Here is a 70,563-nt window from a genome sequence, read left to right as displayed (position 1 = left end):
TAACCTGTATGTGTAGGAAACAAACATGGACGAGAATATTTGTAGAAGAAATTGAGAAAATGCTAATTCAACACAGCCTGAAATGGAATCTGCCAAGATGTGATAAATCTGATAGTAGTGAAAATACGTGTGAGGCTGAACAAAGGCTTAGTTGAAAAAACAAAGCTTATGAAAACATAGGTGCTTAAAGCCTATGGTTATTCATTGTATCATTCATCTATAGGTACTTTGTGGAAAATATTGGAATCAATCCTGTTACTGAACCAGTAGTGTCAATAGTAGACTTCACATGGCATCGTTGACTCAACCATCGTCAGTTCCATGAACTTTTTTTAGAAATAGGAGCTGAATTTGCTGACTTGCCCAACCACACAGCAGTTCCATAGCTTAGCAATGATAAGGTTTTACTGAGAACTTTTAAAGTTTAAGGTCGAGATTGAAATTTTTCTGAATGAGAAAAACTGCCTTTAACTACTATTATCAGACACTGAATAGCACTAGAAATAAGTTTTTGCTGCAGTCTTTATGTTCCTTAATGAATTAAACCTGAAGTTAAAAGGCAAAACAAAACTTATACATAATATCTATATTATGGTAAAGTCAAGTTGGCAAAAATTTTGAATCACAAGTAATGTTAGGCTGCTCTAAGTACATCCTGAGCTGTCAAAAGTTAAAACATGAAGTAAGATATCCATTCCCACACAAATTTGCAGGGGGTATCTTTTCTGAACTCAAACTGCAGTTCCAGCAGCACATGCATTTCAGACTTCTATGCAAGTACAAGGGGAATTTCAACATTTCTAAATATATTTTTTTAAGCAATTGAGTAGCAACCACCCAAACTTCAACTGCAAGTAATCAACAATGTAATGATATGCATACAGGCAAATGTCAAAAGAAGAATCTAATAGAACTCTATAAATATCTCCCAAGTGAAGAATATTCTCAATCAAAGTCATATGTTCATGGATTCTGTATTAGTCCATTTTTCCACTGCTATAAAGAAATACCTGAGCCTGGGTAATTTATAAAGAAAACAGGTCTAATTGGCTCATGATTCTTCAGGCTGTACAGGAAGCATGGCAGCATCTGCTTGGCTTTTGGGAAGACCTCAGGAAACTTACAATCATGGCAGAAGATGAAAGGGAAGCTGGTACTTCACATGGCTGGAGCAGGAGGAAGGGTGGCGGGGGAGGTGGGGGGGTGTTACACTTTTAAACAACCAGATCTCATGGAAACTCACTATCACAAGAACAGCACCAAGGGGATGGTGCTAAATCTTTCATGAAGGACCACCCCCACGCTCCAATCACCTCCCACCAGGCCCCACCTCTGACATTGTGAATTACAATTCAACATGAGATTTGGTGGGGATACAGACCCAAACCATATCAGATTCATATTAGTATTTGGTAGTACTAAATATTTTACATAGTGCCTATACATGTAAAAAGACAGTGCAAAGATGAAATATATAAAATTAATCACATATAAGCATGTGCAACTGATTTTGATGACAGGAAACAGTAACTTTCAGCCCTAATTAAACTAAACATTGTCCCTCCCCCCGCAAAAAAAAAATGCATTATTTTCATTAGTCCACCTGTATTACAAAACTTACTCAATTTTTATTATATCTTTAATTTCATCAATAAAAATTTGTGGAAACTTGTTTTCTCTCTTGCTATATAACTATGTATACACATCACATCATCAATTTTGCCTCTCAGCCCATCACATCATCAATTTTGCCTCTCAGCCCATGAAGCTGGAAATGTTTACTATGTATCTAATCCTTTACTGGAAAAGTTTACTAACTCGTTTCTCTAATGGCTAATGGTGATGAGCATCTTTTCATGTCCTTAGTTGGTATCTATATATCTTCTTTAGTAATGTGTCTGCTCAAGTCTTTGGCCATATTTTAATGGGCTGTTTATTTTATTACTGTATTCATTGAGGTTCTCCAGAGAAACAGAACCAATAAGAGGTAGAGATAGAAATAGATTTATCATGGGATTGGCTCACTGAAACTATGGAGGCTGAGAAGTCTCACAATCTGCTCTCTGAAAGCTGGAGAACCAGGAAAGCTGGTGATGTAATTTGGCTGGACTTGGAAGGGTGGGAAAGGGAGGAGCACCCTCTGATGCAAGTCACAAAGTCCAAAGCCAGAGAACCAGGAGTTCTCTAGGAGAAGGTGAATGTCCCAGCTTAAGAAGAGAGAATGAATTCACACTTCTTCCACCTTTTTGTTCTATTTAGGCTCTCAACAAATTGGATACTGGCCACCACACTGGTGAGGGCAACCTCATTGACCCAGCCTACCAATTTTAGTGCTAATCTCTTCCAGAAACATCCTCACAGCCACACCAAGAAATCGTGTTTTACCAGCTATCTGGGCATCTTTTAGCTCAGTCAAGTTGACACATGCATTAACCATCACAATTACTACTAAATTTTGAGTCTTCTGTGTATATTATGGATAAAAATTATCTGTGAGGTATGTGATTTACATTTTCTCCCATTATGTGGCTTATATTTTCATTCTCTTAACAGTGTCTTTCACGGATGAAGTCCAATTAATAAATTTTTTTCCTTTATGAATTTCACATTTGTTGTCATATATAAGAACTGCTTTTCTAATTCTAGGTGATAAAGATTTTCTCATATGTTATCTGCTAAGATTTTATAGTTATATTTTACATTTATAATCATGATTCATTTTGAATTAATTTTTATATGAGGATTAGGTTGAGGTTCGTTTTCTTGCATATGAATTTCCAGTTATTTGACCATGTTGAAAAGATTGTCCTTTTTCCATTGGAATTCCTTGTATCTTTGTCAAAAAATGATTGGCCTTGTTTGTGTGAATCTCTGGACTGTCTAGTCTATTTCATTGATCTATGTGTCTATCCCTTTACCAATACCACAGTCTTAATTATTACTGCAGCTTTATAATGTCTTAAAATTAAATAATATGATTACTCTACATTTATTGTTTTTTTCAGAAGTGCTCTGGCTCTCCTAATTCTTTGAATTTTCCACATAAATTTTAGAATCAGCTTGTCTATATCTATAAAAATCTTTCTGGCATTTTGATTGGAATTACATTAAATCTATAGATCAATTTGTATATAATTAACATCTTTACTTTGCTGAGTCTTCCAATCTGTGAATACAGTATGTTTCTCCATTGATTTAGGCCTTCTTTGGTTTCTTTTGTCAGTGTTTTTTAGTTTTCCAAATATAGATTTTTTTTACATGTTTTGTTAGATTTATACTTAAGAATTTCATTTTATGGAACTATTGTAAATATCACTGCTTTTATACTTAAGTTTCCAATTGTTAGTATATAGAAACATGACTGAATTTTGTGTTAACCTCGTTTCCTGCAATGTTGCTCAATTATCTTATCTATTTTAGAAGATTTTTGGCTTTCATTTTGTAGATTCCTTGGGATTTCCTACATGGACAATCCTGTTGCTTATGAATAGGGGTAGTTTTATTTTTTTGTTTCCAATCCGTATATCTTTATTTCTTTTTCTGGCAGGAACATCTAGTAAATAGGATTGGCAAGAGAAAATACCCTTGCCTTGTTCCCAACCTTGGTGGAAAGCATTTCACCTTTCTCTCTTAAGTAGGATGTTAGCTGTAGGCTTTTTGTAGATAAACTTAATCAGGTTGAGAAAATTCCCTTCTAGTCCTAATTTGCTGAGAGTTTTTATTATGAACAAATGTTGAATTTTGTCAAATGTTTTCTGTACTTCAAGTGATACGACCATGTGGTTTTCCCCCTTTAAATTAATCATATAAGTTACAATGGTTGGTTTTCAAGTATTGAAACTGCATTCTTGAAATATTGAAGTTGTGCATTCCTGAAATAAGGCCCATTTGGTCATGTTGTGGTGTGTGTGTAATACATACAGTCATGCACTACATAACACTATTTCAGTCACATATACTGGGACCAGTGGTCCCAGAATGCTACACTACATTTTTACTGTACTTTTTCTATGTTTAGGTACACAGACACTTACCATTATGTTATAATTGTCTAAAGTATTCATCAGAGTAACATGCTGTACAGGTTTGCAGCCTAGGAGCAATAGGCTGTACTTCTCTATAGCCTAGTTATGTAGAAAACTACACCATCTACGTTTATGGAAGCACACTCTATGGTGTTCCCACAATGATGAAATCACCTAATGATGCATTTCTCAGAACATATCCCCATCATTAAGCGATGTGCGACTGTAATATTGTATACTTTCTGCTAAATTGAATTTGCTAATATTTTGTTAATAAATTTTTTGTTTCTATATTCATGAAGTATATTGGTCCACAATTTTCTTTTCTTTTTTTTTTTTTTTTTTTTTCTGAGACAGTTTCACTCTTGTCGCCAAGGCTGGAATGCAGTGGCACAATCTCAGCTCACTGCAACCTCTGCCTCCTGGGTTCAAACATTTCTCCTGCCTCAGCCTCCCAAGTAGCTGGGATTACAGGTGCCCGCCACGTCTGGCTAATTTTTGGATTTTTAATACAGACGGGGGTTTCACCATGTTGGCCATGCTGGTCTCGAACTTCTGACCTCAGGTGGTCCATCCGCCTCAGCCTCCCAAAGTACTGGGATTACAGGCATGAGCCACCAGGCCTGGCCTTGGTCCATAGTTTTCTATTCTTAATGCTATCTTTGTCTGGTCTTAATGTCAGGATAACGTTGGCCTCATAAAATGAATTAAGAAGTGTCTCTCCTCTTCTATTCTGCAGAAGAGATTATGTAGAATTGGTGTTATTTGTAAAATATTTGGTAGAAGTTGCCAATAAAACTATCTAGAAGGTTTTAAACTGCAAATTCAATCTTTTAAATAGCTATAGAATGACTCCAGTTATTTATTTCATCTTGGATAACTTTTGGTATAGCAGTTTTTTGTTTTCAAGGAATTGATTCATTTCATTAATTTGATGTGTGTATACTTACTTGTTCATAGTATTCCCTTATTATCCTTATCAAGTACCATAAGAAGCTCTGATGCTGAAATGGCCTGGCAGAATTGCCCGATTTGAATGCGGTGGTCAGGTGGTTATCCATTCACCTGTTTCAGTCATTGTGGGTGGCATCTGGAAGGACTTGACCTTGGGCAAGGCAGGCTTTCCGCAGCTGAAGCAGTACCTGAAGGAGCTGACAGCTGTAGTCAGTACTCCCAGGAGCTGATACAACAGGTCCTTTGTTGAAGGGAAGTCTAAATGGTGCATCTCTGCATCCACCACAAGCACAATCTGTCTAACCTAGCTTAGGAGTCTCTCTTTCTTTCTCTCTCTCTCTCTCTCTCTCTTTCTCAGAGACAGGGTCTCACTCTGTTACCAAGGCTGGAGTTCAGTGGCATGATCACAGCTCACTGCAGCCTCAACCTTCTGGGCTCAAGCGATCCTCCCACCTCAGCCCCTCAGTAGCTGGGACCACAGCCACATACCACCATGCCCAGATAATTTTTGTATTATTTTTAGAGATGGGATCTTGCTATGTTGCCCAGGGTGGTCTAGAACTCCTGGGCTCAAGTGATCCTCCCACCTTGGCCTCCCAAAGTGCTGGGATTATGGGTGAGAGCCACTGTGCCTAGCCAGAAGTCTCATTTTCTAATAGGTGGGCATTACCAATTTACATTTACTGATTCCTAATATATCGGGCTTATTGCTATATTATTTTGTACTCTAAATCTATCGTTTCTCTTAAGATTTATTTTTATTGTCCTGTCTTTTGTTGGATTAGTTAGGTTTTCAGGGAGTTTTGAGATTGGTGAGGTTTTTTTCTTCCTACTGTTTTAGAAATTGTGTCAGATATTGTGAGTTGCTTACCCATACTTAGTCCCACTTCATCACTAAAAAGAACTGATTTTATTGGTGTTGGCAACATGTGCAATTAAAGGAATAGCGTTTCTCCGCCTCTCTTGCGACTGGAGTGGTCACGTGATGTTCACTAGCCAATGAGATGTCAGCAGGAGTCGCTGGGTGGGCTTTCTGGGAAACCTCTTTGAGGAGCCAAGCTGGGCTCAAATAAACCCTTTTCCCATTTCGTCTTAACCCTCTACTTCCCTAAAATGTCAACTTGATGGCCAGCACTCTGGTAACCACTTTGAGAGCATGATGACATGAGCTACCTCCCCAACATGGTGGGGAGGTGGTGCGAAAACAGTAGATGCTTAGTTCCATGATGACATCATGGCACTGTCCACTGAGCCTGGACTGTCCACTCTCAGAATTCTTTTAGGGGATGTAAACCAAACCTCTAATTTGTTTGACTCACTGTATTTTAGATTTCTTTTTTTTTTTTTTTTTTTTTTTTTGAGATAGAGTCTTGCTCTGTCGCCCAGGCTGGAGTGCAGTGGCCGGATCTCAGCTCACTGCAAGCTCCGCCTCCCGGGTTCACGCCATTCTCCCACCTCAGCCTCCCGAGTAGCTGGGACTACAGGAGCCCCCCTCCTCGCCCGGCTAATTTTTTGTATTTTTTAGTAGAGACGGGGTTTCACCATGTTAGCCAGGATGGTCTCGATCTCCTGACCTCGTGATCCGCCCGTCTCGGCCTCCCAAATGTATTTTAGATTTCTATGTTAGCTGAATGTAGTTTCTAATTTACCTAGACGTTATATACCTCATTGCTGTTCTTCTAGTACTTACATGTTAACAGATTTTATTTTGCATGTGGAGCATCTGAAGCAAATCAATATCACTTGGGCCTCAAATCAGGCAAGAACTTTAGCCCAAGTTCCTTTTCTCCATACACTGTCTCCAGCAACCTCCCATGTTGCCATCATTTGAGAAATAGACATATTTTATGGAAATATACATATTTTGGCTAGACGCAGTGGCTCACGCCTGTGATTCCAACACTTTGTGAGGCTGAGGCAGACGGATTGCTAGAGCCCCGGAACTGGAGACCAGCCTGGGCAGCAGAGTGAGACCCCATCTCTACAAAAAATACAAAAATTAGCTGGGCATTGAGGCATGGACCTATAGTCCCAGCTACTCAGGAGGCTGAAGTGGAAGGATCACTTGAGCCTGGGAGGTGCAGCCTGAAGTGAGCCATGATCCAGCTACTGCACTCCAGCCTGATTACAGAGAGAGACCTTGTCTAACAGGAAAAAAGAAATATGCATATTTTATAGGAAAATCTTATTCAGTCATAATAATAAATGTTAGTGGCATCTATACTCATCACTATGTCTTGTGCCATTCTCCTGGATTTGTTTTCCTTTGTCATGGAGTTAATTTCCCAGAGATACAGTCAGAGACTTTTGAATGCCTTTCACTTTGTACTTACACTTGAATGACATTTGGGGTAGCATAGCATTCAATGCTCACATTTACTTTCTCTCAGAGCATTGGGAGTGTTGCTCCATTTTCTTCTTGCACTCAATGTTGATGCAAGAACATTGCTTGATGCTGAGAAAGCTGATGTGAATCTGAAATTCGTTCCTTAGGAGGTGATGTGTTGATTCCTTTTCCTCTTTAAATATTTAAGTATTCTATCTTCATCAGTTATGAAATTGTGCTGTGACCTGTGTGAAGCTCCATCTGTTTTCCTTCATCTTTTGAGGGCAAGTGAGTCTCTTTAAGCTCTGGAAAACTCATCAATGCTTTGAATGTTTCTGCCTTTGTCTCTGCAATTCCTTTCTCAGGAATACACAGTCAACCATGACTGGAACTTCTGGATCAATGCCTCATTCTTTTATTTATTTTCTTTAAGCTTTTCATTTCTCTGACCTTTTGTGCTACACTCCAGGAGGATTCTTCACATCAAAATTTCCACTCACTAATCTGCACTTTATACCTGCATTCTGCTATTCATCCCATCTACTGGGTTTTAATTTTGACAAGGATTATTCCTTTCTGAGATCCATAAATGGCTTTTTAATAAAGGCTTGTTCTTTTGTATCTAAGATGTCTTCCTCCACCCAATGAGGATATTAATTTCTCAAGTCTTTCCCTTGGTTATCAGGTTTCTGCTTGCGGAGTTTAAGAATGCTTTTTCATGCTATTGGTTTCCTCCAAAGCTTGGTGGTTCTTGTTTGGGTGCTCATCTTTGGTTTTAGATTTCCCATTAGCCTATTGAGTGCCACATCCCTGACTCCACGGATTGCAGGGGAGCGGGGGGGGACAACACTTGGATAATATCGGGGTGAGTTTATGATTCTGTGCTGAGAAAGATTCTTCTGCAGAAAGTTGAGGCTGTGGCTCCACTCTCTCTTTGCAATCAGTGTTGCTGCTGAGAAAGCTGAAGTCACCCTGACTTACTCCTTGGTGGGTAAGCCATTGGTTTTATTTCCTGTTTAAATGTTTCAGCATTTTGGCAGGGCGTGGTGGCTCATGCCTACAATCCCAGCACTTTGGGAGGCCAAGGCGAGTGGATCAACTGAGGTCAGGAGTTCAAGACCAGCCTGGCCAACATGGTGAAACCCCGTCTCTACTAAAAATACAAAAATTATCCGGGTGCAGTGGTGGGCACCAGTAATCCCAGCTACTCGGGAGGCTGAGGTGAGAGAATCGCTTGAACCCGGGAGGAGGAGGTTGCAGTGAGCTGAGACTGTGCCACTACAGTCTGGGCAACAAGAGTGAAACTCACTTCAAAAAAAAAAAATTCGGTATCTTCATTCAGTTTATCTTCAGCCATAACATATTTTGGGTTACATCTGTTTTCACTCATCTTGGTGCAGTTGGTCAGCTGTCTTAAACTGTAGTTCTTTCTAAAGAATCTCATTAAAACTCTCATTAATGATGGGAGATCCTCTCATTCATGCTTGCGTGCTCCTTCCCTCCATTCTCCATTCTTTCTCAGAAGCACACATTCGACCAACAGTGGAACTTCTGGGTCTTCCATTTCTGTGAGGTGGCCTGTCAGGGTGGGACCTCTGTGGGTGGTCCTCTGGACAGGGTCCTTGCTGTGCAGGGGTGTCACATGGCACCAGGCCCTGGTGGGTCACAGAGCCCTCTGCCGTCAGCCACTCTTGCCAACTGTGTAGCTCAGCAGAGAGCCAGCTGCTCCTCCTATGGGCATATTCCAACCAGTGCCCTGCAGAGCCCACAGCCCTGCTGTCCCTGGCCAGCTAGCTCCAAGCATGGAGAAACTGCATGGCCACTCTTGCCTTTGCCTTTGCCTTTTCTAAAGCTTTAATTTATTGTCTTTCAGTTTTTCCACATATACCTTCTGACTATTAGGGATTCCACATGCTTCCATTCCCTGAAGGCCCCCTTCCTATATTTTAGGTACTAGTACAACCTTTTGAAATCAATGTTTTTTCTGTTATTCCTATGAATTTGTAGTGGGAGAGGAAGGCCTGAACCTCAAACATTTTGATTCATTATTTCATGGACAATTTCCAGATCTTCTGTGTGGTTATGCTTGCTTGAGGTTTGGGGTGAAAATGTTGAAGCAGATGTCAGCCCATGATTGAGAATTTTCTTCTGCAGATGCTTTGTCTCCATTTTTTTATTGAAAATTTAGTTTTCTCTTGCCCTTGCCTTCATTTTCTTTTCCCTTTCCTTCCTGAATCACTCTATCAGTCTGAAATCCTCAGGCTGGGCAGTGCAACATAGCTGCACCAGGGGCAAAGAGAGCCACCATGGAACAGAGCCGGGTGAGGGAGGGTCACAAGACGGGGGAGGAAGGCATTGTTCTAGGAGGGACCAGCATGAAACCCAGGCAGTGGGAGGAGGAGTCCACACGGGGGTGTAAGTCCATACCAGTTGTAGTGTCATATCAGTCAGGATGAGAAGGGCATCCTTGGTGGCATAGACCATCAGAACTTGAGCACAGTGAGGAGGATATCCACGCAGAGGGTGCCCTGACATTTTGTTTCAGCTCAGGTTGGGTGAAGGAGCATTTACCCCAGTCATCAGATCAACGTGGGGAGCCACAGCCTCAGCCACAAGAAGAGGGCAATAGACGGTGTCGTATATCAGAGATCAAGAGAAACGGGCCAGTGTCCCTGTAAGACAGGGGCCAGTGGTAGCTGTGCAGAATTAGTTGCACACAGGAAAAATCAAATAAGAAAATGTATTAAAGATCATCGGAGCTAGGGGTGTCACTCTCAGAAAGAAGAGTAGAAATATGGAAAGGAGGCCGGGCACAGTGGCTCACACCTGTAATCTCAACACTTAGAGGCCGAGGTGGGTGGATCACTTGAGGTCAGGAGTTCAAGACCAGCCCAGCCAACATGGCAAAACCCTGTCTTTACTAAAAATACAAAAATTAGCCAGTCGTTGTGGTGCACGCTTGTAATCCCAGCTCCTCGGGAGGCTGAGGCAGGAGAATTGCTTGAACCAGGGAGGCGGAGGTTGCAGTGAGCCAATATTGTGCCAATGCACTCCAGCCTGGGTGACAAAGCCAGACTCCATCTCAAAAAGAAAAGAAATAAGGAAAGGAGAAAACTAGAGTGAATTCTTAAATTTGGGGTGGGATTGGAGGTATCAGTGTGAGCTCACAGATTTCAATATAGATAGGCAGAGAAATGAACATGGATATAAATGTGCAATGCTTATGCATACACACAAACATGTATTTCCTGGCTCTGTCCACTGAGGAGGCCTGGGAGTGGGAGTACCTCAACAATGATGAACATGGCTCCATGTGCTTTGCTGGGCCACTCCAGCTGACCCCAGAATTGGCTGTTTTTTCCATGGCTACCGGTATTTAAGGCTTGTTTGTGACTCCTTTCCTTGTTTTGATGCTGATGAAGAAAAACTTTTTTAGCTTTATTGAAGTATAATTAACAAAGTTAAATGCAAAGTAGGTGTACAAACTTGATGTTTTGAAGGTGCTAGTTTTTATGGTGCTTGACGTTTACCCTGGAAGGTGGGGAATGTTAGCGCCAGTTCACAGCTCAGGACACTGGGCTCAGAGAGGGGAAATGACTTGTCTATGGCCACAGGGCAGTGAGAGGTGGAGCAGATGGAAATCAGAGCTCTATGCTCTGATACTCTGAACATAGGACAACAGGGGCAAGGAGAAAGATAGGAATCCTTCAGAGTGGGTATGAGAGACCCAGGCCCTGAACGAGACACAAGGGGCAGGACATGGCAGGACAGAGCAGGAAATACAGAGCTCATGCCCGAGAGCTAGAGCCTGAGACTTCGGGGCAGCATCTCAGAACATCTATGAGCTGAGGGACCAGCTCTCCAGGGCACAGTCATTGAAGCAGGGTTGGACATAGGGCTGTGACTCAGTCCTCAGAATCCCCCTTCTTCAGGGAACCACAGGACAGTGACAGCAGTGTTGACAGGCAGAAGTTCAGCCTAATTTTAACCTCTTTTTTTGTTACTAATTTTTTAATTGATAATTGATAATAATTATACATAATTGTGGGGTATAATGTTATATTTCAATGCATGTATATATACTGTAATGACCAAATTGGGATATTTACCATATCCATCACTTTAAATATTTATCATTTCTTTGTAGTGACAACATTCAAAAATCTTTTTTTAAGTATCTTAAAATATACACTACATTGTTATTTGCTAAGTGGCAAACAGGAATGTGAAAAATTGTTCAACATCGCTAATCATCAGAGTAATGCAAACCTTCACCTCTTAATTGGCCCTTATCATCACCTGAGCCCCAACCCCACCCCAGCTGGCAGCATTTCACAGGAAGGGACTTTCAGAAGAGCCAGCTCTGCCTGGATTGGCCCTTGCAGAAGTTGGGCCAGTAGGGAGGGTAAGGAACACAAGACTAATGCCTGCTCAGCTCCTGCAGCTGTGATAGCCTGAGGTCTAACACTCACCAGAGGGTTGGGTTGGCAGCAAAACGCCCTCTCTCCTGCCCGCTTGCCTGTGGAACCTCCCATGCCAGCCTGGTCTGGAGGAAAATGAGTCCTAGCTTTCATATGGGGCTCGAGGGCAGGGCACAGATGGGGTTTGAGGTGAGGATGAGGACTTGAGTTATGCTAACAGCTTCCAGTTTGGGTCTCAGATTCTTAGAAGCCAAGTATAAGGACATAGCCCCCAGTGCAGCAGGGAGACGGAATCACAGGGCCTGGGGTTGGGGGGCTTCTCTCAGTCCTAGGGGCTGGGGAACAAGCCCTGAGCAACCAGACCCAGACAGGTGAATTCCTGGAGAATGTGCTACCATTGCCATGACCACCACCCACCAGGTTTCTATTATACCCAGTCCTGGGGAGGGTGCACTATGTACATAGAATGGTGTAAATATGAATGATATTCCATGGAGTTGGCCAACTGACAGGTCTGTACCCTCAACTTTCCTTCCTACGGCAGATGTTGCTAATCAATCACAGTCTCTGCTCAGTCTGGAAAAGAGGTTCAGAGTCTGTTCCACATGAGGCCTCAGACAAGCCCTGCCCATTCCTCAGAGCTGGTATATGAAATGCCAAGTATCTGCCATCCATTGCTCTGACCTCCTGAAGCTTGTCAGAGACTATCTGGAAAAGACCAGTTCATTCCTTTATTGAGAGGGGAATACACTCTGTCACAATGCAAGGCCCTGAGCCCAGCAAGATCTCCAGCTGGAGATGCAGCTGGTTGGCTGTGACTCTGTACTGGCCCTTGATGAACCCCCGGGAAGCACAGGAGCGGCACCTCCAGTAGGCCTGGATGATGCGAACAGCATTGAGCACCTGGCAATAGCGCCTGCGGATGCGCCACATGCGGGCCTGGGACTGCAGTGTGACTGCTGCCCACTCCTCCCGGGAGAAGGCCTCCAGCGCCGCCCGCCGCCTCTTCTCCAGAATCTTGGACAGTATCAGCCGCCACCAGCACTGAATGATGCAGGCGCTGAGGGCTGCGTGCAACAGTGCCCGACGCACCAGGGTGCCCCGCCACCAGGCCTGGATCTTGGTGGCTACCATATCTTTGTCAGAGAGCTTCTTTTGGTTTTCTGGGGGCTTTCAAGAAAAAAGAGGGACCTTCAGAGAATGCTCCCCACTGGCTTCAGCCCTAGGGTGTGCCAGGAAAAGCCCTGATTCCCTATCAGCAACTGTCTCTTTTTCTGGAATTCAGGAGCACTGGGCAGGACACTAGCTGGAACCAGATCAGGTAGGTGTCCTGCCTCTGCCATCCTCTGGTTGATAGCCACAAGCACATCACCTTGCCCCTGGGTCTCAGTGTCCTGCCCATCTTGGGGCACACTTGCCCTGGCTACCTCACCCAGTTTTCCACGGACCTTGTTGACCAGCAAGAACACTGTGATATAGGATCAAAGGGTTACCATGTTCCACCCAGATCTGATCCTTTCTTTCAGACCCCTTCAACCTGCTGGAGAAGTCACATCCTTTGCCAGTCCTGCCCTCTCATCCCTGACAACAGTTCATAGCCACAGCCTGTTCTCTCCCTCTGTCATGTCTGAAGACTAAACCCTGATTTTTTTTGTCTTGCCCAAATTCGTATCTAAGGGGCCTGGGGAGTCATGCCCTGCAAATCATAACTTCTCGTCAGATGGGTTTTATTTAACCCTTTACTTTCCAACCTGACCCTGGCATAACATTACCAGACAAGGAAGAAAAATATTTTATCCCAAAACATGCTTCTTTGCCATATTTTGAAATGGCCCTGCAAAGCTGTTCTTTGTGGAGGAAAATGTGCATCTGTAAAGAATCTCTATTAACATAGCTAGATCTTTTTCTTCCAGACCCTCCCAAACCTAAAGAGATTAACTAAGATCTGAATAGGAAACATTTGTTATCTATTGTCTCTAAAGGGAGATACTACAGGAGTTCTAAAGAACTTTGGTCTCCACAATCTTTTATCTTAACCTGAATGTTCCCTTTCTATGAATCTCACGTCTTTAGACAAATTCAACCAATTGTCAGTCAAAAGATGTTTAAATTCACCTATAGCCTGGAAACACTACCCTCCCCCCAGCCACCGCTATGAGTTGTCCCACCTTTCTGGACCAAACCAATGTATTTCTTAAATGTATTTGATTGATGCCTCATACCTCTCTAAAATGTACGAAACCAAGCTGTGCCGGGACCACCTTGGGCACATGTTCTCAGGACTTCCTGAGGGCTGTGTCATGGGCCATGGTCATTCACACTTGGCTTAGAATAAATCTCTTCAAATATTTTGCACAGTTCAACTCTTTTCTCTTTTTGTCAACATGTCATAGTATCAAAAGTTCCTCCACCCCAAAGTTCAAACTCTTACATCTCTTCCCCATCATCATTTTTCTTAACTTTCACATTTTAAATCTTAATTCACAAGCACACATACATGCACAAGCTCAAATACACGCACACACATACACACACACACATGCACACACACGTACTTCTAACTGAGCCCCGCTTCCATATCATGGTCATTCCATTCCACAAGCACAGCCCCCACATCCCCAGCCCCAGCCCTGTGTGGTTTGGGAGGTCATACTTTTTCTAATTTCTCATTGGCATTGTCCACTGTCTGTGTCTCAACCAGAACTGGAGTTTTAGCCTGAAAGGGAAATGGGGAAAGAGAACGGACAAGATTGAGTTTATTTCTCTTTTTAGCTCAGCACTGTTAGATATGAGTTCTAAATTTCTCTTCAAAGAATCAATCTGTCAGAACATTCAAATCTTTGCCTTCTACTTTTAAACTTAACTTCCTCATAAAGCAAGCTTTTTCGATCACCTGCTCCACCCTGACTCATTCCCATTACCTGCTCATTCTCCACCCTAACTCATTCCGATTTCCTGCTCTGCCATAACCATTTTTCCTGCCAAACCACTCACCCCATCACTCTCTTTAAATTAACCAATTGGAATTAGTTTAGCCTGTGCGGTCTAACCCTAGCCAACCGAGGAACAACCCAGCAGCAGGGGCCACGTGTGTCAGGGATAAGAACCCCTCCCCCTCCCGTGTCCAAGGGTGCGCTCACCATTGCTCCATCTGTAAGGGCGCACCCTTCTATAGAAGCACATTGCCTTGCTGAGAATTAAAAAGAAAATTTTACATTCAAGTGCTATTTCTTTTGCGGCACCGAAGCTTTACTTATAACAATCTGGGGGCTCGCCTGTGATTACATTCCACTCTGGGGGAGGTCTCTGGTTCTCTCTCATGAGGAGGTGCACCCCGCCCCCTTGCAACGGCCTCAGGGGTGAAAAATCAGGACCACCCAGTGCGAGGAATAACCCAAGCTCTCAGCAACGCGGAAAGAAACTGGCCAGCAACCTAGCTTAAAGGATCCCCACATATTGTGGCAACAACTCTGTGCACAGACCAAGAAAGGAGAAGCTGTGGGAGCCGATAAAGTACTTCCTTGGTGGTCAAATTCTGGAGGGCTAAATGTGTGTGTGTGTGAATGATCACAAACAACCCTACTTGAGGTGTTGTTCGTGTGGATGGTGACAAGTCCTACTTCTGGACGGAATGAGTGGATCCTCTCTGCAGTTCTGTAGCTACCTCTTATAGCTTAGGGTGGATCCTGCCATGGGATTTATACCAGCACGCCAACACTAAGAGGGGCCTAATTCTCCCTTGGGGAGTGGCCAGAGAGGACAACATGAGTGGGAAGTGTCCAAGGGACCTTCAGAGGGGGAAAGAGAGGAAACGGGTCAACCTTCCAGAGCAGCAAGGCAAGATGCGCCCTGATTTGAGGGGTTGAACCTTCCAGGATAGGCAAGGGGAGACATCCCTGGTTTGTGGGGTTGAGACTTCTAGGGCAGGCAAGGCGAGACATCCCTGCTTTGAGGGGTTGAGCCTTCCGCAAATTTCAGGGGGTTGAACCTCACACAAACCTCTGGTAGTAAGAAAAATATTCAGAACACCCCTTTCCTTTCTTGGGGGAAGAGAGAGTAGCTCCTCTCCCAATGGTCCCTCCCCTAGGGGAAGGGGAAGGAGAGGGGAGAACAGCAGCATAAGCGGCTGGCAGAGGCAGGGAAAGACCAGCAAAGAGGAAAGAGAAACTGGGAGAGGAAGTCAGAGAGAAAGAGACAGAGTCAGAGACAGAGAGAGAAGGAGAGAGGCAAAGAAAGAACGAGAAAGACAAAGAGGGAGTCAGAGAGAGAGACAGAGAGGCAGAGAGAGAGAGAAAGAGACAAAGAGGGAGTCAAGGAGAAAGAGAGACAGAGAGGCAAAGAAAGAGAAAGAGACAAAGAGGGACTCAAAGAGAAAGAGAGACAGAGAGGCAGAGAGAGAGAAAGAGACAGAAAGACAAAGAGGGAGTCAAAGGGAAAGAGAGAGACAGAGTCCAAGACAGAGAGAGATGGAAGTAGTAAAGAGAACATAGTGTATCCTATTCCTTTAAAAGCCAGGGTAAATTTAAAACCTATAATAAATAATTGAAGATCTTTTCCATGACCCTATAACACTCCAACACCACCTTGTTGTCAGTGTAAACAAAGGCATAGCCCGAAAACACTGAGGCCACTGACAACCCATAGCCTTTCTAATCAAAAATTCTTAATCCGGTAACCTGTGGATGGCCCAAATGCATTCAATCTGTAGCGACAACTGTTTTGCTAACAGAAGAAAGTAGAAAAACAAGTTTTAGCGGAAACCTCATTGTGAGCACACCTCAAGTCAGAACTATCCTAAGTCAAAAAAAAAAAAAAAGGCAAAAAGGTAGCTTAGTGACTCAAGAACCTTGAAGTATGAGGCTATTCTGTTAGAAAAAGATGATTTAACATTAACCACTGAAAATTCCCTTAACCCAGCAGATTTCCTAACAGGGGATCTACATCTCAATTACCATACAAAGGTCCGACCAAACCTCCAAGAAACTCCCTTCGGGACAGGACAATAGATGGTTCCTTCCGGGTGATTGAGGGAAAAAGACACAATGGGTATTCAGTAAGTGATGAGGAAACTCTTGTAGAAGCAGAGTTAGGAAAATTGCTCAAACCTGCGAGCTGTTTGCACTCAGCCAAGCTTTAAAGTACTTACAGAATCAGGAAGGAGCCATCTATATGAATTCTAAGTTAATATGGACTGAACAAGGTCTTATTAATAACAAAGAATAATTGAAATCCCAAACTTACAAGATTTTCAACAAAAGTAAAGTTTGCTAAAAATTAACAGTGTAACATGTATTATAGTAACTTCTAATCTTGTGGCCTTAGGCAGTCCAGTCCACAGACATGAAGGAAGTTCACTTTGGAAAAGAATGGTTATCATCTTCAAGAAAAAAAAAGCCGGGGGTGGGGGGAGGGAGGATTTATGTAAAAAGGAATGTTATATGATAAATTCTTGTCCTAAAATAAATTAACTGGTTGTTTAAAGAAAGGGATGTTTGCAACAAGTCAGAAAATTGAGGCATGTCGAAGAATTGTCTGTGAAAGTCATGGAAAAAAAAGGTTATAATAAGGAATTTATGCAAGAAATGTTGTATAATTTAAAAGTAATTAGGCCTCCTGAATGTAAAACTATTGAAGAAACAGTTTATGTGCAAGGTGTGTAGGTGTGTAAGGAAAGTAAAATATACCTTTGGTGAAAGGATTATAAGGAGGTATAAGAATGTGGATTTTTACCTACATTAAAAGGTTTAACATTTTTTTTGTTTTAAAGGTTTAAGCAAGTTTTGGCCGGGTGCGGTGGCTCAAGCCTGTAATCCCAGTACTTTGGGAGGCCGAGACGGGTGGATCACGAGGTCAGGAGATCGAGACCGTCCTGGCTAACACGGTGAAACCCCGTCTCTACTAAAAAATACAAAAAAAACTAGCCGGGCAAGGTGGTGGGCGCCTGTAGTCCCAGCGACTTGGGAGGCTGAGGCAGGAGAATGGCGTGAACCCGGGAGGCGGAGCTTGCAGTGAGCCGAGATCCCGCCACTGCACTCCAGCCTGGGCGACAGAGTGAGACTCCGTCTCAAAAAAAAAGGTTTAAGCAAGTTTTGAAATGTTAATTGTAAAGGAAGTTCTGCGTGTAAACATATTGGCCAAAGTTAAAGGGGTATCATCCAGTTTTTCTGTGAACTGGACTTTAAAATAAAAGCACAACAGGTTTTTCTTAAAACACTAACCTGCTGTTTGACAAAAATTATAAAAGGTTAAAAAGAGTCTATAAAATTCTTACCTTATAGTCAGACATTAAAAATTGGATAAATATGTCTACAAGGTTTTATTAAAATTAAGTTTAACATTAATAACACACTAATATAAAGGTTAAATTTAGCTTATCTGGTATAAAAGTCATATAGGAAGCATTGTCAAATATAAAATGGTGTGTGACTTTCTTTGGTCTAAAAACTAATAAAAATAGGTGCTAAAGGAAATTTCTCAGTAAGAAGTTACAAAGGACTATAAAGTCCACTGCTGATGTCCCCACATTTAAAACAAAAGGTCAATTTCTTAGAAATTATATACTTGGTTTATCTTCTATTTTCCTTTCCCTCAAAACAAAAAGTCTTTTAGCACAGGTACCACCCCTAGAATTTCTGGTAAACCAGCACCAGCCTGAGGATCATGTTCTCATCAAAGGGTGGAAAGAAGGAAAACTCATAGATATGAGTTCTAAATTTCTCTTCAAAGAATCAGTATGTCAGTATGTTCAATTCTTTGCCTTCTACTTTTAAACTTAACTTCCTTGTAAAGCAACCTTTTCCAATTACCTGCTCCACCCTGACTCATTCTGATTACCTGCTCCACCCTGACTCATTCCAATTACCTGCTCATTCTCCACCCTGACTCATTCCAATTTCCTGCTCTGCCATAACCATTTTTCCCACCAAACCACTCACCCCTTCACTCTCTTTAAATTAGCCAATCAGAATTAGTTTAGCCTGTGCGTCTAACCCTAGTCAATAGGGGAATGACACAGCAGCAGGGGCCACGTGCGTCAGGGATAAGAACACCTTCCCCTCCCTTGTCCAATTGTGTGCTCACCATTGCTCCACCTGTAAGGGTACACCCTTCTATAGAACTACATTGCCTTGCTGAGAATTAAAAAGAAAATTTTATATTTGGGTGCTATTTCTTTTGTGGCACTAAAACTTTACTTATAACAGCACCATGCAAAAGACACTAGCCACAAGCACTAGGACATAGGATCAATGACATCCAAGTCAGGGCTCCTCTTACCTCTGCCTTCGACTCTGCTTCTAAGGACAAATGGGTCAGCGTCTCCTTCTGCTGAGGCTCATCTTCTTTTGAGGGCTCCTCTGTCTTTATGGGCTGCTTCTCTTCCTGCAATCAGCATTAGGGGAAAGGCAAGAGTGAGGTTGCTGTCCCTCCGTCTCCATTCAGTATGGCATGCATCCCCAGCTTCCAGGGCTTCTCAGAGTCTTCAGTGTCAGGGGGTCCCTTCACCCTGAGAGATCAATGGGACACCCCTAACAAGTCTGGTGTGTTTGGCTCTTACCATTGGTCACATATGGATTGGTTGTAGATGGTTCAAATCCCCTCACATCTGTGTTCATCCAGCCATGGCATAGGCAGGAAGGGTGGAGGAAAAAAGGCCTGTGATGTCATAATGGCACCTGTGACTCAGGCACCAGATGGTTCCTAACAAGTGAGCCCCCTCCAAGGGAAAGATAAAAGCGCTGCCCATTCTTTTCTGCCAGAAATGGACAAAGCCCTGACTTCAAAGGCAAGATGCCAGAAATCCTGGCCCATTGCTGTAAAGGTTTATAAAAAGCCAGTCATTGGTAATAATATTTAATTGAAAAAACTTGGCCAGGCACGGTGGCTCAGGCCTGTAATCCCAGCACTTTGGGAGGCCAAGGCAGGCAGATCAACTGAGGTCAGGAGTTCAAGATCAGCCTGGCCAACATGGTGAAACCTTGTCTCCACTAAAAATACAAAAATTAGCTGGGTGTGTTGGCTGTCACCTGTAATCCCAGCTACTCAGGAGGCTGAGACAGGAGAATTGCTTGAACCCAGGAAGTGCGGTTTGCAGTGAGCCAGGATCATGCCACTGCACTCTAGGCTGGGCAAGAGAGCAAGACTCCATCTCAAAAAAAGAAAAAACTTAAATAGCCCACTTTAATAATCAATAGGGGATTAACTTAATGGTGCATAGTTCATTCATACTATAAAATACTACATAACTATTAAAAATAATGAATTTGATCTATATTACTAATGAGGAAATACATAAAGATGTATTTATAAGTAAAAAAACTAAAGTTCCTTTTGATCCCACTATGTAAACAAAACTAGGAACATAATTCTACACATAAAATTGAATAATTTATGCCAGAAGTTATTATATGATACACATTTTATGTTGTAAATTAATATAAAGAAGAAAAAAGGTATATATACCAAACTATTACCAATGATTACCTCTGGAGAGGAGAGTTAAATTGCTGACTCATGCTTAACACAGTCCCCAAGGAACCCCATGAGGGTCGAGGACCAGCCTGGACTCCATCTGAGGTTCAAATGGGTTCAAGTGCTCTCCTGTCTTCCTGTCCCTGGGGTCTCAAGGCCACAGTCAGATAGATGAGGGGGGCCACTGCACAAGCATGGCCCCTTTCTGCCTGATCTCAGCCTCTGAAGACCCAGCTGGACAGGGTAAATCCCTGAGAGGCACAGCCCCTGGGATCACTGAGGAGTGCACTTGAAATATAGGGTGAGTATGGGAGAGGCCAATGTGGATATGTAGGGGGAATGTAGGGAAGAGGAGGAGGCCATTTGAGGCTGGGATGTGAAGTTAATGGGATGAGTGGGTGGGGAACATGGGAATACATTGAAAGATATGGGAAGTTGTGGGTGTGATATGGTTTGGCTCTGTGTCCCCACCCAAATCTCATCTTGAATTGTAACTCCCACAGTTCCCGTGTGTTTGGGAGGAACCCAGTGGGAGGTGACTGAATTGTGAGGGTGGGTCTTTCCTGCACGGTTCTCATGATAGTGAATGAGTCTAATGAGATCTGATGGTTTTAAAAATGGGAGTTTGGGCTGGGTGCAGCAGCTTATGCCTGTAATCCTAGCACTTTGGGAGGCCGAGGCAGGAGGATCATGGGTCAGGAGATCAAGACCATCCTCACTACCATGGTGAAACCCCGTCTCTACTAAAAATACAAAAAATTAGCTGGGTGTGGTGGTGGGTGCCTGTAGTTCCAGCTACTGGGGAGGCTGAGGCAGGAGAATGGCATGAACCTAGGAGGCATGGCTTGCAGTGAGCCGAGATCGCACCCCTGCCCTCCAGCCTGGGTGACAGAGCAAGACTCCATCTCAAAAAAAAAAAAGGGAGTTTGCCTGCACAAGCTCTCTCTTTGCCTGCTACCATCCATGTAAGACGTGATTTGCTCCTCCTTGCCTTCCACCATGATTGTGAGGCCTCCTCAGTCATGTGGAACTGTAAGTCCAATTAAACCTCTTTCTTTTGTAAATTGCCCAGTCTTTGGTATGTCTTTTCAGCAGTTGAAAATGGACTAATATAGTAAATTGGTACCATTAGGGTGAGGTGTTGCTGAAAAAATACCCAAAAATGTGGAAGCAACTTTGGAACTAGGTAACAGGCAGAGCTTGGAACAGTTTGGAGAGCTCAGAAGAAGACAGTAAAATGTGGGAAAGTTTGGAACTTCCTAGAGACTTGTTGAATGGCTTTTAAAAAAGCCTGATAGTGACATGGACAATAAGGTCCTGGCTGAGGTGGTCTCAGATGGAGACGAGCAGCTTTTTGGGAACTGGACCAAAGGTGACTCTTATGTCGCCAAAAAGAGACTGGCAACATTTTGCCCCTGCCCTAGAGATTTGTGGAACTTTGAACTTGAGAGAGGTGATTTAGAGCATCTGGCAAAATAAATTTCTAAGCAGTAAAGCATTCAAGATGTGACTTGGGTGTTGTTAAGAGCATTCAGTTTTATAAGGGAAACAGAGCATAAAAGTTCAAAAAATTTTCAGCCTGACAATGTGATAGAAAAGAAAACCCCATTTTCTAAGGAGAAATTCAAGCCTACTTCAGACATTTGCATAAATAATGAGGAGCCGAATGTTAATCCCCAAGACAATGGTGAATATGTCTCCAGGGCATGTCAGAGGCCTTCACAGCAGCCCCCCATCACAAGCCCAGAGGCCCAGGAAGAAATGGTTTCAGTGCTGTGGGCAGCCTAGGGACTTGGTGCCCTGTGTCCCGGCCACTCCAGCCATGGCTGAAAGCGGCCAATGTACAACTCAGGCTGTGACTTCAGAGGGTGCAAGCCCCAAGCCTTGGCAGTTTCCACATGGTGTTGAGCCTCTGAGTGTGCAGAAGTCAAGAATTGGAGTTTGGGAACTTCTGCCTAAATTTCAGAGGATGTATGGAAATGCCTGGATGCCCAGGCAGAAGTTTGCTAGAGGGACTGGGCTCTCATGGAGAACCTCTGCTAGGGCAGTGTGGAAGGGAAATGTAAGGACAGAGCCCCCACACAGAGTCCCTATTGGGGCACCACCTAGTGGAGCTGTGAGAAGAGGGCTATTGTCCTTCAGACCCTGGAAAGGTAGATCCAGCTTGCACTGTTTGCCTGGAAAAGCCACAGACACTGAATGCCAGCCCGTGAAAGCAGCTGGGAGGGAGGTTGTACCCTGCAAAGCCACATGGGTGGAGCTGCCCAAAACCATGGGAACCTACCTCTTGCATCAGCATGACCTGGATATCAGACATGGAGTCAAAGTAGATCATTTTGGAGCTTTAAGATTTGACTGCCCCACTAGATTTCAGACTTGCATAGGGCCTGTAGCCCCTTTGTTTTGGCCGATTTCTCCCATTTAGAATGGCTGTATTTACCCAATGCCTGTACCCTCATTATATCTAGGAAGTAATTAACTTGCTTTTGATTTTACAGGCTCATAGGCAGAAGGGACTTGCCTTGTCTCAGATGAGGCTTTGGACTGTGGACTTTTGAGTTAATGCTGAAATGAGTTGAGACTTGGGGGTACTGTTGGGAAGGCACGATTGGTTTTGAAATGTGAGAGCATGAGATTTGGGAAGGGCCAGGAGTGGAATGATATGGTTTGGCCCTGTGTCCCCACCCAAATCTCATCTGGAATTATATATAACTCCCACAGTTCCCACGTGTCGTGGGAGGAACCTGGTGGGAGGTTATTGAATTAGGGGGCAGATCTTTCCTGCGCTTTTCTTGTGATAGTGAATGAGTCTCCCGAAATCTGATGGTTTTAAAAAATGGGAGTTTGGGCTGGGCGTGGTGGCTTACACCTATAATCCCAGCACTTTGGGAGGCCAAGGTGGGTGGATCACCTGAGGTCAGGAGTTGGAGACCAGCCTGGCTAACATGGTGAAACTCTATTTCTATCAAAAATACAAAAAATTAACTGGGCATGGTGGCTCGTGCCTGTAATCCCACTACTCAGGAGGCTGAGACAGGAGAATCGCTTGAACCTGGGAGGTAGAGGTTTACAGTGAGCTGAGATCACACCATTGCACTCCAGCTTGGGCAACAAGAGTAAAATTCTATCTCAAAAAAAAAAAAACAATGGGGGTTTGCCTACACAAGCTCTCTTTGCCTGCTGCTATTCATGTAAGACATGACTTGCTCCTCCTTGCCTTCCGCCAGGATTGTGAGGCTTCCCCAGCCACGTGGAACTGTAAGTCCAATTAAACCTCTTTCTTTTGTAAATCACCCAGTCTTGGGTATGTCTTTATCAGCAGCCTGAAAATGGACTAATAGAGGGTGTGACAGAGAAGGTGTGATACGTGTTCATTTGAGAAGGATAACAGGATACAGGCCTTTGTTGTAACACTAGTTAGTATTTTACTTCCCCCAACTCCCAACACTCTCCACACCTCCCCTCCGACACACACACACACACTCATGAAAGCCTTGTGCTTCATCATCTGGAAGAATAAACCCCAAACTCCTCACAACCTAAGTAGTGGGCATCAGCTTTTTGAGAGAGAAGAAGACAGAGAAGGCCAAGTGCAGTGGCTCACACCTGTAATCCCAGCACTTTGGGAGGCCAAGGCAGATGGATCACTTGCACCCAGGAGTTTGAGACCAGTCGGGGCAATATAACAAAACGCTGTATCTACAAAATATACAAAACTCAGCCAGGCGTGGTGGTGTGCATCTGTAGTCCCAGCTACTTGGGAGACAGAGGTGGCAAAATCACCTGAGCCCAGGGAGGTCGAGGCTGCAGTGAGCCATGATCGCACCATTGCACTCCAACCTGGGTGACAGAGCAAGACCCAGTCTTAAAAAAAAAAAAAAAAAAAAAGATAGAAAAATTAAATCAAAAATCTAATTACTGATCAGAATATATGGGGTAACTCACATCCTGTGAATAATAATAAGCCCCGGAAACATCAAGAAAGGAAATGAGACAGTATAAAGGCAGGTCTGGGCATGGAAGGGCTTCCCTCCGGAGTAGCCAAGAGGAGGAAGAAACGCCACTTCATGGGAATGTCAGAGGGCACCACCTCCAGTTAGGATGCAGAGGGTCACAAAATACTCCCACAGCAACTGCACAATAAGAAAACACCTGACAAACTTAAAACATCACATAATAGTAGGTATGGAGCATCTAAATAAACTGAATTCTAAAGTGGCTCTGTCCCTCTCTAGGTGCACAGGAAGTTAGTGGCTGCTTTCATGCCTGTGGATAGGCACCAAATCTCTGGACACAGGGACCCGCAGGAGTGAGCCCGCCATATGCAGTGAAATGCTGTGATGGGGATAAACCAGCTAAACTTTCAATGGCTGCATGCGAGCTGCAAGACAACTTGGAATCTGGAAAAGACACACACACACACACACACACACACACACACAGTGAGTCCTATGCTGCCATCATTCCTTCCCGTGGGACTTCTGTTGGATCTACAGCAGCACAGGGAGCCAGGGGCTGGCTTGGACAGCAGAGAGAGCTCTTAAGTCTCACAGTGCTAACATTCCACACTTTTGCTGGAGAAAGGAGTCTGAGCCCAGCCTCAAGACATTTGAAACTGAGGGGGATGCAAACCAACTAAAGTGTCAACATAGCCCCAACCTAACTGAACTCCTGATTAGTTGAAAAATGGCCTACCCTAGTCTCTACTGCTTTTATCAAGTGTTTGCACACAATTTTTAAAATGAGACACATGAAGCAGAAAAATGTGACCTGTAACCAAAAGGAAAAAAGCAATAGAAGCAGACTCACAGATGATTCATATGTTAGAATTAGCAAAGACTTTGAAACAACAGAGATTATATAAATATACATATAACAGAAAAATGATTTACAGGTAAAGGTAGAAAACAATGAAATAAGAAAATGGAGAATTTGGGCAGACAAATGGAAACTCTAAAGAACAGAATAAAAGAAATGCAATTTTTTTTTTCTATTTAAAGAGACAGGGTCTTGTTATATCATCCACCTTGGTCTCAAACTCCTGAGCTCAAGAAACACTCCTGCATCAGCCTCCTGAGTAGCAGGGACTACAGGCACGTGCCACCATGCGCAGTTCTGAAATTCTAAAACAGAAAAATACAATACCCAAAATGAATAGTTCGCTAGAGAAAGTAACAAAAGAAAGGATTATCAAACTCAAAGGCAGGTCAAAAAGTTATACGAACATGATAAACACAAAGAAAACTACATATAGGTACAATAATGAAATTGATAAAAATCAAGGGAAAAGAAAATTGTTTCTAAAAAACCAGGTGGTTCATGCCTGCAATCCCAGCACTTTGGGAGGCTGATGTGGGTGGATCACTTGAGGTCAGGAGTTTGAAACCAGCCTGGCCAACATGGTGAAACCCTATCTCTACTAAAAATACAAAAATTAGCTGGGTATGGTGGCATGTGACTATAATCCCAGCTACTCAGAGGCTGAGGCAGGAGAATCGCTTGAACCTGGAAGGTAGAGGTTGCAGTGAGATGAGATTGCAGCACTGCACTCCATCCTTGATGACAGAGTAAGACTCCATCTCAAAAAAAAAAAAAAAAAAAAAAAGAAAGAAAGAAACCAAAGATGGCCGGGTGTGGTGGCTCACACCTGTAATCCTAGCGCTTTGGGAGGCTGAGGCAGGTAGACTACTTGAGGCCAGGAGTTCAAGACCAGCCTGGTCAACATAGCGAAACCCCATCTCTACTAAAAATACAAAAATTAGCCCCGTGTGGTGGTGCATGCCTGTAATCCCTGCTACTTGGGAGGTTGAGGCATGAAAATCACTTGAACCCAGGAGGCAGAGGTTGCAGTGAGCCAACATCATGCCACTGCACTCCAGCCAGAGTGAGACTCCGTCTCAAAAAAACAAACAGCTGGATGCGGTGGCTCACGCCTGTAATCCCAGCACTTTGGGAGGCCGAGGCGGGCAGATCACAAGGTCAGGAGATTGAAACCATCCTGGCTAACACCGTGAAATCCTGTCTCTACTGAAAATACAAAAAATTAGCCAGGTGTGGTGGCAGTCACCTGTAGTCCCAGCTACTCGGGAGGCTGAGGCAGGAGAATGGTGTGAATCTGGGAAGCGGAGCTTGCAGTGAGCCGAGATCTCGCCACTGCACTCCAGCCTGGGCGACAGATCGAGACTCCATCTCAAAAAAAAAAAAAAAAAGAAAGAAACCAGAGGAAAAGGTCACATTACATTTAGGGGAAGAAAAATAAACAGTATAGACAACTTGTCATCAGAAACAAAAAGAAATCAGAAAAAAAAAATGGAATGACATTGTAGAGTGCTAAAGAAATGGGAAGAGAAAAATAAGCCAACCTAAAATTCTATACCCAGAGAAAATGTCCTTCAAAAATAAAGATGTAGAAATAAAACTAAAAGTTCTGCTCTTATCATTTCTACTTAACAATACACTAAATGCACTAGTGTATTTATTAACTAGTGTATTAACAATGCACTAGTCCTAGCCAACGCAATAAAGCCTTTAAATGGCCTTAAAATTCTGTTTAAAGAAAGAAAACTGTGTTATTCACAGCATGCTTATTTGCATTAAAATGTCCCCAAAAATGTACCCAAAAAACCTTACTAGAGCTGATAAGAGAATTCAGCAAATTTGCTAGATATCCATGGTGATAGTGGCACATGTCTATAAATATACTTAAAACCATTGAATTGTACATGTTACATAGGTGAATTGTATGGTATGTGAATTATGTCCCAGTAAAGCTGTTTAAAAAATAAAAGTCATCAAAACATTTTCAAGATACAAGGGTAATATATGAAAACCAACTGCGTTTTATTTTATTTATTACTATTATTATTATTATTATTATTTGAGACACAGTCTCACTCTGTCACCCAGGCTGGAGTGCAGAGTGCAATGGCATGATTTCGACTTACGGCAACCTCTGCCTTCCAGATTCAAGCGATTGTCCTGCCTCAGCCTCCCGAGTAGCTGGGATTACAGGCACGGGCCACCATGCCCAGCTAATTTTTATATTTTTAGTGGAGACAGGGTTTCACCATGTGGGCCAGGCTGCTCTTGAACTCCTGATCTCAAGTGCTCAGTTCAGCCTTCCAAGGTGCTGGGATTACAGGCATGCCACTGTGCCCAGCCAATCAACTGTATTTTCATACATCAATGGATGATTGGGGAATTCTTGATATAGAAGAACAAAGTTGGCCAGAGGCAGTGGCTCACTCCTGTAATCCCAACACTTTGGAGGCCGAGGCATGCGGATCACTTGAGGCCAGGAGTTGGAGATCAACCTGGGCAATACAGTGAAACCCCGTCTCTACTAAAAATACAAAAAATTAACTGGGCGTGGTGGTGGGCACCTGTAATCCCAGCTACTCAGGGGGCTGAGGCAGGAGAATTGCTTGAACCTGGGAGGTAAAGGTTGCAGTGAGATGGACAGAGCGAGGCTGTCTCAAAAACAAACAAACAAAACAATTAAGAACAAAGTTGAAGGATTTATATTATCTCATTTCAAGACTCACTATAAAGTTACAGTAATCAAAACAGCATGGTATAAGAAGAGACAAACAGATCAATGAAATGGAATAGAAAAGCCGGAAAAAGACTTACACTTATATGGTCTGTTGATTTGTTTAATGTACCAACACAATTCAATGCAGAAGGAAATGCATTTTTCAATTTAAAATAAAAGAATCTTGATCCTTATCTAACACCATAGACACAAATAATAATTTAAGATGGATCATAGCCTAAATGAAACCTAAAACTATAAAACTTCTAGAAGAAATCCTATGAGAATTATTTTGTGCCCAAGAATCAACAAAAACTGTTTTCTTAGCACACAGAAAACACTAAGTATAAAATATTGATAACTTTGCCAGGCATAGTAGCTCATGCCTATAATCCCAGCACTTTGGGAGGCTGAGGCGAGAGGACTTCCTGAGCCCAGGAGTTTGAGACTAGCCTGGACTCAAACATGTTGAGACCTTGTCTCTACAAAAAAAATTTTTTTTAATTAGCCAGGCGTGGTGGCATGCACCTGTAGTCCCAGCTACTCAGGGAGGCTGAAGTGGGAGGATCACTTGAGCCCAGGGATCAAGGCTGCAATAAGCCATATTTGCACAACTGTGCTCCAGCTTGGATGACAGAGTGAGACCCTGTCTCAAAAAAAAATTTGATAAATTAGACTTTGTCCAGATTAAAACTTGTTTATCAAAAGACAGCACTTAAGCTACAATCCGAGGAAAGAATATTCACAATACCTATATCTGGCAAAGGACTCCTACTCAGAATATAAGAACTCTTACAACTCAGTAATAAAAAGCAACCTAACAAAAATGGACAAAAGGCTTAAACCAAAGCTTTATAAAAAAAGATATTCAAGTGGCTTCCAAACACATGAAATTTGCTCATCATTAGTTATCAGGGAAAGACAAAATTTAAGCCACCATCATGATGGCCAAAATTAAAGAAAAAAAGAAAAGGAGAATACCAAATGTTGGCAAGGATGTAGAGCAAAAGAAACTCTCATATATTTTTGATAACACAACCAATTTGGAAATTCATTTGGCTATTTCTTTTAAAATTAAACATATACCTACACCCACTCTCTGACTCAGCAATTTCACTCTTAGGTATTTACTTAAGATAAATGAAAACATATCCACAAAAAGACTTGTACAGGAATGCTCATAGCATATACTCATAATAGTCAAACATTGGCAACAAGTGAAATATCTATAAATAGGATAATGGATACACAAATTGTGGTATATTCATAAAATAAAATACCATTGGTCAATAAATAGCCAAGAACTAATGATACGTGCAATAACATGGGTGAATTTTATCCATGATATTATATTGAGCAAAAAAAGCCAAATGCAAAATAGAACATATTGTATAATTCTATTTATATCAAATTTAAAACATGCAAATTTGTTGTGGTGGCTCAGGCCTATAATCCCAGCACTTTGAGAGGCCAAGGATCTCTTGAACCCAGGAGTTTGAGACCTACCTGGGCAACATAGGAAAGCACTGTCTCTACAAAAAATGTTTTTAAAAATAATTAACCGAGGATGGGTGTGGTGGCATACGCCTGTAATCCCAGCACTTTGGGGGGCCGAGGTGGGTGGGCCACCTGAGGTCAGGAGTTCACAACCAGCCTGACTAACATGGTAAAACCCTGTCTCTACTAAATACAAAAAATTTAGCCGGGCGTGGTGGCACATGCCTGTAATTCAAGCTACTTGGGAGGCTAAGACAGGAGAATCGCTTGTACCTGGCAGACGGAGGTTGCAGTGAGCCAAGATCGCACCATTGCATTTCAGCCTGGGCAACAAGAGCAAAACTCCATCTCAAAAAAAAAAAAAAAAAAAAAAAAAATTTAGCCGAGTGTGGTGGTGTGCACCTGTGGTCCCAGTTACTTGGGAACCTGAGGTGGGAGGATCACTTGAGTCTGGGAGGTCGAGGCTGCAGTGAGCCAGGATCAAGCCGCTGCACTCCAGCCTAGGTGACAGAGCAAAACCCTGTTTTTTAAAAAATGCAAAACTAATATATCATGATAGAAATCATGAACAGTGGACCGGGCATGGTGGCTCATGCCTGTAATCCCAGCACTTTGGGAGGCCAAGGTGGGCAGGTCACCTGAGGTCAGGAGTTCGAGACCAACCTGACCAATATGGAGAAACCCCATCTCTACTAAAAGTACTAAATTGGCAGGGCATGGGGGCACATGCCTGTAATCCCGGCTACTCGGAAGGCTGAGGCAGGAGAATGGCTTGAACCTGGGAGGCGGAGGTTGTAGTGAGCCGAGATCGCGCCATTGTACTCCAGCCTGGGCAGCAAGAGCTAAACTCCATCTCAAAAAAAAAAAAACCTCAGCTGGGCACAGTGGCTCACGCCTGTAATCCCAGCATTATGGGAGGCCAAGGCGGGCGGATCACGAGGTCAGGAGATCAAGACCATGCTGGCTAGCATGGAGAAACCCCGTCTCTACTAAAAATACAAAAAAAAAAATTAGCCGGGTGTGGTGGTGGACACCTGTAGTCACAGCTACTCGGGAGGCTGAGGCAGGAGAATGGCGTGAACCCAGGAGGCGGAGCTTGCAGTGAGTCGAGATTGTGCCACTGCACTCCAGCCTGGGCGACAGAGCGAGACTCTGTCTCAAAAAAACAAAAAAAAATTCTCGAGCAGTGGTTGCCTCTGGGAGTTGAGATTGATTGGAAAGGGATACAAAGGGACTTTCTGGGATGACATGAATGCTCTATATCTTGATGCGGTGTGGATTTGAGGTATATGCATTTGTCAAAACTCATTTAACTTCACATTTAAGATTTCTTCATTTCACTGTACATAAATTATACCTGAGCTTTTTTAAGGAAGGTGAAATAAAGACATTTTCCAAAAAATAAAAGCTGAGATCGTTTATTACCAGCAGACTCACACTGCCAGAATGCTAAAGGAAGGTCCTGGGTGGAAGCTCAGAGCAGCAGGTGGAAATGAAAGCCCCACAATGATGATTATGCGGGCAAACAGAAAAGATCATCTTTTTAAATGTCTTTAAAACACCATTGAATCCAGTGCTGGCAAGAGGAAGTAAGTACACTATAGATAATCTTTCCTAGTGATTACAATAGAAAACTCTGGACAGAATACAAAATCAACTAGACTCTGAAAAGTAAACAATAGCGGCCAGGCACGGTGGCTTACGCCTGTAATCCTAGCACTTTGGGAGGCCGAGGCAGGCAGATTACCTGAGGTCGGGAGTTCGAGACCAGCCTGACCAACATGAAGAAACCCTGTCTCTACTGAAAATACAAAATTAGCCGGCCATGGTAGCATGCGCCTGTAATCCCAGCTACTCGGGAGGCTGAGGCAGGAGAATCCCTTGAACCTGGGAGGTGGGGGTTGCAGTGAGCCAAGATTGTGCCATTGCACTCAGCCTTGGCAACAAGAGCAAAACTCTATCGAAGAAGAAGAAGAGGAAGAAGAAAGAAGAAGAAAGAAGAAGGAAGAAGGAAGAAGGAAGAAGGAAGAAGAAGAAGAAGAAGAAGAAGAAGAGAGAAAGTAGCAATAGCACACAGATTGGGGAAGAAAGTCAAATGTGAAGAATTATCAGCTCCGGTTTCCAAGTCAAAGTCAAAAACAGCCTAAAATGCAGAACTGCACAAGTGTGAACATAAATAATCCAAAAGAAAGTCCTTATTTTGGATCAGAGGATCAGAAAAAGACACTTCCTCATGCTAGAGAGTATGGACAGCATCCTTCTTTCTTTCTCTTTTTTCTCTTAGCCCTACCCCAAGGCCAGGCCCAGTCACAGAACCACATTGTCACAGTGGTGGTGCTATGGGCACCTGAAAAATCATCTCCCTGGCTAGAGGAAATGTACAAAGGGACAAGACCCCTGTAGTCTGAAAGAAGTAATTTTTTCTCATTGCTTTTGCCACTTTGCCCTGAAGGCAGCTCTAGTCACATGGAACTGCATGCAAGTGTAGTGGTCTATAACTCTGAGACAAATCCATATTTCTGGCCAGAGGAACCAAGAACATAATTTCTAGGAGTGGAAGAATGAGGCAAGTCCAGAAAATAAGGAAAAGGGAATCCCTTAATTCTGTGTATAACAAACACATGTCTCAGGTTCATGCCTTAGCTGCACATTATAAATCAAAAATAAAATGCTAAGCCCCCAACCACCTGAATGGACCCCTCCTCTTGGCCAAGGGCACTCCAAAGTTAACCTGTAAAACTAGTTCAGGCTATGCTGGAAAGTGGGAATCAGACATACCTCATTACTATTAATATCAACACAGACCTTAAGACTGATAGAACAGACTCTTTAAGTCTGATAAGAAACACATACAATCTATTTTCTCTAAAGCCTGCTACCTGGAGCCTCCATCTGCATCATAAACCCTTGGTCTCTGCAAGCCCTTATAACCCAGACATTCCTTTCTATTGATTCCAAGTCATTAGATAATAACCAATTGCCAGTCAGAAAATCTTTGAATCTGCCTATGATGTCGAAGCCCCCACTTCCAGTTGTCCCACCTTTCCAGACCATACCAAGGTACATCTTACCTGTACTGATTGATGTCTTATGACTCCCTAAAATGTATAAAACCAAGTTGTAGGTCACCCACCGGGCACATGTCGTTAGAACTTCCTGAGGCTGTGTCACAGGCATGTCCTTAACCTTGGAAAAATAAACTTCTAAATTGAGACTTCTCTCAGATGCTTTTGGTTTACAGCATCCTTTGAAAAATGAACTACGACAAAAACCACTTCCAAGTCCCAAACTAACCCCTATGTAGCAAATGCAAGGGCAGACCCAAACAGCATAGAAAAGGCTTTGAAAGCTGACACTGACATCAGAATTATCATCCGTGGAAAGCAAGACAAAGCCTCTGGCCTTTACGTAACTGATTTGTCTGCTAAAATAAAAACTAAACATTGTCCAGAGATGTAATATTTAAACTGTCTAGGATGCAACCCAAAATTACTCAATATATGAAGAGCCAGGAATATCTGATTAATTATCAAGGGAAAAGACAATCAGTTCTTGCCATTCCCAAATCACCCAGCTGTTGGAAATATTGAAGACTTTAAAGCAGTTACTGTAACCATTATCCATGAAGCAAAGGTGAACCCCCTTTTTTTTTTTTTTTTTTTGAGACAGAGTTTTGCTCTTGTTGCCTAGGCTGGAGTGCAATAGCGCAATCTCAGCTCACTATAATTTCTGCCTCCCAGGTTCAAGTGATTCTCCTGCCTCAGTCTCCCGAGTAGCTGGGACTACAGGCGCCTGCCACCACGTCTGGCTAATTTTTGTATTGTTTTAATAAAGGCAGGGTTTCATCATATTGGTCAGGCTGGTCTCGAACTCCTGACCTTAGGTGATCCGCCCGCCTTGGCCTCCCAAACTGCTGGGATTACAGGCGTGAGCCACAGTGCTTGGCCGAACCCTTTTCAAATGAATGGAAAGATAGGAGCCCTCAGCAGAGAAATAAAACAAAACAAAAATATAACCAGGGCCCTGTCCTCCCTCTCCCTCAGGAGGGCAGACGGGTCCACCAAAAATTAAAAAATAAAGAAATATAACTGAATCAAAATTTTAGAACTGCAAAATACAATCAATATCTGACATAAAGAATCCACTGACAGGCTCATTGGCAGAATGTCAATGACAGAAAATCAGTGAATTTGAATATAGAGCAATTGAAATTAGCTAATCTGAACAACAGAGAAATAAAAGATTGGAAAAAATAATGAACAGAATGCCAGTGAACTGTGGAACAGTATCAAAAAGCCTAACATTCATGTTATTGAAGACCTAGAAAGAAAGGAGAAAAATCGTTTAAAGAAATAATGGCTAAAAATTTCCCAAATTTGGTAAAAGGCACAAATCTACAGATTTAAGTATCTCAGCAAACACCAAAAAGGATATACTCCAAGAAAACCATGCCCAGATACATTATAATCAAATTGTTGAAAACCAAAGGCCAAAAAAAGAAAGAAAGAAAGAAAGAAAAGAAAGAAAAGACAAAACACCTTAAAAGTAGCCAGAGAAAGAATGATGCATTACTTATAGGGAAATAATGATTCAAATGACCGAACTTCTCATCAGAAATCATGGAGACCAGAAGACAGTGGAACAACATCTTTAAAATGCTTCAAGACAGCTGTCACCCAGAATTCTATATCCAGAAAAAAAAAATAGTTTTGAAATAATGGTGATATAAAGACATTCTCAGATGAAGGAAATAAGAGAATTCATTGCCAGCAGAACTATTTCTAAAGAAATGCTAAAGGAAGTTAGAAAGAAGAGAAATAATATCAGAGAGAAACTTGGAACTTCAGTAATGAAGAAAATACAACAGAAATGGTTATCTAGGTAAATATAATAGACTAAAAGTAGTAGTCTTTTAAGTTCTTTAGAATATGTTTGATTGCTGTTACAGTATTGTCTGGTTGTGAAGTTTCTACATGTTACTTGAAGAGAGAAAGCATTAATTCTAATTGATTGTGAAGGTATGCTATATGTATAAATATATAGTAATCCTGAGAGAAAACACTAAAAAAATACAAAGAGACACATTCAAAAATCCAAAACGTAAATTAAAATGGAACACTAAAACATATTCAAATAACCCAAAAGAAATCAGGAATGGAGAACAGAAGGGGAAATAAATAACAGAGGGAACTCACAGAAAACAAATGATAAACTGTAGTCTTAAATTATATCAATAATAATATTAAATGTAAACAGTCTAAATATGCCAATTAAAAGAGAGGTATTAACAGATTGGCTTTTTTTAAAAAGACAAATTGTGAGCTCTCTATAATAAATCTATTTAAAACATAATTATATAGGCATGTTAAAAGTAAAACAAGTACTTTATGTACAATGAAAATAGTTAAAATTGTAAACTTTATGTGTATTTTACCTCAATAAAAAAATTAAGTAAAAGGATGGGACTTCCATTTCCAGCCAAGATAGAGTAACAGTAACTGGATTTACTCTCCCACCTGAAACAACCAAAAACTACACAAAATCTAGAAAACAATGATTTTTAAGATTCTAGAAACCAGGCAATGAAGGACAGTAATCCCCAAGAGAAAGGAAACAAATGAGAGTTTACTGCCTGGAGAGTTTCCAGGCAACTGTACAGGAAGGGGGAGCCAAAGAAGATATCTCAATGGTAAATAAGCATATGTACAGATACTCAAAATCCTTAGTAATTAGGGAAATGCAGACTAGGACAATAAACTATTATGGCCCACATATTAAAATGCCTACAATTTCAAAGACTTACGCCAAGTGCCAGTAAGGATGTAGAGCAACTTGAACTCTTTAGATGAAAACGAACTCGCATACACTGCTCATGAGAATTAAAAATGGTACAACTGTGCAAAAAAGTTTGACAGTTCTTAAAACATTTTACATATACCTACCATGTAACCCTCCTATTCCAGTCCTAAGTATTTACCCAAGAGAAATGAGAGCATATGTGTACATAAAGACTTGTACACTAATGTCCATAGCAACTTTATTTGTAATAGCTAAAACCTTAAAACAACACAAATGTGAACGCATAAACGTAGTACACCCATTCAATGGGACACTATTCCACAATAAAAAGGAATAAACTATTGATATATGCAGTAACAGGAATTAATCTCAAAATAAATTTTGTTTGAAAGTATACAGACGAGGCCAGGTAATCCCAGCACTTTGGGAGGCCGAGGTGGGCAGATTACGAGGTCAGGAGATCAAGACCATCCTGGCCAACATGATGAAACCAGGTCTGTACTAAAAATACAAAAAAAAATTAGCCGGTATTGTGGCACATGCCTATAGTCCCAGCTACTGGGGAGGCTGAGGCAGGAGAATCGCTTGAACCCGGGAGGCGGAGGTTGCACTCAGCTGAGATCACACCACTGCACTCCAGCCTAGCAACAGAACAAGACTCCATTTCAGAGAAAAAAAAAAAAAAAAGTATACAGATGAAAAGGGTATATCTAAAACATTTATCACTTCTTTATGTTGAGAACATTTCAAATCTTCTAGCTATTTTGAAACATACAATAAATTCTTTTTTTTTTTTTTTTTGAAACAGCCTCACTCTGTCACCCAGGCTGGAGTGTAGTGGCTTAATCTTGGCTTACTGCAACCTCCATCTCCCGGGTTCAAGCAATTCTTGTGCCTCAGCCTCTCGAGTAGTAGCTGGGACTACAGGCTCACGCCATCACACCTGGCTAATTTTTGTACTTTTAGTAGAGACAGGGTTTTGCCATGTTGGCCAGGTTGGTCTCGAACTCCTGACCTCAGGTGATCTGCCGACCTCGGCCTCCCAAAGTGCTGGGATTACAGGTGTGAGCCACAGCACCCGGCCACGTGCAATAAATTCTTAACTATAGCCACTCCATTATGCTAACATTTTAACTTATTCCTCCTAGCTAACTGCATTTTTGCACCCATTAACCAACCACTCTTCATTCTTCCTCATACCCGACCCTTTCCAGCCTCTGGCAACCATCATTCTGCTCACTCTCTCCATGAGATCAATTTTTTTAGCTCCCACATATGAGTGAGAAAATATAATATTTGTGCCTGGCTTATTTCACTTAACATGTCCTCCAGTTCCATCCGGCTTGCTCCCAAATGTCTGAAGTGATGGATATCCCAATTACCTTGACTTGATCATTACCCATTCTATGCATGTATTAAAATATTATGTGTACCCCATAAACATGTACAACTTTTATATATCAGTAAAATATATATATATATATCCTATATAATTTCATTCATATAAAATTCTGGAAAAATGTAAACTAGTCTAAAATGTCAGAGAGCACATCAGTGATTTCCTGAAGATGGAGGTGGGGCTTCAGGAGGGGTGAGAGGAAGGGATGACCGAGGAACATGAGGAAATATTTAGGAGTGATGAATTCTAAACAAAGCCCAGGCCGCGCACAGTGGCTCAAACCTATAATCCTAATGCTTTGGGAGGCCGCAGCAGGTGGATCACTTGAGCCCAGGAGTTCGAGGCTAGCTGGGCAACATGGCGAGACCCTGTCTCTATACAAAACAATACAAAAATTAGCCAGGCATAGTAGTGCGTGCCTGCAGTTCCAGCTACTCAGGAGGCAGAAGAATCACCTGAACCCAGGAGGAAGCGGTTGCAGTGAGCTGCACTCCAGCATACACAACAGAGTAAGACTGTCTCAAAAACCAACAAAAGAAAACCACAGCCCAAATCCTAGCAGATTAACATAAATCCTCATACTAAAGGCATATTTACCTCAGTTCCTATTACCTGATACATGCCCAGCATTTTTTTTTTTTTTTTTTTTTAGAGACAATATCTTGCTCTATCTCCCGGGCTGGAGTGCAGTGGCACAATTATAGCTCACTGCTGACTCGAACTCCTGGGCTCAAGCAATCCTCCCACCTCAGCTGCCTGAGTCGGTAGGACCACAGGCATGCACCACCAGGCCCTGTTAATTTTTTTTTTAGAGATGAGGGTCTCACTATGTTGCCCAGGCTGGTCTTCAACTCTTGACCTCAAGCAATCCTCCCACCTCAGCTTCCCAAGCACTGGGATTACAGGTAGGAGCCACCACACTCAGTCCATGCCCAGCTTTCAACACAACACTACAAGCATGCTAAAAGGCAAAACATACCACACATACACACAATTTGAAGAGACAAAGCAATCATCAGAATCAAACCCAGATGTAACACAGATATTGAAATTATCAGAAAATTTTAAGTAACTATGATTATTATGTGAAGGGCTCAAATGGAAAAAGTAATGCAATAGATGGGTAATATAAGTAGAGAGATGGAGACCCTAAGAAAGCATCAAAAGGAAAGCTAGAAATTAAAAAACACAGTAACAACAGAAATGAAGAATGTCTTCAGTGGGCTCACCTGTGGCTTGACGTGACTGAGAAAAGAATCAGTGAGCTTGAAAATATGCCAACAGAAACTTCCCAAACTAAAATGCACAGGGAAAAAAAGACAATGCATCCAAGAACTGAGGGACAATTTCAAAAATGTGTAACATATGTGTCATTGGAATACCTAAAAAGAAGAGAGAACAGAGCAGAAGAAATATTTGTAGAAATAATGGCCAAGAACTTTCCAAATTAATGGTAGATACCAAACCATCGATCCCAGAAACCCAGAGAACACCAAACAGGATAAATATCAAAATCTACACTAATGCATATCATATTTAAACTGCAGAAAATCAGCAATCGAGAGGCAAAGTTGAAAAGCCAGGGGAGTGGAGAGGAACACCTTACCTATAGAAGAGCAAAGATAAGAAATACAGCAAACTTCTCATCAGAAACCATCTGAGCAAAGGAGAGTAAAGTGAAGTGTTTGGCGTTGAAAGAAAAAAAAAAAAAAAATGCTGGGATTACAGGCATGAGCCACTGCACCAGGGCCAGGCACAGACGCTCACACCTGTAATGCCAGCACTCTGGGAGGCCAAAGCAGGAGGATCACTTGAGGCCAGGAGTTTGAGACCAGCCTGATCAACATAGCAAGACCCCATCTCCACAAAAAATAAAAATAAACAAATTAGCTGGGCACGGTGCTGTACACTTCTGGTCCCAACTGAGGTGAAAGGAACTCTTGTGCCCAGGAGTTGCTACAGTGAGCTATGATTGTACCACCTTGGGGGACACGACCTCATCTTAAAAAAAAAAAAAAAAGGAAAAGAAAAGAAATTGACTTTTATGTTTAAAACTTTCTAATAAAGAAAATCCCAGATAAAGATGGTTTTGCTGGCATATTCTACCAAAAATTTAATGAAGAAATAGCACCAATTCTATACAATTTCTTACATAAAATATAACAGAAGGGAATCATTTTCAAATGGCTTTAGACAGCAGAATTACCTTGATATCAAAACCAGACAAAGACATTATAAGAAAATTAAACTATGTTCCTCATGAACATAGAAAAAAAAATCAGCAAAATATTAGCCAATTGAATCTAGCAATACATAGAAAGAATAATACACTACTACCAATGGGGATTATCACGGGAATGCAAGGAGGGTTCTACATTAAAAAAAAAAAACAATACAATCCATCCTATAAACAGATTAAAGAAAAAAAACTATATAAGCAGGCTGGGCGCAGTGGCTCACGCCTGTAATCCCAACACTTCGGGAGACCGAAGTAGGCAGATCACTGGAGGTCAAGCATTCAAGACCAGCCTGGCCAACATGGTGAAACCCTTTCTCTACTAAAAATACAAAAATTAGCTGGGCGTGATGGTGGGCACCTGTAATCTCAGCTACTCAGGAGGCTGAGTCAGGAGAATCACTTGAACCTGGGAGGCGGAGGTTGCAGTGAGTCGAGATCGTGCCACTGCATTCCAGCCTGGGCGACAGAGTGAGAGACCCTGCCTCAAAAAAAAAAAAAAAAAAAAAAAAAAAAAAAAAAAAAAAAAAAAACCATAAATTGGCCAGGTGCAGTAGCTCACACCTGTAATCCCAGCACTTTGGGAGGCCAAGGCAGGTGGATCACCTGAGGTCAGGAGTTCAAGACCAGCTTGGCCAACATGGTGAAACTCCATCTTCACTAAAAATGCAAAAATTAACCAGGCATGGTGGCACATGCCCATAATCCCAGCTACTCGGGAAGCTGAGACAAGAGAATCACTTAAACCTGGGAGTCAGAGGTTGCAGTGAGCTGAGATCACGCCACTGCACTCTAGCCTGAGCGACAGAGAGAGACTCCTTTAAAAAAAAAAAAAAGTATATCAATTGATTCAGAAAAATTATTTGACAAAACTCAACATCAATACATGATAAAAACTCAGTCAGGCACAGTGGCTCACGCCTGTAATTCCAACACTTTGGGAGGCTGAGGCGGGCCGATCATGAGGTCAGGAGTTCAAGACCAGCATGGCCAAGATGGTGAAACCCCATCTCTACTAAAAATACAAAAATTAGCCAAACGTGATGGCAGGTGCCTGTAATGCCAGCTACTTGGGAGGCTGAGGCAGAGAATTGCTTGAACCCAGGAGGCCGAGACTGCAGTGAGCCAAGATCATGCCACTGCACTCCAGCCTGGGCAACAGAACAAGACTGTGTCTCAAAAGGAAAAAAAGGCCTGGCGCAGTGGCTCACGCCTGTAATCCCAGCACTTTGGGAGGCCGAGGCGGGTGGATCACGAGGTCAGGATATCGAGACCATTCTGGCTAATACGGTGAAACCCCGTCTCTACTAAAAGTACAAAAAATTAGCTGGGCGTGGTGGCGGGTGCCTGTAGTCCCAACTACTCGGGAGGGTGAGGCAGGAGAATGGTGTGAACCTGGGAGGTGGAGCTTGCAGTGAGCCGAGATCGCACCACTGCACTCCAGCCTGGGCAGCAGAGCAAGACTCATCTAAAAAAAAAAAACCTGGCAGGTAAAATAATTGTTAATGGTGATAAACTAAATGTTCGCTCTTATGATTGGGAACAAGACAATGGGTCCACTCTCACCACTCCTGCTCAAGATTGTACTGGAAGTCTTAGTGCAACAAGGCATGAAAAAGAAATAAAAGCCACACATATTTTTAGTGCAACAAGGCATGAAAAAGAAATAAAAGCCACACACATTCAAAAAGAAATATAAGTGTCCATATTCACAGTGACTGTCTACATAGGAAATCTCAAAGACTCCACCAAAGGCCCCTAAGTGAGTTTAGCGAGATTAAAATAAGGATTTATCTTCATGCTCAAAGAAAAAAAAAGATGTAAGGTTAACATACAAAATTTAATCACATGTCCATATACTTCTATGAATTGTTGGAAACCAAAATTATTTTAAAAATCATTTATAATAGCTTCAAAAATATAATGCTTGGATTTATCTAATCTAATAAAACACATATCTAATAAAACATGAGCAGAATACATATTCTGAAATATACAAAATGCTAATGACCAAAATAAAAAGATACAAATAGAAAGATATATCATGTCTATTGATTGGGAGACTCAATATAGCTAAATACTCCCCAAATTGGTCCATAAATTAAATGTCATTTGAATCAAAATCCCAGCAGAATTTTAGAAGAGACAAGGTGATTCTAAAATTTATGTAGAAAAGCAAAGGAACTAGAATAGCACAGTTCTGAAGATTAAAAAAAGTTGAAAGACTCATATAACTCAATTTTAAGAATTACTATAAAGCTATAGTAATCAAAACAGTATGACATTAGTGAAGATTAGAAACACAGACAAATCGATCACAATAGAATGTCCAGAAATAGATCTCCACAAATATGACTAACTGCTTTTTTTTCCCACAAAGATGCAAAGGCAATTTAATGGAGAAAGAGTAGTCTTTTTTTTTGAGACGGAGTCTTGCTTTGTCACCCAGGCTGGAGTGCAGTGGCACTATCTCGGCTCATTGCTAGCTCCGCCTCCCGGGTTCACACCATTCTCCTGCCTCAGCCTCCCAAGTTGCTGGGACTACAGGTGCCCGCCACCACGCCCGGCTAATTTTTTGTATTTTTAGTAGAGGCGGGGTTTCATCATGTTAGCCAGGATGGTCTTGATCTCCTGACCTCGTGATCCGCCTGCCTTGGCCTCCCAGAGTGCTGGGATTACAGGCGTGAGCCACCACGCCTGGCCAAGAATAGTCTTTTTTTTTAAAATGGTGTTGGGATAATTGGACATCTATCAGAAAATGTAAAAAGGAGGACTCTCAGCCTAAACTTCGTACCTTATAAAAAATTAACCCAAAATGGATTATAGCTGTAAATGCAAAATGTAAAACTTTAAGAAGAACACAAGAGAAAATTTTCCATAATATTGGAAGAATACTTCTTAGATATAACACTAAAAGCATTATCAATGAAAATGAAAGAAAAAATTAATTTACTTCAAAATTTAAAACTTGGGCACAGTGGCTCATGCCTGTAATCCCAGCACTTTGGGAGGCTGAGGCAGGCGGATGAGGTCAGGAGTTCGAGACCAGCCTGACCAACATGGAGAAACCCCATCTCTACTAAAAATACAAAATTAACTGGGCATGGTGGTGCATGCCTGTAATCCCAGCTACTCCAGAGGCTGAGGCAGGAGAATTGCATGAACCTGGGAGGCAGAAGTTGTGGTGAGCCAAGATCACACCATTGCACTCCAGCCTGGGCAACAAGAGCAAAGCTCTGTCTCAAAACAAAAAACAAAAAAAACTTTTGCTCAGTGAAAAAAACCATTAACAGAATGTAAAAGCAAGTCACAGAATTGGAGAAAATATATGCAAATCACATTCTAGAAGGGACTTGTATCAAGACTATTATTGAGAATTCTCAAAACTAAATAATAAGTAAACAAACCCAATTAAAAATGGACAAAGGACTTGAACAAACACAGCATCAAAGAGGATATAATGATAGCAAGTGAATGTATTAAAAGATGTTCCGTATAATTAGTCATTAGGAAAATGCAAATTAAAACCACAATGAGATATCACTATGCCCCTGTTAGAAATGCTAAAATTAAAAATTCTGGCAACACCGGGAGTTGGCAAGAATGATGAGGAACTGGAACACTCATACACTGCTTGTCGGAATGAGAAAAATACAATCATGCTGGAAAATGGTTTGGCAGTTTCTTATAAGGTAAACATATACTTATCTAATCGTCCAGCAATCCCACTCCTGGGTATTTGCCCTAGTGAAATTAAACCTTACGCTCACACAAAAGCATGTACACAAAGGTTCACAGCAGTTTTAATTGTAATAACCAAAAACTGGAAACAACCCAATGTGCTTCAAAGGGTAAATGGATAAACACGAACTGCTGTAATTCCAGCAGTGAAAAGGAACAAGCTGTTGATAACCCCAACCACTTGTACAAACTCAGAGACATTAAGTTGAGTAATAGAAGCCAGTCTCAAAATGTTATATGCTGTATAGTTTCATTTATTTGACACTCTTTTTTTTTTTTTTTTTTTGAGATAGAGTCTCACTCTGTCACCCAGGCTGGAGTGCAGTGGTGCGATCTTGGCTCACTGCAAGTTCCACCTACCGGGTTCACGCCATTCTCCTGCCTTAGCCTCCTGAGTAGCTGGGACTACAGGCCCCCGCCACCACGCCTGGCTAATTTTTTTGTATTTTTTAGTAGAGATGGGGTTTCACCTTGTTAGCCAGGATGGTCTTGATCTCCTGACCTTGTGATCCACCCGCCTCGGTCTTCCAAGGTGCTGGGATTACAGGCGTGAGCCACTGCGCCTGGCTATTTGACACTTTTAAAAGACAAACAACAAAATATTTAAATAAGCAAAGGATTTGAACAGATACTTCACTAAAGAAGATACACAGATGGAAAATAACCACAAGAAAGATATCCAACACCATTATCCACTAGGAAATACAAATTAACACTAAAATGAGATACCACCACACATTTATTTAAATGGATAAAATTTAAAATACTGATAATAAGAAGTGTTACAAAGGATGTGGAGTGACTAGAAGTCTCATAAATTGCTGATGGGGATGCAAAATGGTACAGCTGCTCCAGAAAATAGTTTGGCAGCTTCTTATAAAGTTCAACATATGACCCAGCAATCTGGCTCCTTGGTATTTAACCTAGAGAAGTGAAAAAGTATGTCCACAAATATTGAGAGTGGGTTTTTTTTTTACTTATTTATTTATTTATTTTTGAGACAGAGTCTTACTCTGTCATCCAGGCTGAAGTGCAGTGGTGCCATCTCGGTTCACTGCAACCTCCGCCTCCTGGGTTCACACAATTCTCCTGCCTCAGCCTCCTGAGTAGCTGGGATTACAGGTGCCTGCCACCACACCCGGCTAATTTTCTGTATTTTTAGTAGAGATGGGGTTTCACCATGTTGGCCAGGCTGGTCTCTAACTACTGACCTCAGGTGATCCACCCGCCTCGGCCTCCCAAAGTACTGGGATTACAGGTGTGAGCCACCACACCTGGCTTCATAGTAGCTCTATACATAGTATCAAAAATTTGAAACAACCCAAATTTCTATCACAAAATGAATGGATAAACAAACTGGAATGCATTCATACAACAGAATACCACTCAACTGGAAAAAGGATGTGAAAATGTGAATGAATTTCAAAGACACTATGCTGAGTTGAAAAAGACAGTCTCAAAATGTTACATACTGTTTGATTTCATTCATGTGACATTTTCAAAAAGACAGTTCGGTGGCTGCCAGGGGTTAGGGATAGGGGAGGTCTGACCACAAAGGGGTACCAAGTGGATTGTTTTAGGGTAACAGACTATTCTGTATCTTGGTTGTGATGGTGGTTACATGAATCTATGTGTTACAATGTATACTTCACAGAACTGTACATTCCCTAAAAAGTCAATTTCAATGCACAATTTTAAAAAATTTAGAACCCCATATGTCACATGAAAGAAGTTTATTGTGTGTAAGTTGTAAAAACAACTCAAAACAATCATGATCCTCTTTTTTTTTTTTTTTTTTTTTTTTTTTTTTTTTTTTTTTTTGAGGCACACTTTTGCTCTTGTTGCCCAGGTTGTAGTGCAATGGCACAATCTCGGCTCACCGCAACCTCTCTGTCCCAGGTTCAAGAGATTCTCTTGCCTCAGCCTCCCAAGTAGCTGGAATTACAGGCATGTGCCACCATGCCCAGCTAATTTTGTATTTTTAGTAGAGATGGGGTTTCTCCATGTTAGTCAGGCAGGTCTCAAACTCCCAGCCTCAGGTGATCTGCCCACCTCAGCCTCCCAAAGTGCTGGGATTACAGTCATGAGTTATCCCGCCCAGCATGATCCTCTTATTTGGGTCTATATGAGAAGCAAAGAGATGAAGGTCCTTGCACTCCAACAGCACAGGAAAGATCCCACATTTGGAGCCTAGGGTGACTAGAGAGTTGGAGCCCAGAATGGAGGGAGGCCCAGACAGGGAAGAGACCCAGGGGCTGGGGGATTGGTGGATGAGGTGACCCTAGAGGCCAGGTGGGCGCTGGGGCCTTGAGTACCACCAAGACCAGCTCAGCCTCTAGCCAGTGGGCAGGGAGGAGGCACCCCAGGGGCTGAGGAGCAGAGGGAGATGCCATCCAAGGGGAGGTTGGAGGATGCGCTGGGTGAGGGAGCTGGGGCAAGCATGGCGGAGTGAGCCTCCTGGAGCCAGGGTAAGGGATGAAGCACAGGGAGCAAGACAAGGCCACTGAGCACAGAAGTACCAGCATCCTGGGGTACCATTCTCCCATCCCACCCCCACAATTCTCCACCTCCTCTACCAGAGTTTCCCCTAGAGGTTCTCAGTAGACCCCTTGAGGGAGGGCTGGAAAAGGGAGAAGAAAGCAGGACTCAGTGACGGTCCCAGTGGGACCAGCCCTCTGCTTGTGCTCCCAGGCCCATGGCCTGCAGAGGAGGGAATGCAGGTCTCCTGGGAATGGGCTGTTCTAAGGCAACCCTTAGCTCCTACCTCAGGCATTTCTTCTGCAGCAGCCCCAGCCTCATCCCCAGATAAGTGACCCTCACATGCAGCCCCTGGCACAGCAGCCTCCCAGGTGGACCCAGGAGTTTACTTGGTGGATCCTGTACCTTGGGAAGCCCCATGGCCCCCTTTAAAGATCTCCACCTGATCTATATCCACCTGTGGTCCTCACCTGATCTTATGCAGTCACCTTTGCTAGCCGGTCTCTTCCTTCATCTGGCTCCTTGCTGGCAGAATCTGAGCATTTCCTTCGTTTGCATCCCCAGATGCTAAAAAGTGCCAGCACAGAGCAAGTACTAAATAAATGCTCATTGAATGAATGAATATTATAAAGTAAAAGAGGACCAGATGCTTCTGTAAGGAGACTCAAGGCCCTAAAGTCCCAATACCCTTTTCTCCATGCCTAGGGACAGGTCCTGTCACTGTGCTTCCCTGTACCCAGTGTCCCCAGAAAGAGGTGGGGGTGAGCAGGAAGTGACTGGGCTGGGATTGAGGAAGCTCCGCACTGGGGAAGGTGGAGTTCAGCACTGGGAACTGGACAGCAGCCAGAAGAGCCAGCACTGGAAAGGTAGGGGTGGGGAAGACAAATGAGGCAGAGACATCGTAGACTAAGAGGGGTTGAGAGAGGCAGGGCATTTAGCTGGCAGCCAACCCCATCCTGCACCAGCTACCCCTCTGTCTTACCTCTGCCTGGGGTTTCTGTCCACACACTTCTCTAGTCAGGAGGCCCTGGAAAGTGGCTCCTTGAGGAAGATTCTCTTGTATTAGGCCTTTGCACAGATGATTCCAAGACTGGGGGTGCTCTTCCCCCAGATCTTCCCATCATTCAGGTCTCACTGGATGTCACTTCTCCAGAAACCTTACCCAGTCTCTGTCCTCTCACTCTGCTTGACCTCTTCATAACACTAATCATCTGGATTTGCATTGTATCTGCTTATTTACATGCTTTATACCTTCAGAGGGTAGGCTTCTTGAATGTAGGAACTTTTTCTTGTTCATTTCTGCATCCCCATAGCCTAGAACAGGAGCTGGGGCTTCACTGGAACACAACAAACTTTTGTTGGACGGATGGATGGATGGATGGATGGATGGATGGATGGATCAATGGATGGATGGAGGGATATGTTACAAGGTGCAAGGGATAGTTTTCCAAGAGAAATTGGAGTTACACTTTCAGAAGGAAATGGGAATGAGTACCTGGCAGACCACACAACAGGTATCGAAGACATATTACTGTCACCATCTCCATAAAGTGGCCTCAACCCTTCTTGTTTGTGGAAAGAAGGTGGGCTGCCAGCCCTATTGCCTTCACCTCCCTGATTTCTAGTTTCCCTTTTGAAGTTAGAATTGATGGTAGATTCCCCCAGAATGACAGTGATTTGGGTGGTTCAGAGGTTCAGACCATACTCCTAGGCCCATTCTCAGGCAGGAGGGAAGAGTGGATACTGGCTGCTCATCTGTCATGCCAACCTCCTAATAGTGGCCAGGGGGCGGCCAGCTGCCGTGGCTCATGCCTGTAATCCCAGAACGTTGGGAGGCCAAGGTGGGCAGATCACTTGAGGCCAGGAGTTTGAGACCAGCCTGACCAACATGGTGAAACCTCGTCTCTACTAAAAATACAAAAATTAGCCAGGTCTAGTGGCTCATGCCTATAAACCCAGCTACTCGGGAGGCTGAGGCATGAGAATCACTTGAACCAGGGAGGCAGAGGTTGCAATGAGCCAAGATCTCACCACCGTACTCCAGCCTGGATGACAGAGCGAGGCCCTGTCTCAAAAAAAAAAAAAAAAAAATCTTGGCCAGTGGGTTAGGGTCTGGCCGTTCATCCCTGACTCTTCCTGCACCATTAATCAGAGTCTGAGGTTACCCTCTAGCACATCCTCTGCCAACTCAGGAGTAAGAAGAGCCTAGCTCTGGCAGGAGAAAGGTGGAGTGATATTCTGCACTGGACAGTAGACTATGTGGATTCCCTGCCGAAATGTCCCATTTCTGTGCCCTTCACAAAATGACATGGCAGTCACTCCCGTCAGGAGATGAAGTTTCCTTCCCTTGAATCTGGGATGGCCTGCCATCCACTTTGGCCAACTGAATGCAATAGAAGTGCCATATCCAAGCCTAGACCTCTAGATGACTTGCATGCTTCTCTCCTGGCCTGGGCTAGCCTGCTGGAGAATGAGAAATCACATATGGAAGTGAAGTTTTCCCAGTGTGTCCATTGCCAGTCAACCTCCAAACATAGGTAAGTCAAGGTCAGCAGAGCTTCAAACACACAACTGACTGCAAAGCCATGGGTAAGCTCAGCTGGGACCAGAAGAAACTCCCAGCTGGGCTCGGCACAGTGGCTCATGCCTGTAATTCCAACACTTTGGGAGGCTAAGGTGGGCAGATCACCTGAGGTCGCGAGTTCGAGACCAGCCTGACCAACATGGAGAAACCCCGTCTCTACTAAAAATACAAAATTAGCCGGGCATGGTGGCGCATGCCTCTAATCCCAGCTACTTGGGAGGCTGAGGCAGGAGAATCACTTGAACCTGGGAGGCAGAGGTTGCAGTGAGCTGAGATTGCACCATTGCACCCCAGCCTGGGAAACAAGAGCAAGACTCCGTCTCAAAATACAAAACAAAACAAAAAAAACCCCTGTTGGCCTACAGATCCATGCACACTAATGATTCTAAACCAGTTTTAGGATGGTTTGCACCCAGCAATAGCTAACAGATGCAGGAGCCAGGGAGAACACCTACTCAATCTCAGCCTGAGAGCTAGGTAGAACACAACCCTCCCGGAACAGCCAGATTTTGGCCAAAGCAGAGGTGAGGGGAAGGGTCGTGGGAGAGGCTGAAGGCACCATATTTGCTGATAGAAGCTCCTGCTCAAGAATCCAATAGCAACGAAGCCCTGACGGAGCAAGGCTGAGAATAGAAACTATGGGAGAAGTTATCTTCACTTCGAATCCGGAGTCCTTGTTTTCATTTGAAGAGAATGTACTTAGGAAAGGGTTCTCTCGTTCAGCAGCTTCTCTGTGTTGTTCACAATGTTCTTCAGGTGTTTATGACATTGCTGAGCTCAATTTGAGATGGGACACAGGAGTGAATGAATTCTATCAACATCTCATCTGTAATAGGATTTTTCAGGCTGGGCACAGTGGCTCATGTCTGTAATCCCAACACTTTGGGAGGCCGAAGCAGGTGGATCACCTGAGGTCAGGAGTTCAAGACCAGCCTGGCCAACATAGCAAAACCACATCTCTACTAAAAATACAAATATTAGTCAGATGTGGTGGCACGCACCTGTAATTCCAGCTACTTGGGAGGCTGAGGTGGAAGAATTGCTTGAACCTGGGAGGCAGAGGTTGCAGTGAGCCGAGATCATGCCACTGCACTCCAGCCTGGGGAACAAGACCAAAACTCTGTCTCAAAAAAAAAAAAAAAAGATTTTTCAGAGGCTCAGCCTGAACCTGATCCCTCTGGCCCCAGGTTAACTGCAGGCACAGGTCAGTCTGAGGGGGAGGCCTCGTGAGCATAGGGTCAAGGGAAGCCCTGTGGCTTCATCTCTCAGCAGACCGCACCACTCCTTCACAGGTTCAGGGTCCCATGGGCACAGGGCTTTCCCTTAATACCCCCTTCTCCTTTTTCCTGACAGGAAGGAACCTCACTGTGCCTCTACACCTCCAGTCCACCTCTGCCTCCTCCTCACTGGCTTCACCCCACAGCAGGAGGGAGCTACCCACTCGGTGAAATCAGAGAGAGTGAACATTCCTTTGACTCGCTTGCCTGGCAGGTAGGTCCTGGCGGTGATGAGCACTGTAGCCTGGTTCTGACATTGAGACCAAAGACAGAGCTCTTCCCAACTTGGACCCCTGTCTCCAAACAGTAAGCCCATGGTGCAGGGTCCCACTCACACTCCCACTCCCGACCCCCACACCTCAGAGGCAGTCTGTCCCCTCCAGCTTCCTGACCTGACCTGGGAGAGGAAGCCAAGCCAGTTTGACACGCAGGTCTACTGTCTAAAGCCCAGTCCTGACCCCTGCGCCAACCCTTACAAGCCATGGCTTCCGAGCTGAGAGGTGAGTAGCTTCTGACCCCAACCACCCAAGAGCAGTGGTGGGCAGCTAGCCTGATGAGGTCATGCAGGACACGCAGGGACCAGGAGCCAGGAGCCAGTTGAGGTCTCCATCCCAAGTTCTTTGGAAAAGGATAACAGCCCTCAGGCTAGCAGAGGGGCAGAGCTAGGAAACTGCTGGAGTCCTGTCCCTCCCCAGGCCGCCTCCCACCCAGTCCCTGATGCACTCCCACCCCCACTCCCCCAAGAAGCTACAAGAGACAAGGCCCAAAAAAGGAGGCTTTTAATACAAAGAGGGTGGGGCATGGCCTGGGAAGGACTTAAATAAGGAGGGTAAGAGTGTCAGGAACCAGCAGCTGGGGGTACAGGGACCCTGCGGAGTGGGATGATGCAGACAGAATTCCGGGCCTCTTTGATTCTCCACCATCGGCCAAGCCTGCAGACAGCGCAAGAAGCAGTTGAGACTCGGCCCAGTCTCCACCCCATTTCCACCCAGCTGTCCAGCCTGCACCACTTTACCTGAACCCTCGAGGGCCACACATACCTGTGCTCTTGCCCCACCCCAGCCACTAGGAAGTCCCCAGAGCTGGAGAACTTGAGGCTGTTGATAAAACCCACCTGAGCAGAGAGAGAGACAACACAGAAAGCCATTAGAATGCCCCTCCACCACCGTCCTCAGCATCACAGTCAAGGGCCGGGCCTTACCAGTCCTGGGTTAAATCCCTGCTCTGCCTCCTGCCACCTGGTGACACAGGCCAGCCCTTCACCTGTTGGGGCCTCAGCCTCCACATCTGCGAGATGGCGGTAAGCAGAGCACGGGGCTAGCAGTGAGTTTGTGAGGATGAAGGAGGCAGTGTACACCAAGTATGGCCTGAGGCTGGCTCCTGATGGTGGGGCCCTGGAGACCCCATGACTGTCCCCATTGACCTAGACCCTGCATTCTCAGCACACATCACTGACAGATCCTGCCACCCTCCCCCAGGTCACCCGAGTGTGGACAGTAGGGTCCACACGCTCTAGCCTGGCACCCAATCTGGCACCAGCGGTGCAGAACCCATCACAGGGCCAGGTCTCCATGCCTCTGCCCATGCTGCTCCTGACTTGTACCCCAGCACCCTGGACAGGGCCTAGGATAGGAAGGGTAGCAGAGCGGGGAAAGTGAGGAGGGTTCCTGCCAGGCCCTGTGCTACGAGCTGGCCCTGCCCTGAGAAAGTTCCCTTCTGGCAGGAAGACAGACCTTAAAGAGCTAATTCCAGGGGTCTCAGCAGTGTGGCAGAGACAGGCTGAGCATTCAAGCCCACTTACTCACCAGGGGAATGTCGCAGAGAAGGTCAAGCTGCCGAAAGCCTTCCCCACACTGCCAAAGCCGCACGCAGGAGCTGTGGGAGCCTGGGGAGACAAGAACAGTGAGCAACCCCCGCACCGGCCCACCCGACGACCCCTCCTCCCTGCCTCTCAGGGCACCCACCTGTAGCTACGAGATCCGTGTTGAGGAGGGCTGCCACCGACGATATCCAGAAGGGTTGCTCCAGGCCAGGCTCTCCCCGCAGCCCGTGAGCTTCACGCTGCAGGGCAAGTGGTCGCTTCTTGGAGAGGCCCCACAAGGCCACAGAGCTGTAGACAGGGAGGGAATACAGCAGTGAGGGGCCCAGAGGCAGAAAAGGCCACACGTGTAACACAAAGGATTAATGCTTGAGGGGATGGGTACCCCATTTCCCATGACGTGATTATTACATACTGCATGCTGTATCAAAACATCTCAAGTACCCCATAAATACATACACCTACTAAGTACCCACAGAAAATTTTTTTTTAATTCTAAAAAAACAGAAAAAAGGCCACATGACAGGAAGGGATCAACAGCACACAGCCCAGACAAGGTCATCTGAGCTCTCTGCCTCAGCATCCTCATCTATGAAAACAGGTTACAACAGCTCCCCAACTGGGGGTGCCCTGAGGCAAGCTCAGGGCCCCATGGGCAGCCAGCGCTCGGGAGCAGAAGCTGTGGCCAGAGACATCCAAAGGAGCTCTTACCCATCGTCCGCGCCAGACACCATGTGCTCCTCATTGATTAGGTGGATGCAGTCGATGGAGCCCCTGGAGAAAGGGGCTGTGAGGGGCGTGGCCCAAGCCCACCCCCAGCCCATGTAGCCCCCACTGGCATGGCAGGCCACCTTACTGGTGGCCATAGAAGACAAGCTGGGACTCCTCGGGGATCTTCCAAACACGTACAGTCCCATCCCGGCCCCCAGCCGTCACACAGCACTCCCGGCTCAAGGCATCCAGAGCAGCCACTGCGTCCTGGTGTCCAAAGCTGGAGGGCCAGATGGAGTAGGATAGGGGTATTGCGTGAACTCACGCACACACACTCACACACCCTCTCCCACGCCATCCACACACCCTCTCCCATACACACTCACAGTGTCTCCACGTAGGAGTTCTCCGCCACATTCCACACCTTCACGGAACGATCATGGGATGTGCTGTAGAGCTGGTGGGTGCCTCTGCGGAACGCCAGCCCCTAAGGGTGCATGGGGAGAGGACAAAGGGGACCTGGACTACAGCAGGCAAGAGACAGTTCAGGCCCAGGGAGGACTTCCCAAAAAGCAAGCCATGTAGCACGTCCTGTGAGGCACTTTTGTGCAGCCCGGCTGTATTGCTCAGGTTGGAGTGCAGGGGTGCAATCATAGCTTACTGCAGCCTCCATCTCCTGGGCTCAAATGATCCTCCATCTCGGCCTCCCAAAGTCCTAGGATTATAGGCAAAAGCCACCACACCCCGCCCAGAGGCAGCTTCTCAAGGCCCTCCCTGATTCCTGAGCAAGCTCAGCCTGGTCTCCCCGAGCTCCTCTCTAGAGTATTTATGTATTTTACAGCACCACTCACTATCCACTCGCTACCCCAGGATACAGGTTCCCTGAGGACGGGGACCCCAGAAGTCAGCACTGAACCTAGAACACTAGCACGTGCCTGCTAAAGATCCACTGGGGTAGACCCAGCTCCTCACCGACACTGCATCCCGGTGTCCTGTGAAGGTGTACAAGTGCTGGCAGCTCTGGGCCTCCCAAATGAGAATGAGCTTGCTGCGGTCACCCGAGGCCTGCAGGGATGAGGACAATGACCACAGGCACCCACTGTGCACCGGACCTCCCACCTGCCCCCAGGGCCAACCTGGCCTTACAAGGTACTTGCCGTCGGAGGAGATGGCCATGCAGAGGACATGGCTGCTGTGGCCAGGGGGTTTTCCCTCGGCACCCTTCTTGGCTCGAGGAATCACATGAAGCTTCCGTCCACTCTCCACGCTCCCTGCCATTGGGGGTGGGGGAAAAGCTACTGGGATGGGGGAATAGGGCTGGCTGGTAACCTCCCTCAAGGGGCAGCATGGAAACAAGAGCCATGGCAAAGGTCCTGGACTCCGCCAGAAGACCTGGCTCAGCCACCATGAGCCTCAGGACAAGCTGCCTCAGTTTCCTCATCTATGAAGAGGGCCATTAGTGCCAAACAGCAGCCACGAAGCCCAGAGAAGAGAAGAGATGCACAGGGGCTTTGGGACTGATGGTGTGAGCTCTCCTGTTACCACAGTGGGTGGAGAAGGAACCGCTCAGCCAGCAACAGATGGGAACGCAGGAGGACCAGGCACTCAATCCAAGGACTGCACAGCCTCAAATGTCTTCTAGTCCAACCACCCACCTGCAGCATTAATTCCCATTAAATCATCTTCCTGACTTTGCCAGAAGGTCACTAGGGACAGGGAGCTCATAAGCCCCACTGCTGGGCAGCAGCTTCCACTGTCACCCAGACAGCACCTCTAGGGCAGCAAACCTGCCTCCAGAGACTTCTCCGCTTCAGGGCTCAGCCTGCCGTGACCACTCCCACTGCCCTGACCAGCCCTCCCGGATTTGCCCTGAGGGCTGCAGCCCCTCCCAGGCACTCACTCACACTTAATGATGGTGCAGTCTTTGGCGGCAGAGAAGATGGCCGAGTCATCGGGTGTGATGACCAAACATGTGATAGAGAGCTGGTGCCCCCGTAAAACACGAATGTCACCTGAGGCTGGGGCCTGGATCTGGGCAGACAGGTGCTGGGTCACTGTGGCTAGTGGCATAAAGGCACCACCCCACCAACCCCACCACGCAGTGTTGGCCTTTCGTACCCAGGCCAGAAGGAAAACAAGACCCAAGGCTACAAGGACCAGATCCTTACCTGACCGGATAGGCCCAAGTGTCCACCATGTTCCACAGCAAAGACTCCCACACACTGAGCCCACAATGAGCCACCTGCCCACCAGCCCAGGTGGGGCCCCCAACTCCCTCTAACCTTATACCAAAGTACCATGCCCACTCACCTCCTTTGCCACCGACTTCTGCAGCCGGCCCCTCTGCTCGAGCTGCACAGAGAAGAGATGGATGAGACCCTGGGAGCAGATCAGCTCCACCCCCACCCTCCCCACCTCTCCCTCCACTTACCACATCCTCCTTCAGGCGCCCTGCCACCTGATCCTCCTCAAATGCACGGGCCTCAGCCTTCTCCTCCTCTGCACAGGACAGACCAGACCAAGTAAACTGAGGCTGAGACGCCTCTTTCCCCTTCCATCCCACTGCCGCAGGGCTGGGTAATGCGGGAAGCTCCAGCTGCCTCAGCAGAGGGGAGGGCAGGCTGGAGGGTTTCCTCCTGCCTTTACTTATCGGATCAGCCCCCTGCAGGCTCCCCAGGAGGCCCATGAGAGCTCCTGGCCACCCCCACAGAGCAGCCAGCACCGACAGCCCGGGCACCCACTGGAAACCCATGTCAGTCACCCATCAAGTGGCTGGGGTTGCAGCAGCGGGCAGCAGAACAGCACAGGCACAAGCCCTGCCCATAGCTAGCCTGCCCACTGGCTCACCTTGCTGACGGAGCTGCTCTAGGTAGAGCTTGGCAAGGCGTAGCTTCTTTTCCTGTGCAGTTTCCTCCAGCTCTTCCTCCTCCTCTTCAGGCTTCCTTGGAGCTAGGCTTTGGGCAGGAAGGGGCTGGGTCTGAGGGGCTCACCTTGTTCCTCTGGCCGCTAGGATCGTGCCTTCTGAATGCCCGCCCTGCCATCCAACCTTTCCCATTCCCTGCCAGCCCACATGGCTGGTGACTACACAGCAGAAAACTGAAGGATGTGACTCCCCAAACTAAAAGGCCCCACTCAGTGCCCCACGTAGGGGTGGAAACAGACCCAAATCCCAAAGAGATCACTAAAGCCTCTCAACTCTGGAGGAAAGAGGAGGCTTCCAAGAGAAACCAGGCTTCCAAAAGAAATCAGGTCACATACAAAGAGTCAGGAATCAACATGCTCGGGCATCTCAACAGCAATACTGAGAACAAGAAGACAAAGGAGCCTCACACACAAACCTCTGGAGGAATACACTGACCCTAAAATGCTATGCCCAGTCAATCAATCAACGACGACACTGCCAGGTGTGCAAAGTGCCACCGAACTTTCTCCCTCTTTCTTAAGAAGGATAGAGGATGTGCTCCCCAAACAAGAGGGTAAACTGGGAAAGAGAAGGGAAGGGATACCAGAAACCAGAGATGTGACACAGAGAGCAGAAAAGATGACACCATCCCCAGACATGACGGGGGCTGTCTGGATCAGATCCATGGATCCACCAGGCAGACACACCGGGACTGTTATCACCACAGCACCATCCTTTACCCTGGGAACAAGGTTTCAAGTGAACCTTGACTGTTTGGGGATTGACCGTTACCGGTGAAGTTACTGCTTTCCCTTCCATGACCCAGCCCTCAGGACCAGCTGAGAGTACTCACTTCACTCAAAGACAGGTCCTGCTGTGACCTGCTCCTGGGAGCTGGGGGTAGGTCATGGGCACTCAGATGCACAGAATCCAGGGCAGCCCACTCCCTCTGATCGTGTGCCCGCAGACATCTAGTCTCTGTCCACTCCCCTAACCGAGTTTCCCAGGACTCACTCGTAACCCTGCCCCTGACTTCCCCAGAAGGGACCTCGAAAACTCTCAGCAAAGCCAAAGCTGGACCATGCCCCAGAAATAATTCAGTGCCCTGTGCCTGGCAAGCCTTCAGCCAACAGGGCTAGTGCTGCCCTTCCCTTACACAGTCAAGAGACCTGTGTTAACTTCAGAGTTCTACTCAATCTCGCCAAACCAATCAATCTATTACTGAAGGATTCATACGCATGAGGCAGAATGCTAAAGACACGCAAAGGAAGACACACTATGATTCCATTTACAGGACATGCTAGAAAATGCACGACTCCAGGGGCGGTGGTTAGCAGAGACTGCGGGGGAGGGAGAGGGGCTGACTACGAAGGAGCAGGAGGAGTTTTGGAGGGTGATAAAACCCTTTATCTTCAGGGTAGCGGTGGTCACAGGACTGTTGTGTGTTTGTCAAAACTCACTGAACTACAACTTTAAAAAGTGAATGGTACTATATGTAAATTATACCTAAATGGAAAATACTAATTTTTTAAAAGAAGAGCAAAGAAACCAAAAAAATGATTAACTCAAGTTAGGAATGACAGTTGGGGCTTCTAAGTTTCTGCAAATGTTCTAGTTCTTAACCTAAGTGGTAAGTGTACAGAGATTCACCAATTTATCACTACTCTCTGTAGTACAAATATATCTCATTCACTCTTCTGTATCTAACACACTTCACAACACAACATTCTAAAAATATTTAAAAGCACTTAGCCCACACTAGTTTGTCACACACTCACTCACAATAACCTTCGGATTAAGAAAAGTACATTAATGGATGGGTGTGGAGGCTCATGCCTATAATCCCAGCACTCTAGGAGGCTAAGGTGGGTGGATCACTTGAGGTCAGGAATTTGAGACCAGCCTGGCCAACATGGTGAAACTCCATCTCTACTAAACATACATAATTAGCCAGGCATGGTGGTGCAGGCCTATAATCTCAGCTACTCAGGTGGCTGAGGCAGGAGAATCACTTGAACCTGGGAAGCAGACATTACAGTAAGCCAAGATCGCAATACTGCACTCCAGCCTGGGCAACAGAGTGAGACTGCCTCAAAAACAAAAACAAGAAAAGTACATTAAGTCTTTCCGTGAGCAAATTAAGGCAACACGTACTCAATCTTAGAAGTGAGGTTCTAAAGTCAGCTCACAGGGAAGGCACTAGGATTCTCTGGTCCAAGAGCCTCCCACCCACAGGGTCAGGCCTGACCCCTTGCCTGACCCTTCTTTGAAATCCTGCAAGCAACCATACCCATCACTTGCAGAAATGAGGGAGGCATTCAAAGCCCTCTACAATTTGCACGCACCTATGACCAGCCCTCCTGTTTGTGTGTGTGTGTGTGTTTTTTAGAGACAGGGTCTTGCTCTGTCACCCAGACTGGAGAGCAGCGCATGATCATAGTTCACTGCAGCTTCAACTTCCTGGGAAAGGATCCCCCAACCTTAGCCTCCCAAGTAGTTGGGACTACAGGTGCAGACCACCATACCCAGGTAACTTTTTTATCTTTGTACAGACAAGATCTCGCTATGTTGCCCAGGCTGGTCTCAAACTCCTGACCTCAAGCAATTCTCCCACCTCAGCCTCCCAAAGTGCTGCGATTACAGGCGTGAGTTACCAGGCCCAGCCTCCTTCCATCTTTCCTAGTGCCCATTCTGGCACACTTACACCTCAGACTTTCCTCTGATCCCTGAATGCCTTCCCAACCTCTCCATGACAGACTCCTCTTCATCTCTCAAGACCCTATTTAAATGTCCCTCCTCTGTTCCCAGAACACACAGCTATAAGATACACATCTCACCACAACACTGTCTTCACCTGCCTGCCTATCTTTGCTGTTCCCTGAAGGCCTTCCCTACCTCTCTGTGAAAGACTCCTCCTCATCTCTCAAGACGCTATTTAAAAGTCCCTCCTCTGTTCCCAGAACACACAACTATAAAATACACACCTCATTACAACACACTCTCTTCACCTGCCTGCCTATCTCTGCATTTCCAACAGTAAAGACAGTGCCTGGCGCGTTAAGAGACGGGGAGTCCAGTAATTGTGAAATTGCAGGAAAACTGGCAAGTGAAGAGGGATGCAAGAAATACTTGACAGCTTTGTTCTGTTTTCCTGCGACTTCACAATCAGTCCAGTCCCTGCCAAAGACTAAGGAGGTCTCAATGGCCTCGGATTGGGGCCTAGGGTCCTTCCCACCCAGAGACCTCGCAGAAACGAGACTGCAGGACCAGAAACTAAAGGAAAGAGCCACGATCTCAGAGCCAAGGGCCAGAGTCTTGGGTTCTAGGCTCAGCTCTGCTAGGACTCACTGAGTCTTCCACACACCATGGGCCTCAGTTTTCCCTCCCACTACATGCAAAAGAACAGCTCACCTCTCGCTCTCAGAGTCGCTGGAGATCTCCTCATTCATTTTGCCGCCACCCTTGGATTTGCCTCTGTCCCCCGCAGAGTCGGCCTGGGAATTATACGGTCCTTTCTTTGGTCAGGGGTCCCGACCACCCTGGCATGACCAAGGGCCCCCCTCGGGTCCCTCAGAACCCCAGGACTGGGAAAGGCTGTGGCTCCCGGGTTAAGCGCACGGCTTTCTAGGATTTGGCCCACGGAGAGACGGACGAAGCTGAGTCCAGCAGGGATCCCGGGCGAAGGGCTGGGGAAGGGCCTGGACCCAGGTCCCCTGGATGGGATGACGGTTGTCCCAGTAGCAGGGCTGACCGCAGGCCTCAGAAGCGCCATGCTCACCTTTCGCCGCCGCTTGCCGGCCCCCGCGCCAGCCCCGGCCCCAGAGGCCGGCTTTCCCCGCTTACGAGCTCCCGCCGTTGCCGACATGCTGCCTACCAAGTATGTACCAGCAGCCGCCGGGGAACTCACGTGGCAGCTGAAACCTCCCAGCTCCCCAGCCGCATGACAAGACCCCGCGTCCTGATAGGCTTCCACCGCCCGCCGGGCCCCGCCTCCTACTGCTCCATTGGGTCCTTAGGCAGGCTCTGCCTCGCCCCCAAGCACCCATAGGATGCACGCTTGTGGCCCCGCCTCCTGAAGTTCCTAGGCTCCCGCACCAGGCTCGAGTAGGAAGCCCGTATCTCCCGGGCGCTTCCGGCCTGAAGCTGGCGCTTGCGCTCTGCTGCTGGCCGACTTCGAAGTCGGAGGAAGAGCCTTCTCTGTGTTTGCGCGCCTTGGCCGCTGGGGGGCGCCAGAGACGCGGAGTCCTTTCGCGTTCTAGAGCGTGACTCCTCCCCAACTTGGGCAGCCCGGCACTAGACCCAGCGGGGATCCAAGCAGGCCCGGGGAGAGGGAGGCTGCGTCGTTACCCGGGCCCAAGGTCACCGGGCGACTGGCAGATGCGTGCTGCAGGCCCCGGCCACAGGAGCAGCGCCACGGATGCGACTGCCCTGGCCTTGGATATGCCAGATCGAGTGTCCACCTGTCCATGGGACTGGTCGCCTGACTGGGCCTGCCCCAGCCTCTGCTTCACCACACTGGTGGCCAAATAGTCGATGTCTAAGTCCCCACACAAGCTCATCCCCGGCCCCTGGCGATTGTTGGGGAATTCCCTCCCTAATTCACTCCTAAGGCTCATGGAGAGTTGTTAGACCTGGGACTGCCCAGGGAGGCGCACACAACCAGGTGAGGCGGCAGCCAAGACCTCTCCCATGTCCCTGCTTTTCTTAGGTGAGTGTCCTACGGTCCTACCTACAGCCCTCCGCAGGCAGGGCAGGGCAGGGCAAGGCCTGGTGGGAGTGGCCTTTGCCCTCTGGCAGTTCAAGACCACTGATCTGGAGTTCTGGCTCCTCAGAACTCTTGAGTCCATTGGGAAGGACCAGCCTGGCCTTCCCAGCACTGGATTCTAAGCTCCGGAGGATAAATCTGGCCCCAAGAATCCTGCCCCCAGGAGCCTCTGCCCACCCTCCCCCATAGCTCAGTGACTCAGCCCGGCAACCATGCCAGGGCTGAACTAGCTGACACAGTGGGAGGAGCCCTGAAGTGGAAGACAGAGATCCTCCTTTCACTTTCCCTACCCCTCAGGACACACAGGTGAGCTGGAGAGGGTAGGCAGCCAGGCAGACCCTCTTGACCCGAGTGGGCAGATTGGACAGAGTCCTAATCTTGCACTTGGGACTGGGGAAAGGGGCGTTTCTGAGTGACAAAGAGCCGGGTGTGGTCTGGGACTGGGAATGCAGTCAGGGTGGACAGAGGACGCAGTGGAAGGCCACTGAAGGGCCAGCCTGGGGTGGGGCAAGTTGATGCTGTGCTGGCCCAGGGCAGGGGTGGGGAGTGAGAGTGGGTCGTTAGGGATGAGAAGACCATGGAGGCCTAAGGGCCTCTCTGTGCCCCAGGACAGCCATGGCTCCAAAGCGAAAGTGCTCGGTACAGACTGAGGGCCCTGAGAAGAAGAAGGGCCGGCAGGGGGGAAGGGAGGAGGACCCCTTCCGCTCCACCGCTGAGGCCCTCAAGGCCATGCCCGCAGAGAAACACATAATCCGTGTGGATCCAACATGTCCACTCAGCAGCAACCCTGAGACCCAGGTGAGCTGCAGTCCCCAGTCAGGCCCAGAGCCTGCCTGCTGATAAGCACAAACACACCCAGGCCACCCCCTTAGGGCTCAGTTCTGGTTTTGGAGCCCAAGGCCCCCAGGTAAGCGCCAGAGCAAGGCCATGTTCTGACCCCAGACGTCAGGGCTGTGTCCCGTCACGTCCAGGTGGGTCACGTCTGCCCTTCAGACCCCATGCAGGCCTCCCCCCACCACACTTAGGGAAAGGCTCTGACTACATCAATCTCCTGGGTGCTCGCCCATGTCCCCTCAGGGCAGAGCCATGTCCCTCTCAGATTCCCCCATCCAGGGCCCAGTTGTGTGCCCCCGGAACTCCCCACACCCCCATGTCAGGGTTTAGCCATGTCCTCTCACACTGCATCCCCTACGGAAGAGCAGTGACCGCCCAAGCTTCTAAGACAGGGTCCCTCTGACTCCCACTGCTGTTGGACTCCTGTCCCCATCAGAGCCCTCTCGGTATGCAGCCAGGCACCCCATCTGACCCCAGCCAGCCTGCCCCCCACCTCCCCTCTGGCCCAGGTGCATGAGGACTACGACTGCACCCTGAACCAGACCAACATCGGGAACAACAACAACAAGTTCTACATCATGCAGCTGCTCCAAGATGGCCAGCACTTCACCTGCTGGAACCGCTGGGGCCGTGTGGTGAGTGCCCCGCCTGCTCTGCACATACTCCCCAGGGTCCCCAAAAGGCCACAGTTACTGAGTGGGGGGGGTACCCCCAACTGTCCCGGGGCACTCAGCACAGGGCCTGGCCCAACACACAGGCCAGCAAATGTTGATGGTGGACATACCCCTGAAGGCTGTCGGTTTCAGGGAGAGGTAGGCCAGTCGAAGATCAACCACTTCACAAGGCTAGAAGATGCAAAGAAGGACTTTGAGAAGAAATTTCGGGAAAAGACCAAGAACAAGTGGGCGGAGCGGGACCGCTTTGTGGCTCATCCGGGCAAGTACACGCTTATCGAAGTACAGGGAGAGGATGAGGCCCAGGAAGCTGTGGTGAAGGTGAGATGGCCAGGGAAGGTAGGCGGGCCCTGGGCTGAGGGACTGGTTGGAGAGTCCCCGTTGGTTGGGCTCTGCCACTGCCCAGCTGTGCAGCCTCAGCCACAGAACTCCCCTCTGGCCTCAGGCTGGCCGGTCTCCGTCTGGTGTCACACCCTGCCCAGCTGCTCCTGCCCACATGTGCCCTCTATCTTCAGGTGGATGGAGGCCCAGTGAGGACTGTGGCTAAGCGGGTGCAGCCCTGCTCCCTGGACCCAGCCACGCAGAAGCTCGTCACTAACATCTTCAGCAAGGAGATGTTCAAGAACACCATGGCCCTCATGGACCTGGGTGAGGGGTGAGAGGCAGGCAGAGTGGCAGGGGCTTCAGGGTGGCAGGGCTGTGGGGCTGAGTCTCCCCACTCCCCTGTCCCTTCAGATGTGAAGAAGATGCCCCTGGGAAAGCTGAGCAAGCAACAGATTGCACGGGGCTTCGAGGCCTTGGAGGCTCTGGAGGAGGCCCTGAAAGGCCCCACGGATGGTGGCCAAAGCCTGGAGGAGCTGTCCTCCCACTTTTACACTGTCATCCCGCACAACTTCGGCCGCAGCCGGCCCCCGCCCATCAACTCCCCTGAGCTTCTGCAGGCCAAGAAGGACATGCTGCTGGTGAGGGCTGGCAGGGGTGCGGGCAGGCAGTGGGGCAGTGAACAGATAGCCTAGGCGAGCGAGATGAGGTACAGGTAGCCGAGAAGGCCCACAGGGATGGGTTGCCTGGGCAGGCTGACAGACGGGTGGGGAAGGCCAGGCAGACAGATAGGGTGGGAAGGGAGAGGTGGATACACAGTTTGGGTGGCTGCAGTACCAGTTGTGTGAGAGAGGATAGGGCAGTCCAGAGGTCAAGTGGGAAGACAAGCTGCCAGGGCCCATCATCCTAGGTGCTGGCAGACATCGAGCTGGCCCAGACCCTGCAGGCAGCCCCTAAGCAGGAGAAGATGGTGGAGGAGGTGCCACACCCCCTGGACCGAGACTACCAGCTTCTCAAGTGCCAGCTGCAGCTGCTAGACTCTGGAGCACCTGAGTACAAGGTGAGTTAGGCCCCATAGAGGGGCCAGGCTATCAGTGGGCACCGTCCCTCTGCCCACCTGCCCTCGAGGTGCCCAGAGGAATACTCACCCTCAGCCTTCTCTTCTTGTGTCTCCAGGGCCTGAGGAGGGCTTGGGACTGGGGAAAGAAAAGAGGGGGATTAGCTCCTGAGCCTCCCACCCTGGCAACCAGCTTCTGCTCTCCCCACAGGTGATACAGACCTACCTAGATCAGACTGGCAGCAACTACAGGTGCCCTACTCTTCAACACGTCTGGAAAGTAAACCGAGATGGGGAGGTGAGGGAGGTTCTTCCACCCCCTCCCCCATGACCACTGTGCCTTAGGAAGATGTCCTTGGCTTATCTGCCCCTTAGCAAATCGTTTAGCAACTCTGGTCAGTTTTTGCCAGCCATGAGTGCATGTGAGTAAGCAGAGGGGCGCTAGGCCTTGGTCACACCTCTGAGCAGCAGGGCAAGGCGCCTGAGTGCTTGGGTGGCAGGACTCCCATTTCTCACTTCCTCTCCACTCAGGAAGACAGATTCCAGGCCCACTCCAAATTGGGTAATCGGAAGCTGCTGTGGCATGGCACCAACACGGCCGTGGTGGCCGCCATCCTCACTAGTGGGCTCCGCATCATGCCACATTCTGGTGGGCGTGTTGGCAAGGGAATCTACTTTGCCTCAGAGAACAGCAAGTCAGCTGGCTATGGTGAGGTGCCCCTCTGGACCAAGCCCTGGGAGGGTTGGCACTAAGGTGGATTGGGCCCAGTCCTTGCCCACTGGAAGCTCATGGTGAATCCAAGAGAGGAATCCTTTAATGGTTAATGACTACAGTGCTCAGTGGGTTGTCCTGGACTTTGGTGGCGGGGTTCTTAGAGGAAGTGTCTGATGGTCAGGGATGGCTTCCTGGGGGAGGTGATACAGATAGGATGGGTGCACCAACCAGACCTGGGAGGGGGTAAAGGGAGAGCCTTTGAGCCAGGTGTGGTGGCACACACCTGTAGTTCCATCTACTCAGGAGGCTGAGGCAGGAGGAGCGCTTGAGTCCACGAGTTTAAGGCTGCCATGAGCTATGATCACATTCTAGCCTGTGTGACAGAGCTGGACTCCATCTGAAAAAAATAAACATAAAAAAGAGATGTCAAGGCAAGGGGATGGGCAGAGAGGCTGGGAGGATATGAGGATGTGGCAGGTCAGGGCTTCCAAACACTTCCTGATACTGGAGCTCAGAGCAATGCCTAGTGGGGGCAGGGGGGGTTAGGGGCGCAGAACGATCGATGAGGCTTTATCCAGAGAGTGATGGTGAGCCCAGCTGGACTTGTCTGTAGCAGGATCCCAGTGGCTACAGCTGTGGAGACAGGGGCAGCAGCCAGAGGCCGAAGGGAGGCCATGCTCTCATCCAGGCTGGATGTGATGGGTGCCTGGCCCAAGGGCTGGGAGGTGCAGGGGAGGGAGCCCGTGAGAGGTACATGTAGGAGGTGGGATGGGGAGCATGTGGGAAAGGGTCAGTGCTGTCTCCAGTGACTTCTGAGTTTCCGGCCAGGAGTGTCCTCACCAAAATGACCTCCCCCGACCAGCTCCTCAGTCCAGGTTGACCTCATCATTGGAGGCCAGCTGGCCAAGAGAGCAAGGACAAGGGATTCATCCCAGAACAGATGGGGCTGAAGTTCTAGGATGCCTGAGGTCACCAAGAGCAAGGGGTCCACCAGGAGGGCAGAGGAGCTTAGGAAAGAGTGGCGGGGTGGAGGGCTCAGGAGAGCCAGGGCGAGGAAGTCCCAGGTAGGGACTGATGAGGTCAGGAGCAAAGTCAGCAGAGCAGGCCAGGGAGAAAAGCCCTTGCCCCGGGTTTGGTCACTGGGAGGCCATTGCTGACCTTGGTGAGGACAGCAGAGGGTGCAGAGGCCTGGCCATAGGGAGCACAGTAAGGTGGGAGGGAGTGGGCCAGGACAAGGAGGGAGTGACGGCTGGAGGAGAGTGAGCCTTTTCTTGCTGGAGCAGCAAATCCAGAAGGGATAACATCACAGCAGAGAGCAGCTCCGTGGGTCAGCAGGAGGAAGGCCGAGCTGCCCACTGGTGCCTCCCTGTGTCCTCCAGTTACTGGCATGAACTGTGGGGCCCACCATATCGGCTACATGTTCCTGGGTGAGGTGGCCCTGGGCAGAGAGCACCATATCACCACGGACAACCCCAGCTTGAAGAGCCCACCTCCCGGCTTTGACAGTGTCATTGCCCGAGGCCACACCGAGCCTGGTGAGTCCTCAGAAGCTGGACAGCCCAAGGAGAGAGGTGGGGCCGAGCTAGGGGCTGGGACATTTTCAGGGAGGGGGCTGGGAAGAGGGACAAAAAGAAGCTTCCCTGCAGTCACTCAGTTTGTCATTTGACAAATATCCACTGGTTCAACAAATCATTCCTGGGCATCCCGGAGGGCTTCAAAGAGAGGAGTCTTGACTGAACATTGAAGGACGAGTACGAGTTTCCCAGAGAGAAGTTGGGGCAGATACTGCAGGCAGAAGCCCCAGCCCCTGCAGTGGTTTGGAGGTGGGCAAGGTGGAAATGAGCAGGCGTGCCCTGTGACAGACGTGGAGAGTGTAGCGGGCAGGACTTACTCATAAGGCCAGGGACTAGTGACCCCTGGGCCATCCTGGCCCTTGCTATGCCCTGCAGATCCGACCCAGGACACAGAGCTGGAGCTGGATGGCCAGCGAGTAGTGGTGCCTCAGGGCCAGCCTGTGCCCTGCCCAGAGTTCAGCAGCTCCACATTCTCCCAGAGCGAGTACCTCATCTACCAGGAGAGTCAGTGTCGCCTGCGCTACCTGCTGGAGGTCCGCCTCTGAGTGCCCGCCCTGTCCCCCGGGGTCCTGCAAGGCTGGACCGTGATCTTCAATCGTCCTGCACATCTCTGGTACCCCTATATCACTCCTTTTTTTCAAGAATACAATACGTTGTTGTTAACTATAGTCACCATGCTGTACAGGATCCCTGAACTTATGCCTCCTGTCTAACTGAAATTTTGTGTTCTTTGACCCACATCTGCCCAGTCCCTCTCCTCCCAGCCCATGGTAACCAGCATTTGACTCTTTACTTGTATAAGGGCAGCTTTTATAGGTGCCACATGTAAGTGAGATCATGCAGTGTTTGTCTTTCTGTGCCTGGCTTATTTCACTTAGCATAATGTGTACCATATTCACCCATGTTTTCACAAATGACCAGATTTCCTCCTCTTTTAAGGCTGAATGGTACTCTGTTATGTATATGCACCACATTACCTCTATCCGTTCATCTATCAGTGGACACTAGGGTGCTTCCATATCTTGGCTATTGTGAATAGTGCTGCAGTGAACTGGGAAAGCAGACATCTCTTGAACATTCTGATTTCATCTCCCTTTGATGTATACCCAGTAGTGGGGTTTCTGGATCCATATCACCCCTTCTTACCAGGCTCCCCTGTGTCCCAGACGTCAATCCCTTCCCTCCAATCCCTGTTAGCCTTGATGTGGCTGTGGCCCCAGAGTCTTGCCTCCTGAAGTGATGGGTGTGGTAGGGGCATATTACAGGGACACAGATGCAGCAGCCTACTCAAGGGGCACAGCTGAGAGTGGCTTGGATCCCACATCCACCCAGGCCGTCCATCCTGGCCTGGACTGCATGTCGGAGCCATGTGGTCACCAACGTAGGCTAAACTGCAGGCATACGCAAGCAGCTTTACTAAACATGGTATTCTCTTGCCCCAACCTCTGCCTATCTGTGCCACAACTGTGCTGGGCTTGGGCCTCCAGCCACACTCCAGGGAGCGAGTGCTCACATCGGTTGATGTAGATCATGCACATACTCCTTGCCCCTCCTGGTCCATAACTGCAACAACCTGCTTCCTCCAATTGAGGCTTCAAGGGGGACCCCCACTGTCAACTCAGAACTATTTGTCATCTGGGGACCTACGTGGTGATTCTGTCCTTTATCCCAGACATTGCCAGGTGAATCAAGCATTCCTCATGTCTTGGCACCAAACATCCCTTTGTGTCTTTTTTTTTTTTTTTTTTTTTGTGAGCCTGGGTCTTACTCTGTCACCCAGGCTGGAGTGCAGTGGTGCAACCACTGCTCACTGCAGCCTCAGCCTCCTCAGGCTCAGGTGATCCTCCTACCTCAGCCTCCAGAGTAGCTGGGACTACAAGTACATGACACCACACCTGGCTAATTTTTGTGTTTTTTGTAGAGACCGAGTTTTGCCATGTTGCCCAGTTTGGTCTCAAACTCCAGGGCTCAGGTGATCCTCCTGCCTCTGCCTCCCAAAGTGCTGGGATTACAGGCGTGAGCCACTGCACGCAGCCTCCTTTGTGTCTTAATCTAAATGTTACAAACAAGTTGAGCATATGTGAGAGGGGCACAGCTCTGCAATCATGAAAGGAGGCAGTTCAGGCAGGAATGCCAGTGATCACCAGGCAGGTCATCCTATCCACAGACAAGGGGTGCCATTGCTGGAGCAGGCCAACATCCAGGCTAGGGTTGCACATTGCATTTAGTTGTTGTGTCTCTTTAGTCTCCTTTAATCTGAAAACACTCCTCAGTCTTTTTTTTTTTCTTTTTCTTTTATAACTTTGACATTCTTGACACTCAAAGAATACAGGCCAGTTGTTTTATAGAATGTCTCTCAGTTTAGGTTTCTGTAATGCTTTGTCGTGATTAGATTTAGGTATTGCATGGGCAGGAGCGCGATATAGATGATAAGCCCTTAGGGAATTCCATCTATAGGGGCATGGCTCATTCTTGGTGATGTTAAATAATTTTAATCATCCATTAAGGTGATGTCCACTATGTTTCTCCACTGTGAAGCTGCCATTTCTCCCTTTTGTAATTACTCAATAATCTGTGGGGAAATACTGTTGGGTGTAAATGTCCCTTTCCTCATCACCTTTCACCCACTAGCTTTAATATCCATTGATGATAACTGAAATCAACTACCTGAATCAATTTTTGCTAAGATGATTGCAAATGGTAGTTATCTAACTCCATCATTCCTTTTATATGTATTAGTTTACATTATCCTTTCTGCCTTTATTATCAGTGTAGACTCATGGATTTTGATTTTATTCAGTGAGTTATAATCCATTACTATCATTAGTTATTTTGATCCTCAAATTGTCCCAGATTTGGCCAGCACAAGGTCCCTTCTGTGTCCCAGTCATTTCTTGAGCACATCCTTTCTCTCTGGCACCACAAGATGTTCCAGGTTCATCTCGTACAAACCTGGAATCAACCATTTCTCCAAGGAGCCCTGGTTTCCTGGAGGAGGAAATGTTTAGAATCCAAGATCTAGGCAATAGATGTGCTCCTTGGTACTGAGGTGTCATTGCTTTTAAGTCCTTTCAGCAAAGAGAGCTAAGGAATGTGTATATGTGGCTGGGCGCAGGGGCTCTCACCTGTAATCCCAGCACTTTGGGAGGCCAAAGTGGGAGGATCTCTTGAGCCCAAGAGTTCAAGGCTGCAGTGAGTTATGATTGCAACACTACATTCCAGCCTGGATGACAGACTGAGACCCTGTCTCTTAAAAAATAAAAAAGGAGGCCGGGCGCGGTGGCTCAAGCCTGTAATCCCAGCACTTTGGGAGGCTGAGACGGGCGGATCACGAGGTCAGGAGATCGAGACCATCCTGGCTAACACAGTGAAACCCCGTCTCTACTAAAAAATACAAAAAAAACTAGCCGGGCGAGGTGGCAGGCGCCTGTAGTCCCAGCTACTCGGGGAGGCTGAGGCAGGGGAATGGCGTAAACCCGGGAGGCGGAGCTTGCAGTGAGCTGAGATCCGGCCACTGCACTCCAGCCCCTGTGGCAGAGCGAGACTCCGTCTCAAAAAATAAATAAATAAATAAATAATAAAAATAGAAAAGGAAAAAAAGAAAGGGGAGAGGGAATATGTATGTGTCAATAAATAACAAACACATCTCTCTATATCTATTTCTGCAGTTCCAGTCAAACACCACAGAGTTCTTCCATTCTTCCCCAATTCCCTATTTCCTTGATTCTCAACCAGTAAGAACCTGGGTTTCCATCAACATCAATGTATCTACTTATTTGCTCAATCCTACACAAAAAGGAGTTTCAGAATTGCCATACCAATACCCTGTAAAAAACAAATGTTCTAAATAGAGCTCAAGATGTATCTGATCTTACTCAGTGTTTTTTTTGTTTTTTTTTGTCTTTGGACTGAGGGTCCACGGTCAAAGTAACAGCTTGAATACAGGTTCAGTTGTTATTTGGATTGGTTCTTTCTCTTCAATGTAGTTATGTTATTCATTTGAAATACAGGTAGGCTCAGCCATTTCTGTCTACATTCTTCTTTGTTACTTTATTGTTTTCAATATGTGGAACATTAACATAGTTCCAAAAGGTCCACTCCATGCAAGATGTGCTCAGAAGAGTCCTTCTATCCCCCTTACTCCATTCCTACTCACCTGCTGGAGGGAGCCAGTTTCATTAGTTTCTGGTATATCCTTCCTATGTGTGTTGTTTTTTAACTTTGTTTTGTTTTTTGCAAATGTTGCAATACACACACATACATACACATGCTAACAAAGTGTTTTAATTTTTTATTTATATTGATGATGTTGAAGGGAGCATGAACTCTGCAACCCACCATAGTCCCCACCCCTCCCTGTCGCCTTCCCCAGTCCACTTTTCTCATTTGCTGTTCCCACTTGGCCCTACTGAGCTCTCTCCAGGCCCTGGTAATGCAGGGGCTGCCCCGGGCCTACAGAGCTACCTGGGTAAGGACCAAAACTTCAAAAATCCAGCTTCACCTCCTACAGGCAAATGCCCAAGTTCAAGTTGTATTCAAGGACAGGAAGGGACACCTGTGTGGACAGAGCTCCAGGAAGCAAGTGACCTGGATTCCAGGTCCAACTCAGCTGTGTGACCTGGGACCCATTTCTCCACTCTCTGGGCAGGCCCTACTTTTCTCATCTGAATAATGGAGAACTGCACTGGAGCCCTTTGAATTCCAACACAAAATTAGTTAAACCAAGAGGTCCATGTGCTGTCTTCACCATCTAGATCTGCAGCGATGCTGACCCTGTGTCTGTGAGGGGTGCTAGGGCCACAGGCACAAGTGAGGCTCAGATGAGGTCCCTGCTCTCATGGAGCTTACATTTTAGTAAAGCAGGCTCTAATCAAATGTATGCATAAATATGAAATACCATAGCAGGTAGGGAAAGTGCTGGGAAGAAAAATAAAGCAGGATAAAAGGATTTGAGTGATGGGAAGGTGGAACAATTTTAGAAAAGATGGTCACAGGCTGGGCGCGGTGGCTCACGCCTGTAATCCCAGCACTTTGGGAGGCCGAGGCAGGCGGATCACAAGGTCAGGAGATCGAGACCATCCTGGCTAACACGGTGAAACCTTGACTCTACTAAAAATACAAAAAAAAAAAAATTAGCCAAGTGTGGTGGTGGGTGCCCATAGTCCCAACTACTCAGGACACTGAAGCAGGATAATGGTGTGAACCCAGGAGGTGGAGCTTGCAGTGAGCTGAGATCACACCATTGTACTCCAGCCTGGGTGACAGAGTGAGAACCCATCTCAAAAAAAAAAAAAAAAAAAAAAAAAAAGGCAGGGCGCAGTGGCTCACGCCTGTAATCCCAGCACTTTGGGAGGCCGAGGCAGGCAGATCACGAGATCAGGAGATCGAGACCATCCTGGCTAACACGGTGAAACCCTATCTCTACTAAAAATACAACAACAACAAAAAATTAGCCAAGTATGGTGGTGGGTGCCCATAGTCCCAATTACCCAGGACGCTGAGGCAGGATAATGGCATGAATCCGGGAGGTGGAGCTTGCAGTGAGCTGAGAGTGTGCCACAGCACTCCGGCCTGGGTGACAGAGTGAGAACCCATCTCAAAAAAAAAGAGGCCAGGCGCAGTGGCTCACACCTGTAATCCCAGCACTTTGGGAGGCTGAGGCGGGCGGATCACGAGGTCAGGAGATCGAGACCATCCTGGCTAACACAGTGAAACCCCATCTCTACTAAAAAAAAACAAAAAAATTAGCTAGGTGTGGTGGTGGGCACCTGTAGTCCCAGCTACGCGGGAGGCTGAGGCAGGAGAATGGTGTGAACCCGGGAGATGGAGCTTGCAGTGAGCTGAGATGCGCCACTGCACTCCAGCCTGGGCAACAGAGCAAGACTCCGTCTCAAAAAAAAAAAAAAAAGGATGGTCGCTGAAGGTCCCTCTCAAGCAGAGACTTGAACCATGTGAGGGAGCAAGCCATGGACAGATCTGCAGCAAGGGTGTTCTTGCAATGGAAACAGCAAATGCAAAGAAACTGGCTTGAAGGGAGGAAGGAACACAAGCAGACTGCTGTGGCTAGAAATACTGTGGGCTAGGAGGAGGGTGAGCTCAGAAAGGGGCAGAAAAGGCAGATAAAAGGGCCTGGTTCCCATCATAGAGGAGCCGAGATTCTATTCTGATCTATTCTGATGACAGGAAGCTCTTGGAGGTATGAGAGCTGGGTCATGCCCCCATCTGCTTTGTTTTTAGAGGGATGCACTTCAGCCACTGTGTAGAGAGTGGACTGTAGAGTATATGTCAGTTAACATCCAGTCAGCAAAACAGAAATTACCCTAGGTATTTCAGACAAGGGAAATTTGATACAGGGAAAGAATTGAATGACCAAATGGGGGATGATGAGGCAATCCAAAGATTAGCAACAGCCGGAAGTCACTACCACCCTAAGACTGGAGACATAAAGGAA

General features: G+C 46.4%; 3 protein-coding genes across 5 annotated transcripts; 1 reads left to right on the top strand and 2 right to left on the bottom strand.

Annotated features, from left to right (window-relative positions):
- Positions 1-11,427: 11,427 nt before the first annotated feature.
- On the bottom strand, positions 11,428-19,684 carry IQCF1 (IQ motif containing F1). Its single transcript, XM_073009634.1, has 4 exons — positions 19,282-19,684; positions 19,002-19,106; positions 14,380-14,442; positions 11,428-12,896 (listed from the first exon to the last, which is right to left on the bottom strand). Exons 1-4 carry the CDS (start codon positions 19,282-19,284, stop codon positions 12,450-12,452), a joined length of 618 nt encoding a protein of 205 aa, XP_072865735.1. The 5' UTR covers positions 19,285-19,684; the 3' UTR covers positions 11,428-12,449.
- Positions 19,685-49,502: 29,818 nt separating this feature from the next.
- On the bottom strand, positions 49,503-58,105 carry RRP9 (ribosomal RNA processing 9, U3 small nucleolar RNA binding protein). The gene is made up of 15 exons (XM_007984429.3): positions 57,951-58,105; positions 57,584-57,666; positions 54,118-54,224; positions 53,702-53,769; positions 53,581-53,622; positions 53,175-53,301; positions 52,417-52,541; positions 52,243-52,335; positions 51,657-51,757; positions 51,416-51,550; positions 51,271-51,333; positions 50,705-50,850; positions 50,546-50,625; positions 49,781-49,854; positions 49,503-49,672 (listed from the first exon to the last, which is right to left on the bottom strand). Exons 1-15 carry the CDS (start codon positions 58,035-58,037, stop codon positions 49,579-49,581), a joined length of 1,425 nt encoding a protein of 474 aa, XP_007982620.1. The 5' UTR covers positions 58,038-58,105; the 3' UTR covers positions 49,503-49,578.
- Positions 58,106-58,533: 428 nt separating this feature from the next.
- On the top strand, positions 58,534-65,050 carry PARP3 (poly(ADP-ribose) polymerase family member 3). 3 transcript variants are annotated; one of them, XM_007984433.2, is made up of 11 exons: positions 58,534-59,243; positions 59,546-59,735; positions 60,281-60,406; positions 60,578-60,766; positions 60,961-61,093; positions 61,181-61,407; positions 61,677-61,826; positions 62,035-62,121; positions 62,355-62,532; positions 63,918-64,073; positions 64,488-65,050. In XM_007984433.2, the coding sequence occupies exons 2-11, from the start codon at positions 59,553-59,555 to the stop codon at positions 64,655-64,657; spliced, it is 1,599 nt and encodes a 532-aa protein (XP_007982624.1). In that variant the 5' UTR covers positions 58,534-59,243; positions 59,546-59,552; the 3' UTR covers positions 64,658-65,050. The 3 variants fall into 3 exon arrangements, with proteins under 3 accessions (XP_007982624.1, XP_072866222.1, XP_007982622.1); XM_007984431.3 differs by having other exon boundaries at positions 59,162-59,243; positions 59,551-59,735; XM_073010121.1 differs by lacking the exon at positions 59,546-59,735 and having other exon boundaries at positions 59,142-59,243.
- The last annotated feature ends 5,513 nt before the right edge of the window (positions 65,051-70,563 follow it).

Source organism: Chlorocebus sabaeus, chromosome 22 (assembly GCF_047675955.1).
Source record: "Chlorocebus sabaeus isolate Y175 chromosome 22, mChlSab1.0.hap1, whole genome shotgun sequence".
Lineage (NCBI taxonomy): Eukaryota > Metazoa > Chordata > Mammalia > Primates > Cercopithecidae > Chlorocebus > Chlorocebus sabaeus.
This window is presented reverse-complemented; position numbering and strand designations above follow the sequence as displayed.

Excerpts from the sequence above, each read along its gene's own strand:
- RRP9 (XM_007984429.3), bottom strand. The coding sequence starts at position 58,037 with ATGTCGGCAACGGCGGGAGCTCGTAAGCGGGGAAAGCCGGCCTCTGGG. Across the intron at positions 57,667-57,950 it reads CCGGCAAGCGGCGGCGAAAG|GCCGACTCTGCGGGGGACAG; the intron begins GTGAGCATGGCG and ends TATAATTCCCAG. Across the intron at positions 53,770-54,117 it reads AGAGCAGCTCCGTCAGCAAG|AGGAGGAGAAGGCTGAGGCC; the intron begins GTGAGCCAGTGG and ends TGTCCTGTGCAG.
- IQCF1 (XM_073009634.1), bottom strand. Across the intron at positions 14,443-19,001 it reads AAGCAGAGTCGAAGGCAGAG|GCTAAAACTCCAGTTCTGGT; the intron begins GTAAGAGGAGCC and ends TTTCCCTTTCAG. Across the intron at positions 12,897-14,379 it reads CCAATGAGAAATTAGAAAAA|CCCCCAGAAAACCAAAAGAA; the intron begins GTATGACCTCCC and ends TTTTCTTGAAAG.
- PARP3 (XM_007984433.2), top strand. The coding sequence starts at position 59,553 with ATGGCTCCAAAGCGAAAGTGCTCGGTACAGACTGAGGGCCCTGAGAAG. Across the intron at positions 61,408-61,676 it reads CCAAGAAGGACATGCTGCTG|GTGCTGGCAGACATCGAGCT; the intron begins GTGAGGGCTGGC and ends CCATCATCCTAG. Across the intron at positions 64,074-64,487 it reads CCGAGGCCACACCGAGCCTG|ATCCGACCCAGGACACAGAG; the intron begins GTGAGTCCTCAG and ends TATGCCCTGCAG.